At 50.4% G+C, this 70,992-nt stretch overlaps 1 protein-coding gene across 1 annotated transcript; it reads right to left on the reverse strand.

Moving 5' to 3' along the window:
* Positions 1–7,713: 7,713 nt before the first annotated feature.
* On the reverse strand, positions 7,714–39,390 carry LIPE (lipase E, hormone sensitive type). Its single transcript, XM_056847746.1, has 10 exons — positions 39,359–39,390; positions 26,235–26,767; positions 24,579–24,669; positions 22,803–22,948; positions 20,878–21,063; positions 18,886–19,180; positions 16,577–16,804; positions 13,467–13,637; positions 11,271–11,644; positions 7,714–8,238 (listed from the first exon to the last, which is right to left on the reverse strand). The coding sequence occupies exons 2-10, from the start codon at positions 26,745–26,747 to the stop codon at positions 7,714–7,716; spliced, it is 2,529 nt and encodes an 842-aa protein (XP_056703724.1). The 5' UTR covers positions 26,748–26,767; positions 39,359–39,390.
* Positions 39,391–70,992: the final 31,602 nt, after the last annotated feature.

Consider the following 70,992-nt stretch of genomic DNA (forward strand, 5'->3'; position numbering starts at 1 on the left):
GGGAAATAGACTGTATGTACCTGAGACTCTTAGAAAGGAAGTGTTGGCAATGGTACATGGAGCCAAACTTGCAGGACATTTTGGGTTTGTCAAATCATTGCATGTACTGCGATGTCAGTTTTGGTGGCCAGGCATGAGAGCTGATGTTGAACTGTTTGTACGCAGCTGTCCCACCTCCGCCACGGCAAAGAGACGTATGGGAAAGCCTCCAGGTCTTCTTCAACCTTTGGAAACCCCGACCATGCCTTGGGAAGTAATAGCTATGGACTTTATCACGGATTTACCCCCAAGTCGGGGTAAAACCGTTTTGTGGGTGATAACTGACTTATTTTCAAAGCAGGTTCATTTTGTTCCTTGTGCTGGACTGCCTTCGGCTCAAAAATTGGCACGGTTGTTTGTTAATCCCGTGGTGAAATTGCATTCTCGCTCAGAGGGAGAAGGGCATCTTCATTATGGGTGTTTCCTTTTCCTCTTATCTCGGGAGGCAGGAACCAAATATTTAAATTTTTCTGACCTCTGAGGGTAAACGCCCCCTTGTGATCAGTTCTATTTCCTGCCTTGAACGGGAGAGCAGCCTTCTAGCAGCTCTCTGCTACAGAAATAATAGAGAAACCTTAACCTTACTTATTAGACCTAAAAATATTCTTATTTTAACAAACCTAAACTTAACCTAACTAATCTACTACTCAATTCTATTTACTGTCTTAATTTTCTGCCTATTCTCCTCAGAAGGGTCTTTTCCCGCCAAAAAAAAAAATAAATAAAAAAATGGCGGATCGGCATCAGGACAGCTATATAGCGCCTGCCAATTTAGACCCTAGCCTGCTAGTGGCCTTACCACTACAATTAGATGAACCCTCAGACAGTCACTCTGGTGACCTGAGGACCAAAACTCAAAAGGGAAAGGCAAAAGCGGCAAGAACGGCGCAGGCAAGTACAAACGGCTTGACTCGACCGCTAACAAGCGCGCCAAATGCCTGCTGCAAAACGCACGCTGCTCTGCCGCGCCTGAAAGACGCGACTGCCAGATCGCAACAGAAAGCGGCCGGGAGAAAACAGCGGCGGTAGCCGCTCCTCCCACACAGCATGAACGGGGGAAATGAAGGAGGCTGGCGGCTCGCCTTTTTGCCTCGCCCGCCGTGCTCCGTCCTTAGGCGGCTCGCCTATTGTTATTCAAGGACGGGAAGCAGCGGGAAGCAGCCAGGAGAACACAGCGGCTATAGCCACTTCTCCCACACTGCACAAACGGGGAAAATGAAGGAGGCTGGCGGCTCGCCTTTTTGCCTCGCAATGCTCCGTCCTCAGGCGGCTCGCCTATTATTATTCAAGGACGGGAAGCATCAACGGAGACATCGACTGCCGGTAAGGTGACTTCGCCCCCCCCCTCATAGATGCAGCCTGTTTTACTCCTGTAAGAGCAGAGCTCTCCGCCCTGATTAAAAACGCCTTCTCAGATGGCTTAAGGGCAGTACAACCTCCTTATCCTGCCCCATCCATACAGGGATCGTAGGGATCACACCCTCCAGCACCACAAACAGTAATCTGATTGCTAAAAGGGCAGAATATCAGCCAAAGCAGGGGAACGGCTGTGGCTCAGTGGCAGAGCGTCGGATTGGCATGCAGAGGGCCAATTCTGGTAGTAGGTGATGTGGAAGACCTCTGCCTGAGATCCTGGTGAGCCAATCACCAGTCCAAGTAGTACCAAGAGAGTACGTGCTGGCCAGCCTAAGCAGCGCTGAAAGCTAATTCACGGTCACAAAATTGCCAATTGGTACCCAGACTGTCTATAGTATTTAACGCAGAAGATTTCCTTCTGCATTGGCATAAAAACCTAGCTACTCTTGATCTCTCAGAGGACTCAGAGTGGGAGAAAAGACTCCAGATAGGTTTGTGCCAGCGCTTGATTATTTCTAACTCTGTTGAAAGCAGAGCGGGAGAAACCAATGGCACCCATACAATGCTCCACAGCCTCTAGGAAGCCTTTATATTTGGTTTATCGGTGCTTCTAAAATTCTAAAAGTGCCTTCAGTAGAATCACCTGTCACTGCCTTCACTCCTTCAACCTTGTTACATGGCCTTGCCATGATTAGGGACCCTACAGATAGGAAGGCAGAGTTAGCAGGCATAAATGCTCAGAGGCCTTGGCACTCACTATCAAGCGCTTCTATCACATCTGCCCTAGTATACAAAGCGGCAATAATTTGGACTAGGAAGTTATATCAACTTTTTCCACAGGAAGAAAGAAACGCCTTTACAGGAGTACCCATGTTTTTTGAGAGTGGTATTCTTTCTAACTGATTCGAACTTCGATACCATGCCATATGCAGTTAGGACACTAGCCGCAGCATCAGATGCCAGAAGGGCATCCATGTTTTTTTTTGAGAGTGGTATCCTTCCAGCTGATTCTACCTTAGATACCATGTCATCCATGTTTTCGAGAGTGGTATTCTTTCTAGCTGATTCCTCCTTAGATAACATGTCATATGCAGCTAGAACACTAGCCACAGCCTCAGCTGCCAGAAAGGCTCTCTGGGTACGCCCCTGGCAAGCGGAGTATATAGATCAAAATTGGTTATTATGGGCTTCCTGTATCAGGGAAAGACCTTGCTTGGAGACAATTTGGTCCCCATATCAGTGGAGACCAAAGACAAGTTTCTACGCAAGGAATCCAAGGGATCACTCCCTCTATGTCCTTTCGTGCATACCACATACTTCAAAGATACAGACCTGATCAACCTAGAAACCACCGGAACCAGAATCGCAGCTCCTTTAGTAAAGGAGGACGATTCAATAAATCTCCAAAATCCTCCACCTTCCAGGGCAATAAAGGGGATAAACCCGACCGCCCAACCAAACAGTGACGCCAGCCACCAGTCACTACCATATTGACAACAAGGAAGCCATCAGGAGGGACAGAGCTTAGGGCTAGCTACCTGCACTCTACAAAGGCAACTGGCATTTATAGCTACCATAGTACCCAAGGTATCTGGATACCGCTTAACCAAACACCATCACATAAAAGCCTTTTTAAGGGGCGTCAGTTATTTAGCTCCTCCTGTTAGACACAGGTTCACAACTAGAGCCTGCACACAGCTTTGACAGCACTCACACAACTACCATTCGAACCAATCACTGAGATAGGACAAAATGTAGCTGCAAGTTTCACAGGGAGCAGGACATAGTGCTTACATCTTCTGCACTAACCCCAAGAATCCTAAGGAGAAGGCCTGGCACTAGCTAGACCTAAGAAGGGCACTACCTGTTTACATTTATCTTACTAAAATTATTAGGAACTCTGACTCCTTATTCGTTCATATCTCACCACCTGACAAGGGCAAGCATATGTCCAAGGCATCCATTAGTAGGACCATCACCTTATACATAACACAGGCTTATAGAATAAGTAACCTACCTGCTCCTGTGGGCGTTACTGCCCACTTGGGAAGAAGTGCGGCTACTTTAGCAGCCTTCGACTGCCGTGCTTTATGGAAGAGATATGTAAGGCTGCAACTTGGTCCTCGGTGTCCACATTTGTGAGACACTACAAATTAGATCTATACTTGTCAGCAGATGCCGCCTTAGGCAGACGAGTACTGCAAAGTATACTTCAGGACGTCTAACCCTCCCAAGGGCGGGGGACAGCTCTTGTATGTCCCATAATGAAGATGCCCTTCTCCCTCTGAGCGAGAAAGAGCCTTGGCTACTTACCGTGAAGGCTTCTTCTGCTCAGAGGGACGAAGGGCATCTTGCCCGCCCAGACGTCAGTAAAATATAAATAAAACAAATAAAATAAAATTACAGGTAATCATGGTTACATCTAACTTCCAGTTGACATTCAATTCAAGTTAAACGCTGTTTGTTGGTTCATGACTTATAGTTATCCTAAAGGTTCATCGTTAATGTTTATTAGGAACTTATTTCTTGTATAGAATTATAACTAACATGTTTCTTCAGTCTATCTTAAATATATAAGGCTCGGAAAGTCTATAACTGATCACAAGGGGGCGTTTACCCTCAGAGGTCAGAAAAATTTAAATATTTGGTTCCTGCCTCCCGAGATAAGAGGAAAAGGAAACACCCATAATGAAGATGCCCTTCGTCCCTCTGAGCAGAAGAAGCCTTCATGGTAAGTAGCCAAGGCTCTTTCTGTCCCACGAAAGGTCCTCTCCGACAGGGCCCCCCAATTTGTGGCCAAATTTTGGAGAGCCTTTCAGAAAATAATGGGGGTAAAAGAACAAGGCTTGTCTTCAGCCTACCACCCTCAAACTGATGGCCAAACTGAATGTGTGAATGCTGTAGTGGAGTGTTATTTACGGTGTTATGTAAATTACCACCAGGACAATTGGGTGGAACTGTTGCCTTTTGCTGAATATGCCTATAATAATACCCCTCATTCCTCCACAGGTGGTGTATGGAAAGGAGTTTGGACCCTTCGGTTCCACTACCATTACTCCTGAGATAGAGGGGGTGCAGGGGGTTCAGGACTGGGTGCAAGTGGTGCAAACAACCTGGCCCTGGTTGCAGAAAAACCTGGAGAGGGCAAAACGCAAATACAAGGACCAAGCCGATAAACATCGGTCTCCGGGGTGGGAACTCAAGGTGGGCGATCAGGTGTACCTCTCCACCAAGAATCTACAATTGCTACGTCCTTGTAAAAAACTCAGTGACAAGTATGTGGGCCCTTATCCCATTACTCGAGTGATCAATGACGTCACGGTTGAGTTGGCTCTCCCCAAGTCGTTGCGAGGGGTACATCCGGTGTTTCATATTAGCCTGCTCAAACCGTACACCGCAGCCCCCCAGTTCCATCCTCAACCAAAACCTGAAATACCTACTGTTGTGGGGGGGGAGATGCATCTGGAAGTCTCGAAAGTGTTGGATTCTAAACTGAAAAAGGGGAAATTGTTTTATTTGATACGCTGGAAACATTTGAGTCCCACCCAGGACGAATGGGTGGCGGCCCCTCACGTAGCAGCTCCCCGACTGGTTCAAGAGTTCCATACCGCTTATCCCCTTAAGCCTCGTCCCTCTGAAGTGGAGGTGGGGGGGCCTTAAGGGGGGGCAGTATGTGAGGACCTGTTTCGTTTTCTGTTCTGCCCGTACAAGCGGCAGGACTGACCCTGGTCTGAGTGTGGTTCAGGCTTCTGAGGTAGCACTCCCTGTGTAGGCCTCTGCTGGAATGTAACGCTCGCTCTCCTCTCCCCAGTCCCTCCTCCCCCACATCCTTGACTCTTGTAGAATCGTGCTAACGAGCTTCTTCTAGGGCTTTGATGTCTGAATGTAGTCTAGGCTGGTACTGTTATCGCGTAATTCTCAAAACATGTAACTGATATCTGTGCGGCTGAACTGGATATAATCTCACCCTTTTGTAATAGCAAGCACTTGCAGCTTTTGACCGTGTAGGCCCTGACCATACCTGATGCTTTCCAATAAACTTACCTGCTTCTGAATGGTCGTCTGAGCGAGTGATTTTATGGAAGTAGCCCAGGGAGGTTGGAGAACCTCACAAAGCCCTTGGGCTCTCTTTTCTTTCTCGCTGCCTTCCTGGTGATCTGCTGAGCCTTACAAATAGAACCAGAGTGAGCCCCGCCAGACACCTGGGAACACCCAAACAGACTTACACAAGACTGGCTCAGGCAACGGTAGACCACCCCCATGGCCTCCTGCAGCAGCCTCTGGGATTGGTGATCCTTGCAAAACACCGCTTTCTGAAGAGGGACTTTGCTTCCTAAGCAACCCTTGCAAATTTTTCTCATTTGCAAAACATGAATGTGCACAGATCAGACTTAATTCTTAGCGGAATCCCAGTATTATGGGATGCCAACAGCTGCCCCCCCTCACCAGAGACTTGCATTCCAAGAAGCCAAAATAACAATAAATTGTCCGGTAGCTATAGGCTGTTTATAAACAAGTGGCCCAGAAGCTGCTACTGATCTTCATGCGCTCCGTGGTTGAGATCTCATGCAGGGAAAGCTCGGACTTGTGAAATGCCTCCTTCCTGAAAGGCTGTGTCATTTCCCCTGGGGAGTCCCAAACCTTTCACCCCCTCTTCTCGTTCTCGCAGCGTCAACCGAGGACAGTCACCCTGACAAACGTTGCCACATTTCCCACCTGAGCCAAGAGCAACATTTGGAACAATTTAAAGGAAGCATGTCGCTTACACAATTTTCTAGGCTAAGATCCAGCACCCTGCTTTGCAGAAGGGTCGCAGCTTCAATCCCTCCTGCTTCCTCGCAGCAGGGTCTCGCTTATAGCAGGGCTAGGAAAGATCTCCGCCTGACATGGAGAAGAGCTGCTGGCTCTTGCTTTACATCCAGCAGTCATTAGCCAGCTCCCCTAAAAATCCCCTCCAGGAGACCCAGCAGAAAAGCTTTACAAATATAATTCTCCCACCCACCCTTTTTAGGCCCATCCATATGTTAAAGAAGGTGGGATGAGTGAACACATGAAGCTGCCTTATACTGAACCAGACCATCAGTCCATCAAAGTCAGTCTTGTCTACTCAGGCTGACAGCGGCTCTCCAGGGTCTCAGTCAGAGATCTTTCACATCACCTACTGCCTGATCTTTTCAACTGGGGAGGCCAGGGATTGAACCTGGGACCTTCTGCAAGCCAAACAGATGCTGTACCACTTGAATGTAACCACAACGTTATGGGCTAGTGACATCTATCTACTTACCGGCACAGCCAGCCTATTTCTGTAACTGTACTAGGCAGAGGCCTCGATTTGCATAACGCTGCTGTTGTAAAGTCCCTGGAGGGGGTTATTTTGCATACGGAACGAAGTCTGCTGCAGCCCTGGCGCAGATTTGCTTGCAAGGAAACACAGAGGCTCCCAAGTATGAAATACCTCTGAAAATCCAACAGCCTTTTATTTGTTTAAAAAAATTAGCTTGTGTCTCTCTCCCCACTGACCGCCACTCAAGAGACTGGTGGAGAGGGAATATCACAGCCCTTCATGGGAGGGGAGGAAGCCCCCAACCTCTCTTGCCTCCCCTTCCCCTTTGGTTCACAGCAGCAGCAACAATGTTGAAAGGCAAAAAGATTTGGGTCGGAAGAACACAGTGTGATGGTGTTTGTCCCAGGTTAATACTGACAAGTGGCAGTCGGGTCATCTTGGCTGGTGAAGGAACAGGGCAGTGGCTATAACACTTATCGTGCGGGGGGGGGGACGGAATGGAGGAGCACACAGTGCTTTTATGGGTTCCTCAGGCAGTGCTGGAAGAACAGACTCCCCCCCAGCCCTGTAAAGGCTACGTGGTCTCCCCGTGCCAGGAGTGGCACCCCTCTCAATCATGGAGCGCTCAGCCCCATAGGTGCTTAGATAACACTGGAGTGTTGTGCACTGGAGAGTTGGACTGTGCTTGGCTGGGAGGGTGCCTAAAGAAATGCACAGAGAAAGGAGTGACTGGGGAAGAAGGACGGAGGGGTCCCCACAAACTCTGGCACTGGGAGGGGGGTGGGGGGCTCCAGAGTCTCACACAGGTGTCTTTTTTTTTTTAAGCCCCACATATATAAAACAACACTCTTGTGGAGGGGAGGGATAATGTGGGGCAATTTCTCACAGCGCACACAGCTGGTGGGGAGAACCCAGGCGCGAGCCACAACAGAGAGAAAAACAGCACCAGGAGAATTTCCACCGCAAAAGGAAGCCACGCCACACAAGGGTCGTCTTGAGCCATGTGGTTCTCGTGAAAGGCATGGGGGGGGGGCTCAGGCACCCACTCCCCGCCCCACCGTGCTTCCCGAAGAGCTGGTATCTTGGCTGGAAGTGACGTCAGGATTGGAGGGGGGCCTGGCCCCACTCAGCTGGCCTGCTGCAGAGCTGCTCCCGGCCAGGTGCTCCTGGGCACCGGGAGCCACCTTGATCGTGGGTCCTCCACCCCCTCGGAGGGTCCCGCTCTGCCCCTCCTGTCCAGTTTGGGTGCTGTTATCTTGGGCCACTGTGTAAGCAGCAGCCCCGGCATGGGAGGTCCGTTCCAGTTTGCGATGCTTGCGGAGGGAGGCGGGGGCGGCAGCGGGGGCCGGCTGTGGTGCCTCTTCCGGGGGGTGCAGGATGTTGTGGATGAGCTCTGTGCAGACGGCAGAGGCCTGGCGGGTCTCACGGCTCAGCTGCGACAGGCTGAGGAAGCCGTGGGGCAGGTCCTGCACCACCCGCAGGGTCACTGGCTGTCCCAAGGCCCGCAGCCGCCGGGCAAACATGACTGAATCATCCAACATGGGGTCCAGGGCACAAGCCTAGGGGGAAGAGGGGGAGAGGGGCTGTCATTCGGGCACTGCCTGCTACCCAGACGAATGAGCAGCTGAGGAGCAAAACCAACTCTAGGAACTGTCTCCTCTGAGGCCTGCTAAGGGCACCCAAGGTTCTGCCCACACATCAGTTTCAGAGCGCAAGACTGCCCCTCTGACGCTGAATCTAGCAGGAGTGATACCGGATCGGCCCCGGCCCCTCTTGTTCCCAGACCCTGTTTCCAACACCAGCTGGCAACATGTCCCATTCACAGATTTCCCAAAAGCATGAGGGAAACTCATTTATCTGAACAGCAAAGTTTCCTTTTTGCTGTCATGGCTAAGAAACCCAGGCAGACCCTACCCCCTTCATGAACCTGCCTGATGCCCTTTTAAAGCTATCCCCTGGCGGCAGCTTTCACAACCCGGATAACCTACAAGAACCAGCTTTCATCTTATTTGCAAAAAGTTTTTCAAAAGTCACCTGCCATCTTTCTACTCCAAGGGCCATTCAATTATACATTGTGCTGAACTTGAGTTCATTCACACATTCAGAACAATGGACCCCTCCAAAGGATACTTATCTCACTACAGATGCTAATTTTCTGCCCCTAAGCATTTCTTCCCCATTGTAATCCAGCTGGCTACATTTTGCATCTCTCTCTCTGCATCCTGAGTCCCCTACTTTGCATCACCCCTCCCACTGTCTGACTGGGACATAAAAGGCTTAGGGATTTCCATTCCTACTTGTATCTGACAAAGGGAGCTTTGACTCTCAAAGGCCTCATGCCCCAAAATCTTGTACTACTGGACTCAAATCTAGTTCTTCCTAGAGGGGCACTTTTCCTTTTCTGTCCCAGTTCTATCACCAATCTATTTCATTGATGGTTCTGAATTCTTGTATGAGAGGAGGTGAAAAAGAATTCCCCCCTCCATTCTGTGGACCTTGCAAAGTGTTCCAAGACACTTTAAAGGGCTGTTGGTGGTTGAAAGTGCCTTCAAGAGACATTCAGAGGTGGTTTGCCATTGTCTGCCTCCGCGACACAACCCTGGTATTATTTGGAGGTCTCCCATCCAAATACTAGCCAGGGCCGGCCCTGCTTAGCTTTCGAGATCTCATGAGATCAGGCTATCCTGGGCTATCCAGGTCAGGGCCTCTATAGGGCTAGTGGCCTATAAAGTAACGGTTGAGTGGAGAAATTTCAACTTTCATTCTGTTTTCAATCTGTTTTACAGGGAGGTTTTTTGTCTTTGTACTCTCAAACATCCTGCTCAAAAAAAGACAAAAGGCTCCCTCCTCCTCCTCCTCCTTGTTTAAGATGGACAACATAACACACAAATTTAGACCACACACCTGCAGTTCTGGCCACTCCAGCACACAATCCCTTGTTCCATTGTCCTTTCTGTTGCTACTCTGCTGGACAATGACAACATTTTTCTGTTCCAGCTGCCCTTTGGAAATAAATACTATCTGACTTACACTGCAGATTCTTTGTTTTATTTACTCGCCCCCATAATATTGTTGCCTTTTATTTGTTTTGGATATTGTGCAATTTATGTTATCTTAGCAGTCTTTCAGGGTCATTGTTATTATTTAGAATGTTTTCAATGACTACTCTGCTTTTGAAAACTGGGTTACTAAATTCTGTAGATTATTAAAGCTGGCGCAATAGCCAACACAAAGGTACCAAAGAGGGGAACAAAGTGAGCATTAGTGAGCATAGCATCTCTAAAGGCCCCTTAAGAGCTGAGGCAGCTGGGCTGAGAGACAAAGCAGGAGCCAGAGCTTCTAGAGAGCTGTGCTGAGTGGGGAGGGCTGGTATGGCTGAAGTGAATTGCTGGCCCCGCCCCAAACTGCTGTTGGCTGTTTACGAAGGCTCCTCTTGCCAGACGCTGAGCTGAGGCAGCTGGGCCGAGAGGCAAAGCAGGAGCCAGAGCTTCTAAAGAGGTCAGTGCAAGTTTTGCTTTTCCTCAGCTGCTGGGGAGCAGTAGATCAGCTTGTGGAACTCATTCGTACCATACATACTTTAAAAAATATATATGGGTAAGAGGAACATGGGCAAAGTCAGAGGGGCCGGTTGTGGGGCAGCAGAATCTCCCAATGAGACCCACAGGAACCCACATGAAGAAGAGCTGCTGGCTCTTGCTTTATACCCAGCAGTCATTAGTCTGCTCCCCTAGAGTGACTAAAAATCCCCTCCAGGTGACCCAGAAGAGAAGCTTTACAAATATAATTCTCCCACCCACCCCTTTTAGACCCATCTGTATGTTAAAGAAGGTTGGATGAGTGAACACATGAAGCTGCTTTATATTGAATCAGACCATCGGTCCATCAAGGTCAGTCTTGTCTACTCAGACTGGCAGCAGCTCTCCAGGGTCTCTGGTGAAGGTCTTTCCTGTCACTTACTGCCTGATCCTTTTATAACTGTAGGTGCTGGGGATTGAGCCAGGGACCTTCTGCAAACAAAGCAGATGCTGTTCCGCTGAGCCACAGTCCCAATATGCATGGAGACAGTGGGTGTCTGCAGTATTGCTGAAACTAGGATCCTACTATGTAATTTTTGCATCATTTAATGTGTCATGTTTATACTTATGTGCTTTGCTTCAGTTCTGTTTTTAGATTTCTGATTGGTTCTACAACCCTAATCCTCTTATATTGTTTACTGAATGTCCCATCTGATGCGTAATCCACCTTGAGTCGAAGTCAGAAAGGCAGACTATACATAATGTAGTTAATTAAAGTAAATAAATAAATCTTGCAGCAGAGCTGTAAGAGGCTGAAAAAAACCACAGGTCTGGCCACAGATACAGGGTCACCTGCAGCCCCGACATCAGGTCGGCCAGTCAGGGAACCAACCTCATCATTCTCTGCGAATGAACAATTCCCAAGGCATCCAATCGGCTGCTTTTGGTAGATGGGATGCTGAGCTAGATAGACCACCATGGCCTGGGCCAGCACAGCAGTTCCTGCATCCTGCGCTTCTGCCCTTTCCGTGTCCTGCCCCCTCCGCCATCTTTCCCAGCCCCGTGGGTACACTCACCACTATATGGACCGGCGGCAGACCCTTCAGCATGGCATCTGGAGCCAGGAGAGGCGACATGAAGGGGTTCCGGAAGATGGGCGACAGCTCCAGATGCAGGCGGGGGGCAGGCTGGTCGGAGCGCAGGGGCTCAAAGCCGTCTGGGAAGGCTGGCCCATAGGCGTTGCTGTAGGCCGCGTCCTCCTGCTTGCCCTCGTTCAGAAAGAAGCCAGTCGGAGGGTGCCCCGAGGGGCTAGGGGGGCAGCTCTCGTCCAGTGGGGAGGAGTCCTCGATGCTCGAGAGATTGTGGCATGTCTGGCTCTTGTGGGACTCTCTAGAGTTGGGAGTCAGCTTGGATTGCAGGGCCGCCTCCGAAACACTCTTCCTCATAGACGCTGCATGCCAAAGAGGGAGCACAGGGAAGTGAGCGAGGGCTCCATTTTCACCATACTGGAGACGTGCCTCTGGTCCTGCCTTTCTTTCTGCTGACTGCGACATGTCCTCCTCTCTCCCTCTGCTCTGTTATTTGCCTGCCCCTCCACACAACTCGATTGGATTTTATCTCAACTGCCAAAAAATAGCTAAATGGTCTCTTCTTTTTTTCCCCAAGGCTGTGGTCAAATCTGCGCATCTCCCATAACTTGCTGCACAAAAACCCAAATACCCCATACAGGAGTAGGTTGCCAGCCTCCAGGTGGTAACTGGAGATCTCCTGGGATTACAACTCTAGGAGACAGAGATCAGTTCACCTGGAGAAAATGGCTGCTTTGGAAGGTGGACTCTATAGCATTCTACCTCACTGAAGTCCCACTCCTCCTCAAACTCCACCCTCCTCAGGCTCCACCCCTCCCAATCTACAGCTATTTCCGAGCCCGGAGTTGGCAACTCTCATACAGGGGCAAAAGGGATTTCCCAGTTCCTTAGCCCACCTCACATGGCTGTTGTTGCAAAGGTAAAATGTAAGAGAGGAGAACAGTGAATGCCTCCCTGAGCTCCTTGTAGAAAGGGTAGGATAAAAGAAGAAGTACTTGATAAACAAGTAAAATAAATAAACAGAAAAATCTCCATGTGCCATGCTACGAACGTGTGCCAAGCAATGCCAGCCTGCTTTGTATTGTGCCCATGCACACCGTGCCATGCCGATTCCCTCTGAACGGCACACAGCTGCTGTGCCAGCTTGAATAAGCAGAAAGGAATGCGTGGCCCAAAGCAGAAGATGCAGCAGTTCTTTGAGAGAGCCAGCGTGGTGGAGTGGTTAAGAGCGGCGGACTCTAATCTGGAGAACCGGGTTGGTTTCCCCACTCCTCCACATGAAGCCTGCTGGGTGACCTTGGGCTAGTCATAGTTCTCTCCGAACTCTCTCAGCCCCACCTACCTCACCAGGTGTTTGTTGCGGGGAGAGGAAGGGAAGGAGATTGTAAGCCGGTTTGATTCTTCCTTAGGTTGTAGAGAAAGTCAGCATATAAAAACCAATTCTTCTTCGAGTCCTCTCCATTTTCACAAGAAAACAAGAGGAGTCAAAAGAAAACGAGAGGAGTCTAGCTCTCAAGGGGGCTGCAGGGGAATCTCTGGGCCATGTTTGCTGCTGTCTTGGGAACCAGAAGCCTAACACACACGTGCATGCAAGAGTAGGAGACAATTTGTGCTGTGCTGGGAAAAAAGTGCAAAAAAGAAAAGTGTGCTAGTGTCGGGAAATTAAGGAAAACGTTAAGATGAGAAAATGGGAGGCCCGGGTCCAAGTGCCCTTTGCTGTTTAGTCCCCAGTCGCATCTAACTGTGCCCGCAAATGCCACATTTAGCCTGAGGTGGGTTGGGGAGACCCCCTTCCAGCCAAATCCACGCCCAAGCCAGAGCGTAGGCATGCCAAGTGGTACCAACTGGGGTGCCTGCTCCCAGGACTGCACAGAAAGCCGTAACGATGCCAACATTGCAACCTTGTCTCCTTCTCACTTCTCACTACCAGCAGCCAGGCATGCTGATAGGGATGGGGGTGGGCTGCCTACCAGCAGCTGAGTTAGTAAGGGCTGGGTTCTGGGTTCAGAAGAGGCATCGACAGCAGCCAGGACAGCATCGACAGCAGCTGGGCCAGGGGGTACCCAAGGTAGCCCCGCAGGCACCAGGAGAGAGGGCTGCTCCCTGCAGAGACAAGGCGAGTGAGAAGAAGACAGGAAAGGAAGAGCCAGGGGTGGCATCGGCCGAGGGAAGATGGCCTCTTACCATCTGCTCCGCCCGTTCCGTCGGCCTTGCCTGTATTCTCCAGCAGGGAGCTGAGAAAGGTAGACGCGCTCAGGCGCAAGTCCCGGAAGAGAAGGGAGGTGTCTCGCCGCATCATGTTCATAGGGCTCAGCTTCTCCAGGGTGGGGTCTTCTGACTGCTCGGGATCCAGCCCTAGGGAGGGGGGAGCCGAGAAAAAGATAACAGGCATTTAAGGCCCGAAATAAGCCCACCCCATTTTGCACCTCCCATAGTTAGGAAAAAGAGAGGTGTTTGTTTTTTCTGAGTCCCAACTCCAACCAAATGCTCCCAACTTCACACGTGCTTTTCCCCAATAACATCTCAAGAGGAGGAGAGGACTGGTCTGCTGCAGCAAAAATTTAAGCCGCCCCTTGAAGACTAACATGATTTTATTCCAGCAGAAGCTTCCATGGGCTAGACGTCCACTTTTGAAAGACATGGGCGCCAGCCCAGGAAAGCTGAGGCAGGAACAAAATCTTGCTCGTCTTCAGAGGTGCCACAAGATTCCTCCTGTGCCCCCTTTCCCTGTGTGTTCTCTTTCTTCGGAAGGCCATCCCACAGCCCACTGAGGGTGCAGAGGTAACTATGATAGCACTACTTTTCTCTTGCTGAGTCTGTAAGTTAATCGAGAGTTCAAGCACTTTGTCAATGAACCTTGTTTGCTCAGCATTACTTTCACCTTGAAACACTTATAGAAAACTTAGTTTATTTGCTGTTTAATAGAGGTTAAAGATTAAGATTGGCCGCCTTCTCTTGCGCTATCAGATGTAACTCATCTACACCAGCTGATTGGCATATTTGCATTTATTTATTTATTACTTTCAATTGATATCCTGCCCTCCCCAGCCGAAGCCAGGCTCAGGGCGGGTAACGTTAAAATCAGTAAAACAATCATTAAAACAGTCTTAAGTAAACATTTAAAACACAGATGATGCCAAAAATGGTCTTAGCTAAACTATGGCAGCCAGATAACCCCCTAGGTCAAACGCCAACTAAGATAATATGGGGGGAAAGGTAGGGATGTTGATTATCAGTTATCTAGATAAGAACCCCATTATTATGATAGAACAAATTTAGAGAAAGGCATTTTTCTATAAATATGCACTCCTGTGACAAGCAAATCAGGTTTCTTTGGATGGAAGTCTCAGAAGAAGACTAGGTGAGATAACTTGGGTTTTTTGATAATCCCTAAAAGCAGTAAGGAAAAGCTGAAACCTAATTTGCTTTTTAAAACTATGATTTGCTATAATATGATTAAGCAATGCTAGGGACTTTGTTAATTTTAGCATTTATCTTCACGGTAATTGTAGGGTTAACCTTTTCACGCCTGTAATTTGTTTTTCTGTCTTGCTCAATAAAAGTTTCTAAAGGTGTTCCCTCTGATTTGCTGGTTAATACTTCAAAGAACCAAACTCAACCCCTTTACTCTTTTGTATTATCAGAATTAAAGGTTGTTGTTAATCACCTTTAACAGGCAAAGCCTTTAAAATCATTTAGTGCAGGTCCTCTTACAGACATTTACATTTTATTGGCTGTTACCGCACTAGGTATTCCCAGCGGTGTATCAAGAGTTTGGAAATGTTATAAAAAACATCGCTTTAAAAGGGTTTTTGGATACCACGGCTAAAAAATGGTTGGAAGATGTCTTCACAGTTAAAGGGGCCAAAGTAAGTGCGAACAGTATTTTTTACAACATTTTCAAACTCTTGATACATCGCTGGGAATACCTAGTGTTGTAACAGCCATTGTTAGGGCCATTGGCCAGCACAAAACAACCGAGCAGTGCCAGTACCCATACACCACCAGTAAAAACACCAGTAAAAAAGGATGCGGGAGGGAATCTCTTGTTACAAGGGAACCAACCACCCTTCCCTTCTTCCTCCAAAGAGTGGCACACAGCACGGAAGGTCTCTGGCCCAAAGGCTCTTGTGGCAGGCAGGCCAGAAAAGGCTTTGCCAGAGACCATGGCAACCTGCTGCCTAGGACCGAACGAGGCAGCTTCGGACTGCATGGTTTGTACCAGTCTCTGCTGGCCGTGTGATTTCCCCCCACCCAAAGCAAAGCCATCTGCATATATTCTGAAAGAGGAGGCATTGACGGCACCCCTTCTCTGTGCTCCACCTCTGTGCTGGGGCAACACCTCACTTCCTTTCCACCAGCCCCGACTCAAAGCTTTTGGGCCCCCGCCCCTTTTTGCAATAACCGCAGTTTCGCTTAGGATATACGGGACACCACAGCACCTCTCTAGTAAAGGACTAACAGAAGTGTCTAGTTGTTGGCACTGTAGCGAACGAGATGCATCCCTTAAACGTATGTTCTGGGCTTGTCCAGCTATTCAGTCTTTTCGGAAGTAATTACTTATATCCATTTTGTACTAGAACATTAATTGTTCTTTGAGGATGCTTATGAACTTTTAAACAATCTGCCTGTCTCCTGGAGGCTCACTGATGGTCAGTGAAAATGGACCTTAAGTGCCTTTACTGTCGCTAAAAGATTTACATTACAACACTGGAGAGATAAAAGCCCACCTCCAGTCATCCAGTATATTGAGGACCTTAAACCTTATCAACAGTGGAACATATGGCATACAAAAGACAATTGTGCATGGGCGTATTTTTCAGATATTTGGAAACCTTTTATAGGGGCTTATCTATAGACTGGCCACCACTGTTCCATTTTCTGCTTCTTCTCAGTTTGAGGGCTGCAATAACCGCTACACCACACTGAAAGCCAGTTCAAAGGTTCAAATTCCCACTCCAGCCATGGAAGCTTCCTGGGAGAGGTTGGGTCAGTCACACTCTCTCTGACCAGCCTACCTTACAGGGCTGTTGTGAGGATAAAATGGGGGAGAAGAGAATGATGTCAGCCACTTTGGGTCCCCATTGGGGAGAAACGTGGGGTATAAATGATGATGATAATAATAAAACATAATTAAAACTAAAACTAAAATGAATTAAGAATTAAAAATTAAAAAAAACAAAGCCCCTTACTCAGTCCCGGCCACAAGGGGCAGAGTGATGTCCCTTCCTTCCCGAGCCTCTCTGAGACCCCCTGAGACCCCTCCCTTTCTCCCACCCCTGAGGGGCCCTCACCTGCGTAGGCGCTGAGGCACTTGCACAAGACACTGAGAGGCAGGAGAGGGTCGAGCAAGGTCAGGAGGCGGGAGGGGGAGGCCGAGACTTGCATAAGGGTGGCCGGATAGGCCGCCATGATCCCGTCCGGCATTTTGATCCCGAAGGAGGCCGCTCGCATGGAGACGGTGAAGCACAGGTTCCCGCCGGCGCTGTCTCCCGCCAGACACACCCTCTCTGCCATAGAGCCTGCCGAGAGGTGGAGGGAAGTCAGGATCACACATACACGTGAACACATGTGAAGCAGCCTTCTACTGAATCAGACCACTGATCTATCATAGTCAGTATTGTCTACTCAGACTGGCAGCGGTTCTCCTGAGTCTCCGGCAGAGGTCTTTCCCATCACCTACTTGCTTCATCCTCTTTATCTGGACATGCCAGGGTTTGAACCTGGGACCTTCTGGCTCTTCCATTAAGCCACCGCCCCTCGGCCCAAAAGAAACCAGAGGGCTCAACAGGGGGTTTCTCCAGAAAAACCCATTAGTTGAGCATTAGGCAAATCCATACAGGCCAAAGGGGCTAAAAGCAACAGGGGTCCCCAACCTTTTTGAGCCTGTGGGCAACCTTTCAAAGTTTGACACAGGGTGGGGGGGTGCAACTGCAAAATGGCCATTGCGGGAGGCACAGCCCCCCGCCCCCACACAGAGGAAGTCCAAGTGTAGGGGACACAGGAGAGTGAGAAAGAATCAAACTAACCTGTGGTGGCAGCTGCCACCGAAACAACATGATTTTAATCTGCTCGGCCAAACAGATCTCTAATGGCCAGTCAAAGCCCTGCTGGGCGAAAGCCTCATCGGTCCCACCCACTTCCTAAAATCACTTGGTGAGCTCCCTGCTCTATTTCTGTGCCTCTGAAAACCTGACATAGAGGGAGAAGGGACATGCCTTTGTTCAGTGCCCAGAAACACTTCTGGTGCCACCACAGCAAATAGATCCTCACCTAGAAAAGAAATCCTTCTGTTCTTTCTTCGTAGGTGATACCAGAATTTAACCCCCCCCCCCCTGTTTCTTTTTCAAATAAGACTTCAAATTGGGCCCTAAGTATTAGCGATGTTGCCAGACCGGGGCTCACATACCATACTGCTCCTCTTGGCAAAGAGTGAAGCTTTCCTCCAACTTAAGCGGCTCTTAAAATGGAGGAAGAGCAACTTGAGTTGGACAAAGGAGGCAAAGTGTGCTGAGCAGAGAGAAAGGACAAAAGCCAAGATCTTGGGAGGAGCCTCCCCAACCCAAGGCGTGGTCCGATTCTGCTCCCTGTGTCCCAGGTGCATAGCTTAGAGGCAGAACACGTGTAGATTTAGTCCCTTCTATCTCCACTTTAAAGGAGAGGCTTCAGCCTGAGCTGACCTAAAGAACTGTTGGCAGGGAGGGAAGGCTGTTCTGGCCTAGACAGGCTGCAAATTTAGCTGACCTGACACAGTATAAAGCAACGTCATACTTTCACGTGATCTTCTCCTTCCATATGTCCTTGTGTGCCAACTACAGTAATCAAGCAGCCATCTGTTGGCTCTCCCACACACTTAGGGTGGCCTGTCTGGCATTGACCAGAGCATTTTCCATCATGGCTCCAACTCTGTGGAATAAGCCCTCTGAAGAAGTGAGGGGGGTCCCTTCCTTGGAGATGTTCAGGAGGCACTGCGAGGCCTGCCTGTTTGCCAAGGTTTTTGAGAGTGTTTGAATGGGAAAAGGCATTTTTTAAGGGGAGCTGGGGGAGAGATTTGTGGGTTTGCTAATTTTGAGGGGGTGTTAACTGAAAATGTTTTTAACTATTATTGTAAGCAGCCTTGAACCAAGAGGCAAGGTGGGACATCAACATTTAATAAATGAAGACTTACACATGAACACATGAAGCCGCCTTATACTGAATAAGACCTTTGGTCCATTAAGGTCAGGATTCTCTACTCAGACTGGCAGCGGCTCTCTGGGGTCTCAGGCAGAGGTCTTTATCATCATTTACAAACTGGTCCTTTTAACTGGAGATGCCAGGGATTGAACCCGGGACCTTCTGCATGCCAAGCAGATGCTCTGCTGCTGAGCCATGGCCCACCCCCTTACAAATGAAGCTGCCTGATACTGAATCAGACCCTGGCAGCGACTTTCACATCACCTACTGCCTGGTCCTTTTAACGGGAGGAGCCAAGGACTGAACCTGGGACCTTCTGCATACTAAGCAAATGCCCTGCCGTTGAGCCACAGCCCCTTAGCAGGCAGGGATTCTCATCAGCAGAGGCCAGAACCCAAATGTAGGCTCCTTCTCCCTCTAGCCTCACCTAGAAGGTGGCAGTTCTTGAGGGCCCAGCAGTAGGCGTAGAAACACTCCTCCAAGGCCCGTGGGAAGGGTGCCTCGGGCGCCAGAGAGTAGTCAATGGAGAGGATGGGGGCGTCCAGCTCCTGGGCCCAGGCTTTCAGGTAGGGCTCGTGCGACTTGGAGGTCTGGGCCACGAAGCCGCCGCCATGGAAATGCACCACCAGGAAGGGCGAGCGGGGCAGCGGCTTGGTCTTCCAACGCAGCTCCAGGGCGAGAGGCCCTTCCGGACGCACCAGGCTGGCCAACTCCTCGCTGTCCTGGAGACAGGGAAAGGAAACCAAGTGAGATGCCAAGCGACCCAGCTGCCATCCCCCTGCATCTCTGGGCAGTGCCAGTCCCCAGGGCCCTCTGAGCTCTCTAGAGGAACAATCTCATTGTGAGAACTGTGCTGCTAGCAGGTGGGGAACCACACGTGGGAAAACAACATGGCGTGTGTCAAAAACTGGACAAAACGGGGGGCGGGGGCGCAACCTGAAGACAAAGCTTCCAAAGGTTGGGTGGAAAGGAACTCAGTTATAGTGTGAAATATATTTATTATAAAGTGCTCATACAGACATTAAAAATATGGCAACGAATACAAGGCTGATTGTCTAAAACCACATGCTGCCTGCTTGGCTGATACTGTTATGCACACCTTGTGTGTAAGGTCAGCCCAGTCCAGAAAGAAATATTCAGACTGCATTCCACATTTGTGTGCCTTTACAATTTTAAAACATATTTTAATAACAATCTGACATCATAGGCACAGAGTTCATTTGGAATACATCCTTTCATACATACCTGGGCTGTTACAAAATTGTTTTATCTGTGGATTAATGTGAAGGTATGCATAAAATGTTTTATTAGACCACTGATGAAGGCCTGAGGGCCGAAACACATTTTGGCATGTGGTTTTAGACTATCAACCTTGTATTTGTTGCCATATAGGCTTGTTTTTAATATCTGCATGAGTGTTTTATATGCTATTAGCTGCCCTGAGCCAGGCTCTGGCCGGGGAATGGGGGTGGGGTACAAATCTAATTAAATAAATAAATAATATATTTTATAGTATGATTGAGTTCTTTTCCACCCAATGTGTCAAAATTCCCATAGCAGGAAGAAGGCAAGACTAAATCCTTTAGTTGGTTCTCCCTGCAAGCTCTGATGCAGCTCAGGAGGCTTTCCCAAGCCGTGGGCTTCTACAGACAGCTGCTGAAGCAGCCATCCCCATGGTTTTTGAGCCTGTGGGCACCTTTGGGATTTTGTCACTGGGTGGTTGGAGCAGCCACAGACTGGCTGCCACAGGAGTCCCAGAGCCACGCACGGAGGGAGCCCAAGCACAGGAAGGGGTCCGATTTAAAAAAAATACACAGGAAAAGAGGAGGGAGAAAGAACAAAATCACACTGTGGTGGCAGCTGCCACAGAAATGTTATTTTAATCTACACAGCTAATCAGATCTCCAGTGGTCAATCAGAAGCCCTGCTGAGCAAAAGAAGAACAACAGTTGGTTTTTATACCCTGATTTTCTCTACCTTTTTTTAAGGAGACTCAAACTGGCTTACAATAGCCTTCCCTTCCCCTCCCCACAACAGACACCCTGTGAGGTAGGTGGGGCTGAGAGAGTTCGGAGAGAACAGTGACTGGCTCAAGGTCACCCAGCTGGCTTCATGTGGCGGAGTGGGGAAACCAACCCGATTCACCAGATTCGAATCCACCGCTCTTAACCATTACACCACACTGGCTATTGCCCCCTGCTGGCCCCACCTGACTCCACCCACTTGCTAAAAATACTTGATGGGCACCAGGAAAAATGTTGGCAGATGGCGCCCATGGGCACCATGGTGGGGACCCCTGCGCTAAAGGGACTGCGCAGGAAAAATTCAGGGCTGGTTGTCCTTCCAGGCTAAGTCTGCTTGCACCTGCCCAGCTCTGGAGGAGGCCCAGGCCTTGACGCAACTCCTCTCTGCCCCTTACCTGCCCCTCGCGCAGCTCATAGGAGATCAGCCTCATCTGGACAGCTCCGGGTCCGCTGTGGGCCACCGGAGGCGTGATGACAACGGTCAGTTTGGGGTCAGCAGCAAGCGGCAGCTCGAAGGAGTCGGGCGGCACCGACAGTGCCCGGGAGACCCGGACCTGGGAGGAGGCCATGCTGGCCAGGGACTGCAAGAAGGGCACAGATGGCACACGTGGGCACCCGCTAGAGCGACGGCTTCTAAAACTTTTCCACCTCTAAACTAACGTTGCGTTTTGGGACCCGCTCTGCAATGAGCAACTCCATGTTACTTTCTCCCTTCCTAACACAGGCTTTTATGCAAGGACATTTCCCCGTGGTCACCCCTGCGGACGGCTCCGGGGCTTCCTTTTGATGATGCATGCCTTTTCTGCCTTTCAGAGGCTGCCTTGCTCTTCCCATGCATTCTGCCTGTGTTTTCCAGAGGCTGTTTTAGCCAGAATCTGGAAAATGCAGGTAAAACGGGCGGGGAGAGCAAGGTGACCTCTGATGGGCTCTCAAAAGAAAAGCCCTGAAGCAGTCAGCAGGGGTGACCGCAGGGAAACGTCCCTGCATAAAAGGCCAACAAACCCCCAAAATCTCCCTTCAGTGGAAAAGCATCTCATTTGTCAGTCAGGTTTTTTAGTTACAAAAAATATAATTATATGGCCTTTATACCAAGCCAATATCTAGGCTATTGCATTATATTTATTGACAACCGCAAGGAAGGGTCTTTGCTAAAGTCCAGAAACCAAAGCTCAGGCCCTCAATAAGTGATTGGCTAAATACGGTCAATGAAGTATAGAAGCTATTGAAATTGACTCTGTGGCAAAGACCTCAAGATGCTGAGAGTGTTACGAGAATTTGGAAATGGGTGATTACAAAAATCGAACATTTCCATGCTGTAGACAATGTGGTATGAAAAACTGCTTTAAATTAACAGGGCAAGTTCTGATCCTGTTTGCTGTACAAACAACGCTGCTGTTTCTCTTTGTTTTCTTTTATACTTTCACATACCTTATATTTCTATGTAGTTATATTATCATAAAATTATACACACACAAAATAGCCCTGGATAAGCAACAGGCTCTATTTCTGGGCCATTTTTCACACATTATGCAGAGGAAAGCCCAAACGGGACCCTGAGCTTCCTCTCCGAGTTCACACAGAATCTTAGAGTTGGAAGGGCCATACAGGCCATCTAGTCCAACCCCCTACCCAATAAAGGATCAGCCTAGAGAATCCCTGACAAGTGTTCATCTAGCCGCTGCTTGAAGACTGCTAGAGAGGGGGAGCTCACCACCTCCCTAGGCAGCCGATTCCACTGCTGAACTACTCTTACTGTAAAAAATTTCTTCCTAATGTCCAGCTTTCTGCCCATAATTTATACCCATTATTGTGAGTCCTATCCTCTGCTGCCAACAGGAACAGTTCCCGGCCCTCCCCTAAGTGACAGCCCTTCAAAGAGAACCATCATCCTGGTCTTTGTCCTCCTTCCTGGCATGGCTATCCAACCTCAGAGCCTCAAGAGTTTCAGAACTACTGCTTTAGAGCCATCACCCAGGGCACAGTTCCCTGCAATGCAGACCTAAAGCACAAGGTCCCCCACAAGGGGTCAGCAAGCAAACCACCCCCTCCCTGGGGACTGGGCGCACAGCATCCAATCCAGGAACAGTGCTGTGACTTTGGACAGCCCCTCGTTCTTGCCAGGTTGTGGGTACCCTGCTGCCACCCCTGTCATTCTCCCCATGCCAGCTCCTCTTGTTGCCCACTCTCACCACCTCTATCCTCTTCTCCCTCCCACAAATATTCCTCTGACACTCGCAGACGGCCCCTCCGTCCCCATCTTGATCCCCATCCTTTGGCCATCCTGACCGCCTACGGCCTCCTCTCGGACAGGGCTACTCACAGCCAGCAGCTCCGTCTCGGTGAGGTTCCAGAAGGTTTTCCAGAAGTGCACGTCCAGGTTTTGTGTGATGCGCTCGAACTCCGTTCCTCGCAGCTCAGGGTCGATGGCAAACTTGCCGCTGGTAAAGAGCGAGCCGGCCGCCACACCTGCGCAGACGGGGAGAGGAAGTGGCAGGGGAGAATCAGAGCACAGGTGAGGCCTCTGCTTTGGAATTCCAGGAAGGAGCAGCCCCATAACAGCATTATATCCCCCGGCTCTCCAGTACAGAGAAGGAGAAGGCTTTGGGGGAAAGCATGTCATTAGTAGGTAAAAGAAACTACCTGCAGCTAGATAGCAAACCCTACTGGGTCACTTTAAAATGAACGTTATCTGGCATACAGTGAGGGCAGGGCATACAATAAAGGGTTTTCTGCAGAGCAAGCACAAACAGCTTGAGGCTAGCTGTCTCAATAGAGCAGATGGTCATTCCTGGCTTGTGGCAAGCTTTGGGTGCAACATAGGATGGGAAGGACCAATCAGTATGTCACGGGAGGGACAGGCCTTGTGGTACTTTCAAGGGGTTACAGCAACAACAACAACAGACTTTATTTATAGTCATAGACCATCAAATATCCAAAAAAATTGTAATTACCGTAAATATACACATGAATAGTTATGAACTAATAATACAAAAGATAAAGATGTAGTAGAGATTAAAAACTGGAATAAAGGGATAAAATCCTCCAATGTATACATAAAACAGTAGAGATTCTAATCATAGATTGGCTATTCTAAAGCCTTAAGTGCATTTTGTCTTATTTTAGTTGCCAATCAGGCAAATCTAGCCATGCTAACAGATAAATTTGGTATTGTATCTGACAAAAGGAGCTCTGGATGTTGTTTTCTGAGCGGTCTGGGACAATCCACTATTAAGGGAATCAGAGGGCCTGATCGTATATGATCATACAACGTGCACTCAAATAGGATGTGTTCAATGGATTCTAATGTCCTGGTTACATATACATTCTCGTGCGTCCATTGGCCTTTTATTTTATATCCCTTCGAGAAACTTAGAGGGAAGAGCATTATATCGAAGGAGCATAAAAACCCTACGATATTCATTATTTTTAATATCCGACAGATAAGGCATAGTGGTGTTCCTAATAAGGAGGTCCTTTCTAAAGATGGGATTCTGAATCTTATTCAGACCGTGCTGCCTCTCTACCTCAAAAACTCTAGTCTTAATGAGTTCTTTGGCCGAATCATGAGTCATTGATAAGAGGAGCTGACGAGAGAGCCCATCATGGCCCAGTTTTTTATTAAGAGCTAAATGTCAGGGTGCTACAAGTCTGTTAATATCAGGGTTATCAACCCTTTTTTTTTGGTTTAACAACTTTAGCCACAACATGAAGGTGATAATCCAGAGACTGGCCTGGACCGTGGTCATCCTGGACTCGATCCTCAGTGCTGCATTTGAGATGTTATTCGGAGCCTGAAAGATTTTTCTGAGGAATTTAGATTGCCCTCTCTGCAGGCAGGCTGTATTTCCAGTAATGCTCAAAGGTGCACCATAGGTTATTTGGGCAAGTGGCTTGGCTCTAAAGATCCTAATTGCAGCTGGAATATGCCTCCCTCCTTTTTGCCAAAAGAACTTTTGAATTGATCCAGAGGATTTCTGAGCAATAAAGGCAACCGAGTTAATATGCGAGGTTCTTGATTGTGTGGCCTGGAAAGTGGGGTTACAGGCAGGGTGGTGCTCATGAATGACCGGAGCGGTTCCCAGAGCCCCATACTCACTGATGCCAGACTGGTGCCGCTTGTAGTTCTCCCCGAAGGAGACGAGGCCGATGGCAATGGTCTGCAGGAAGGGCCGGATGGAGGGGGCGTACTGAGGCAAAGGACAAGAAGGGAGCATTAGGGCCGTCAGGGGACAGACGTGTCTCCGTATCCTGGATGTGCCACCCCCAGATGGAGCCATTGGCAGCCACGGGTAACCCATAAGGGGTCTTTTTTAACTAGCTCCAGATGTCAGGGCCGAGGCAGGGCCTCAACCTCGTGAACTGGGTGGAAACGCATGAAGGAGGATGCAGGGACCTTTCTGGATTAACGATCATATTGCAGCAACAGTTTACAAATTTTCCCTAACCAGTGTCCTGAATCGCCCGTTATTAGACGTCCAAACTGTCTTTTCTCTCAAAAGTCCACCTTGACTAACACTCAACACGCAAGGTCCTGGCAGCTGGAAGGAGCACGATGCAGGACAGCGCACGCCTCCTGTCGTTGCTATGCAGAGTCACTCTGGCAAGTTCCTGCCAGCAAAGACCCTGGATGGGGCCAGAGACAGAACCAAAGACTCTGCAGCTGACATCTCATGTCAGCTGCCGGGCTCCTGTCCAACCAGCTGGGAACAGCCTCAGAGGGAGAGCTTTGAAGGGACTTGTGGGAGAGCAGCTGCCCATCACATCAGGCTCAGGGCCACATGGCCAAGGTCGCAGCCTGCCTGGGAAGGTGGAGGAGGGAAAGGCCAAGCCTGACTTTCCGCCATGAGGAGGCCCCTGTCAGAGAACCATGCCGTCAATGCCTCCTCTTTCAGAATACATCCAGATGGCTTTGCTTTGGTGGGGGGGGGGGATCACACAGCCAGAAGAGACTGGTACAAACCATGCAGCCTAGCATGCCTCTTCCAACCAGGTGTAAGAGAGAGAAAAGGGGCCTGTCTTTCTCAGGATGCTTTGGGAGCTCCTGGTTCTTATGTATTTAAGCAGCACCGTGCTATCACATATGAACATGTATAAAGTTACACTGAATCAGATCATCAAAGTCAGTATTATCTACGAAGACTGGCAGCGGCTCTCAGGTCTTTCCCATCACCTATTACCTGGTCCTTTTAACTGGAGATGCTGGGGATTGATCCGGGGACCTTGTGTATTCCAGGCAGATGCTCTGCCACTGAGCCATGGCCCCTCCTTTACAAATGAACACATGAAGCTGCCTTATACTGAATCAGACCACTGATTTATCACAGTCAGTATTGTTTATTCAGACTGGCAGCAGCTCTCCAACACCTCAGGTCAAGGTCTTTCCCATCACCTACTGCCAGAGATTGCACTTGGGACCTTCTGCAGGCAAAGCAGAGGCTCTTCCACTGAGCCACAGCCCCTGCCCCAATTCAAACTGAGGCAGTACTTGCAGTGTGAGGAGAGACAGCATGAGGAAAGGATGAGAGCAAATGTGGCTTGGTACGCTTTAGGCGAGACAGTAGGGCTAGCGCTGCACAGAACAGATGCAAGCTCAGGGGGGCAGCCAGGGGGAAAAATGGACCAACCTCTTTGAAAGGGCAACAGAAGGTAGACTCGGAGGAGTGCAGGCCGTGTGCAGGAACAGGCGCTCCCGCACCACTGGATGGGGAGTATAACCAACCGCAAGGGGCAGTTTCCCTTCCCCCTCCCTTACCTGGAAGCCCATGCAGCGTCCGTAGAAACACCCCTTGTGCATGGTGACGTACTCCCGCAGGAACTCCTCCGAGAGCCCCTGTTCCTCATGGCTGAAGAGGCAGCCGGGGCGGTTGTGGGTCAGCAGGCGCTGGGCCAGGTAGACCAGGGCCCGCAGCTGGGTCAAGGCGGTGCAGTAAGCCTCCAGCTCGGCGCAGTTGTGCTTGTTGCGGAAGAAGATGCTGCCACGGTTGGTGGCCACGTAGCGGCTCTTGTGGATGATGTGGGCCAGGCAGCAGCGCACTGTCTGGGCCAGGCTGCGGTAGCCGTTGGCCGGTGTGTGCTCATCCAGGTCGAAGATGTGGTAGACGGTGGCAAAGTGTCCGAGGATCGGCTCCAGGCACTGGGCATGCTCCCGGATGGCCGTGAAGGCTGCCACGAAGCGCTGGCCCGTCTCCGTGGTCTGCTCCCGGAAGAAGGCAGCGTTGTCCTCTGCCAGCGCATGCAGGGTCTGGAACAGCGGCCGGGAATCCATGGCGGCTGCCTGAGGGGGGCCTGCAAGGGGAGAGACTGCGTTAGGGACAGGAACCCCCCCTCCCCAAAGAGGGAGATGAGATCTGGGGGCAAACGGGCAAGGACTGCAATGACTAGTGCTGAGCCTTCTTCACCAACCGGGTGGGGCATTTGATTATCCCCCATCTCACTGCCTCCCTCTGTCCTGGCTGGAAGCCCCTTGAGCATAGCAGGCATTGCTTATGATGATATACTGGTTTGTACGAGCCGGGTCCCTGTCATTCCGTCACACTCTAGTGTGACCAACCACCACAATCCAGACAGGCGCATATTGGAATCCTCAACTGGTGGAGCGCCTTTGAGAGAGAGAGAACAGGGCTACCTGTCACCTCAGAGAACTCCCCTATGCAAACGCCCCTCAACATGCCCCACTATGATGGCCCGGGCCTCTCTGACAGCAATCAGAAAGACAGAGCCCCCTCCCTCAGATAGGATCTGAAAGACCCAGGTTCGAATCCCCACTCTGCCATGGTAGCTTGCTGGGGGGCATTGGGCCAGTCACAAATGCTCAGCCTAACCTACCTCACAGGGTTGTTGTGAGGATAAAATGCAGGAAAGAAGAATGATGTAAGCTACTCTGAGTCACCACTGGGGAAAAAGGCAGGATATAAATGAAGGAAATAAATAGATATACAGACGTACACACAGACATTGTGCTAATTCAGAGCCACAAACACTTCTACAGCACCTCTCAAATGTCCACATACATTACCCCAGCAATCCTTCCAAAAGCCTTGCAAGGTGGGCCAGTGTGATCCTCCCGGGCTGCGAGGGAGGCTGAGAGAACAGTAGCTTTGCCCTAACACCACGGAGTGGGTTTGAAGCAGGGGTGAGATCCCCTGTCAAGGACTTCCCCGTTCACGTTGAGCTGGGAGGCCACAACCCTTCCCCGAACTGCTCGGACCAGCAAAGAGAGGCTCAGAGCAAGAGAAGCAGTACTAATCCGTCCCAGGCTCTGCAGCCATATGACAACTGGCTGCCTGCCCAACAGGCTGCCTTAAAAGACTGCTGGGGAAGCTGACCGGCCAGCTCCGCCTCGGAGGAGGTACCACCAGCCCACATTAGGGAGGAGAGATGGAGAATGCTCCAGTTTTATCCCTAACAGAAAGAGTAGAGGCTAGTGGGACTGGGGAGGGGGGGAGAGAAGGGTAATTGGCTGCTATTTGCAGTAAGAAGTCTTTTCCTCTGGATAGTTTAAGAGGGTAGCTGTTTTGGTCTGCAGTAGAACAGCTAGATTCCAGTCCAGTAGCACCTTAAGACCCAACCAGATTTGCTGGAGTGTGAACTTTCGAGAGTCAAAGCTCCCTCTTGAAAATGCATACCCCAAAAAATCTTGTTGGCCTCTAAGGTGCTACTGGACTGGAATCTAGCTTTTCCTGTGGAGTATCTGATGCAAATTCTGCCATCAGACACCCATGATGGAATAATTTAGGCAGGTTTGCGTCATCAGAAATCTGTTTTCCGGCTGCAAAATTGAGCTGGGGTGAGGATTTGGGGAGGGGGTTACTATTTGAAGGGCACAAGGGCTGAAAACGGGAAGGCATTTGAAAAGATAAATTGATTCAGGAATAACAGAAGAGGCTCCAGATATGGGGGGAAAGGAAGTTTCGAAACAAGTGTGTGTGTGTGTGTGGGGGGGGGGAGATCCTGCCCCCGCCCCGAGAATCAAACCATCTCCCCTTCCTAAAACCCTCCACTGTAGCTGTCTGAAGATTCAGTTACTTCCTTTGCAAAAACCATGAGGGTTACAAGATTTCTCCTTTTATTAAAAAGGGGGAGGAAATGTCCACAGTCCAGTTTGTTCCCAGAAGAAACATGGCACAGCAGATATTGCCAGGACCCCACCCTAATCCTTGGCCCCGTTGGTTCATTTTTTTTATTTGAGGCTGTCAGAACCAGGCTGATCCCAGAATGGAACAACAGAGTGATTTGTACCATCCATAAAAATGACACAAACAAGACTCTTCCCCACACCTGGCAGCGAGCCGTGGCTGTCGATGGGAACCTCATGACCAAGTCTGCCAGAAGGAGCTGCAAGGAATCGGGCCGCCTGTTTCCAGGAAGGCACAAGTCCACCCCGTACTCTCTGATCCCAAAGACTCCCCAGAGCTCAGCTGGAAGTAAATAACAGCCTGGGGCTACTGCAGGGTATCGCCTCTGTACAGAGAGCCAAAGATAGGAGAGAAATATAAGGATTTGCTGGTCAGAAGAACCCACTTAGTTATCACAGATTAGGCAGTGTGGCATTGTGGTTTGAGTGTAGGATTAGAATCTGGGAGATCCAGGCTCAGATCCCCATCCTGCCACGGAAGCTTGCAGGATGATCTAGGGTCAGTCACATACTCGGCCTAACCTACCTTCATAGGGTTAAAAAAGATTGAAGTAAAATATTTATCTTAAAACCACAACACAGGCAGGAGTGACACCCCGGTGTGTCTGATCAGAACGTCATTGCAGGGTTGTTGTGAGGATAAAATGGAGGAGAGGAGAATGATGGAAGTTGTTTTGGGTCCCCAATGGGGAGAAAAGTGGGGTATTAATAAAATAGTTTAGGCAGACTAGAAGGCGCATTCACACGTGCTGAATAATGCCCTTCCAAAATCACAAAAATCACAAAATCTCACAAGGTTGGAAGAGACCACAAGGGCCATCACGTCCAACCCCCTGCCATGCAGGATCCCACAATCAAAGCCCTCCCGACAGACTCTTCCAATCTAGTTTGAGCGGTTCCTCAGTGGAAAAGGCTTCCTTGGGAGATGGTGGACTCTCCTTTGGAGGTTTTTAAGCAGAGGCTAGATGGCCATCAGTCAGCAAGGCTGGTTCTGTTAGGCAGATCATGAGAGGGAGGGCAGGAAGGGATGAGCCAGTGACTATCTCTTCTTTCGTTGGAATGTTTGAGGTCGGGCACCCTGGGGAAATTTTTTTTGCCCTTGAGACCTCAATTGGTAAGAGCGATTAGAACGGTTAGACCAGGGGTGGGGAACCTTTTTCCTGCCAAGGGCCATTCGCACATTAATAACATCTTTCGGGGGCCACACCAGGTGAAGATCTCCCGGTGGGGGGGAGAGGCTAGGGTTGCCAGGTCTCCAGCCACCATCTGGAGGTTGGCAACCCCAGGGGAGGCCAGCCAGAGAAGGCCTGCAGGGCGCCCCCCTCCCCCCTCCCAGGTGGGAGGGCAGCCAGCGGTGGGTCCCAGAAAACGAGGCGCCAGGGGGGCGCAGCCCACAGTCGATTGGCAAGGGAGGAAGGAAAACAGAGAAAGAGGAAAAGGGAGGGAGGGAGAAAGAAATGGAGAGAGGGGGAGAAAGAAAGAAAAGGACGGAGGGAAAGAAAAAAAAGGACGGAGGTAGACAAAGAAAGAGACAGAAAAAGAGGGAGGAAGAGAGGGAGAGAAAGAAAGAGTGACAGAAAAAGAGGAAGAAAAGACTCCCACACACACACACCCGCGCAAGCCGGCCTGCGCGACTGGGCCCCAGCCACCCCACCTCCCCCGCCCACACACACACACCCAGCGGTGCACAGAGCACCAAGCAACCGGGCCCCAGTCTCCATACACTCCCCCCCAGAGTCCATAAAAGCCCCCCCCCCAGCCAAATCGGCTCCCGCATGCATGCTCTGCCACCGGGAGCCGCCGGCCTCTTCCCGTCCCCCACTGCTCAACAGTCAACAGGCAGCGAGAGGGGCTTACAATGTGCCGCAGCGTTTCTGCACGCCACAGCTGTAGGGGGCAGCCTTGGGGGAAGCGTCCCTCCCCTCTCGCCGACCAACAACCGACAGTCGGTGAGAGGAAGTCCAAAGGGCGCTACAAGGGCGCTGTAAGCCGTGGCCCCAGGAACACCCTCGGGGAGGGCCACCCTGCGCCCCGCCTCCGCGGCAGGGTTCCCGGAGCTCCCGAGGGCCACAAAAAATGTCCTCGGGGGCCGCATATGGCCCCCGGGCCTGAGGTTCCCCACCCCTGGGTTAGACGAATTGGAATAATTGGAACCAAAGGAACTGACACCTTCTCGTGTTTTCGGTTTCTTTGATACCTCTCCGTGTCGGTTTGACAGCGTTTGGATGATGATGTTCACCTGTAGATTCTAATATCTGTTACCCCTGTTGGACTTGCTTCACGTCCTTTTTGGAGAGAGCCATTGTGCTACTTATGTGTTGTTGTCATTGCACAACTACAGTATTGACATTGTACATAGTTGCTATTTAGAATTTGTATAAATTGTTATCGTTTTTGTACCTTTTTGAGCCTACCCTGTTTTGTTCTTACTAGCTTTGTGGCCTGGCTGGGCCTGGCCTCCTTGAGCTCCATGCAGCTAAGCCTGGTCCTTCGGGCCCTCCACGATGCAGCCCAACGTGGCCCTGGCGTTCCTGTTTTGGCCGCAGTCGGGCATCGTTCTCACGGCTCAGGGCTCTCTCTCCTCCCGGGGGTATCCTTGTGGCCTGGAGGTAATTGTAGGGGCCCCTGGGGGGGGGGCTAAACATATCTCCAGGGATAAGAAGAAAAAGACTTGTGGCCATTTATGCACGGGAGGATTTGCACCTCTCCAGATGCACATTTTCCCCATCCGAATTCTCAAAACTCTAAAGTAAGCTCCCCCCACCCCAGGGCAGAGTTTGGAGAATTTGGATGGGGAAAATGTGCATCTGGAGAGCGGCAAATCCAAGGCAAAACCTCCCGTGCATAAATGGCCTTGGTTTTTACATGCCGACTTTCCTTACCAATAAAGGGAGACTCAAATTGCCTTACAATCCCCTTCCCATACCCTCCCACAACAGACGCCCTGTGAGGCAGGTGGGGCTGAGAGAGCTCCAACAGAGCTGTAACTTGCCCAAGGTCAGCCAGCTGGCTTTGTGTGTAGGGGTGGGGAAACCAACCAGGTTCACCAGATTAGCCTCCGCTTCTCACGAGGAGTGGGGAATCAAACCCGGATCTCTAGATCAGAGTCCCCGCTCCAAACTGCCACTCTTAACCACATTTGTAAGGCTCAGGCACTTGCCGCAGACTCCAGCCTCTTTATTCCCCATTAACTTGCCTCTGTGCATGTGTGCGTGCGTAGAGCACAAGGGAGGCAGGGGCGAGGTCACGTCTGCCAAGGGAAGACCGAGCCCCAGCCGCAGAGCGAAGGGGGAAGGTCCGGGCTCGGGAGGAGGATGCTTTTCAGGAGAGCCCCCTTGCGCCGCCTCCTCCTCCCCCGCACACGCAGGGAATTTGTTCATATTTTTTTCAAACTATAGTCCGGCCCCCAACAGTGTTTGAGGGACAGTGAACTGGCCCCCTGCTCTACTATCTGGTTCGTTGGAAGCACTTAGGTGCTGGTCATGATGAGTGGGTTGCCAAACATCACGTAGCAGCCCCCCAGGCTGATTCATCAGTTCCACGACACCTATCCCCACAAGCCTCGCCCAACTGCGGAACGTAGGGGGGGGGGCCTAGGGGGAGCAGAGTGTCAGGTCCTGACCAAAGTCATCTGAAGAAGGGCTCTTGGCAGGAACAGGCCAGGCTCTGGCTTCAGTTCAAGTTCTTGGTTCACATGCCACAAACTCTGTGTATAGTGTCTCATCCTGTTATCCTGTTGTTCGCTCAGCCTGCTATTCACAGCTGTTGTGCTGTCTACCTGGGAACTATTATCTCGGAATTGTTTCACTTTGTTTTACTTTCTCTGGCTGGAGTACTTTTAACCATGTATTCTTCCCATGTCATGACATTAGCAGCCTTCTTCGTTCTGTAGACAGCTCTGTAATCTGTAGTCAGCTCTTTTATTTACCTTTTTGCTCCTAATAAAGTATTATTGCTTCAGGACCACTTGCCTGGATGAATTTGCTTTTAAGAGATGCTATGGGTAAACGCCTGATCCTGACAGCGGGGGGCGGCACAGGCACTGTGACGACTCAGGCACTGATCAAACAGTGCTGTACACAGGCATCTTCCGATACAGCATGGCAGGACCAGTTTTCAAGGTGCTAGACCATGGAAGTGAACAAGTGGGCTTCTACCCCTCAAACTGAGGTATGTCTGAATGCATGCTAAGGAACGCCATGTACTTTTCAACCTGCTTTATCCTCATTATACTAGCAAACGCCCAGGAATATGATGGGAAAGGGGTTATGTGTCCGCAGGCCCTGCAGTGGCTCCTTTGCTACAAAGTGAGCGCCATTTTGTTATTGTTTGATGTTTATGGTGTTTTAAAATTGTTGACTTTGCAAAAAATTTTATTCTTACGATTTTATTGTATTTATTGCATTGATTATTGTGTTGCGAGCTGCCCTAAGCTTGGCCAGGGAGTGAAGGCGGGGTATAAAACTAAATAAATAAATAAGGCCTCTATACTGGGTGGGGGTGGTCTCTCTCTCTCACACACACACACAGCATCCCCTACAAAATACCTGCCTAAATCAGGGGTTCCCAACCTTTTTGAGCCCGTGGACATCTTTGGAATTCCGATGCAGGGCGGCAGGTGCAACCAAAAAACGGCTACTGCAGGAGGCAGACTGCCCAGCCCCACTCAGAGGGAGTGCAGGTGCAGGGGGACATGAAGAGTAATTTGAAAAAATAAACTGGGACAGAGGGTGAGAAAGAATAAAACCTACGCTGTAGTGGTAGCTGCTGCTGAAACAATGTTATTTCATTCTGATCAGATCTCCAATGGCCAGTGAAGAAGCCCTGATGGGCAGAAGCCCTACCTGGCATCACCCATTTTCTAAAAACACTAGGAAACAGAAAGGTGTCAGCGTGCACTATGGTGCCCATGGGCACCACGTTGGGGTCCCTTGATTTAACCTATTTGGCCATACCCCCTGATGATATTTGTTTCATGCACTTTTTATGTTCCCTGTATGTGCTTTTATGACCTGGCTTGATTTTATTGGCATGTTTTTTTTTTTAATTGACCTGCTCTTAGTTTATTGACTTGGCTTGTTATGTTGATTTGGTTGTGCTTAACTGTTTTATTTGTGAGCTTCCTGGAGCAGGTCTGGAGAGGTGGCATACAAGTTTTCTAAACAAACAAACAAACAAACAAACAGGCTTTATAAGAGCTACTCCAGCAGCCTAGAATTCCTGACCTTGAGGGTGTTAACACCTGGCATGCTTGGTCCAAAGACCTTTTCTTTTTAGAAAACGATCATTGGATGCAGGAATTCCCAAACCCACTTCACTAATAGCATTTGAACCATCATGCAGCCAGGGATCAAACTAGTCAAAACTCAGGAAGATCTAGAGTTTATTTGTTTTTTATTTACTTCATTTATATCCCTTTCTCCCCACAAAGTGGCATCATTCTCCTCTCCTCCATTTTTATCCTCACAACAACCCTGCGAGGTAGGTTAGGCTGAGAGTGTGTGACTGGCCCAAGTTCACCCAGCGAGCTTCCATGGCATGAGAAGGGATTTTAACCTGGAGATTTGAACCCAGATGCTAGTTGGATGCTCTTAACCACTACACCATGCTGGGTCTCTCCGTCTGATCTCCAGCGCATGTTTTCTTACCGAGTTCATCTGGTTTGACCCCGGGATCAGGGAATAACAGGAGCCAGAACAACTCAGAACCACAACAGACCAATGCATGGAGTCAGAAGGTGGAGCACAGAGGACACCACAGAGAGGTCCAAGAACATGGAACGCAGGGAACTGGGGAAGAGGGCAGGAAGAACCGGATCACGAAAACAGCCAGCAGTCGGCTCCAAAGAGGGTGGAGTCTGGGAGCCCATGAAGTCAATTCTTTTCCTTCCCTCCCCAGGGCTAGGAGCTGTGTGCAACCTTGCCCTTTGACCTCAGGTTGGGGGGGGAGAGATGGGTGCAAGAGATTAGTGGCGTCAGAGACCTGGCCTCCACATCAGGCTATAGCCCTCCACTCCAGGATTGGTGAAGGAGGGACTGCACCTTCGCCTGACCTCTCTCTCTCAGCTATTTGCCTTGATTCTTCAAATTCCAGTACTAAAACAATGATGACAGAGAGAGAGAAAACAAAAACAGCATCAGCAGGCTAATGCCCACTTGAATTAAGATTAACAAGCGTCGTGGGGCAAGGACACTGGCCCAGAGCGACTCCTGGCAGTGCCAGGCACTCATTATTAATAAACACAGATTCCTTTGTGACTTGCCAGTCGGGATGCCAACCACTCCCTGCTCTGGGTGTTACACAGAAGCTGCGGGGAGGCCAAAGATTTTGCAGCGGAAGGAAAGCACCCAGCTGCACAAAGCTGCGGTTCTACCATTTGGTGACGCAGAGCCATGCGGCAAGTTTGGTCAACATATTAATGATGCTCGATACCCACACAAGTGTCGGCGACAGAGGAAGAGCAGCCACGACTTCAGATGCTTCACTGATTTGTAAGCACTACTTAAGAGAGGGATGGCGTCGATTATGATGCAGGTAAAACAGCTGCCAGTCGTTTCGAGTCCACAGGATAGGGGGCGCATATGTATTTGTCATCTTGGCATTCCTTACAACACCCCTGCAGAGGCATTATGGTGGGGGAAAGTGCCGTCAAATCACAGCCGACTTACGGCGACCTGGTAGGGTTTTCAAGGCAAGAGATGTTCAGAGGGGGTTTGCCATTGCCTGCCTCTGAGTAGAGACCTTGGACTTCCTCGGTGGTCTCCCAACCAAATACTAACCAGCTTTCGAGATCTTGCTAGCCTGGGCCATCCAGGTCAGGGAGGCATTAGCCTCCCCCTATCGCAGATGAAGGGCTAAGGCTGCGAAAACTGTAGCTTGCACAGGCCAAGGTGAGATTTGAACTTAGGACTTCCTGCCACACTCTTAGTTTCTGCTCTTCAGTTATGCAGGACTCGTCTAGTGGGCAATGGGGGGGGGGAAATTCCTCAAGAAAACAGGCACCAACTCCTGAACTGCTTTTCCACATGGACATAACCGGAGAGGGCCCCCCTCTGCCACAGTGCGAAGGGCCCCTCAGAGAGCAGAGCAGATCTGAGCTCTTAGATATGCTCACAGGATTGCATTTGAACCACTTAGAAGGAAGGGCTCCAGGGTTAATCGAGAACGGTCTTCCGTTGTTCAGAACCAAAATGAGGGGACGCCTCTCACCAATGCAGACATCACACCTCAGTTATTTTTAGCCATCGGCATGACCTGCGTTCGAGAACACACCACGGAACAGTCAGCTAGCAACAAAGCAAGCAGGTCTGCTGAGAAATGCAGAAAACTGAACCTGAAGTTCTAGAAGATCCAGTGGCCAGCCTTTCTGACGGGCCAGGTAGAGGAGGCAGGGGTGGGGGAGACAGCAAGTGAAAAACGGTGCCACTGATAATACAGCACAGGCATTTTCTCTGGCACTACAAAGGGTTATTCTAGAATGACGTGTTCCCTGTTGCATGCCTGAATATCTGGATTCCAAAAGTAATGGGACAGGCAGCAGTTTAGAAAGTCCAGCAACCTCTTCTACCCTTCCTGTCTGACCCTAAAATTAAGCTTTGGTGGTGGTGGTAGTGGAAAAACCTACCAAACACTACTGTACTAAACAGAGCAGAAAGTAGGGACCAAAGAGGGAGGAGCAGGCCTTAAAGATGTAGCCAGTGTGGTGTTGCAGTGGATACAGCGCCAGGCTGTATCCACCTCCCTTAGCATGAAGTTCCCATGGGGACTGTGGCTAGTACTTCTCTTTTCGCCTAATCATGGGGTAATGTAATAATATCCCGTTAACCATACTGGGTTGTTTAGAGGAAACAGGGTGAATAAAATAGAACGTGGGGTCCCCTACTTTTCTGAGCCTGTGGGCACCAATGGAATTCTCTCACAGTGTGGTGGGCGCAGCCACAAAATGGCTGCCACAGCTTACCTTCAGTCACACAGTGAAGGTCTCTGCGCTGTGGCGGCAACTGCTGCCAAAGCAACTTTTTAAGAAATCTGCACAGCCAATCAGAAACCTTGCTGGAGAAAAGCCCCATCTGGTCTTGCCTACTTTCTAAAAACACTCGATGGGTGCCAGGAAAGGCATCGGCAGGCACCATGGTGCCCACGGGCATCACGTTAGGGACCAGTGAAATAGAACCACTAGACAGACATCACACGTCCAAAATGCCATTATATAAACAAGATCTGCAAAGACAGTGGGAAATTGTAGAGCGGTTGAATTTTGGGACTCTACACCGCACACAGGCCAAAGTTTTAAAAGCAATCCTCATTAGCATTGTCATAGTATTTAGGGGGGAATCAAGTTTTTGGAAAGATGGTTCATTAAAAGCAATGAGCAGAGGCTACCTGCTGATGGGAGAGATGGCGTCACAGTATACGGTGATGGAGAATGTGCCATGGCCGACTTATCTTGCGCTTGCGTACACACAAACACCCACAACCCATTGATGTTTGGGGCAAAATGAAAGCCTCCATTGTCGTACCTCACAGCTATGAAAAGTTACCTTGCAGGACTCCCGAGTATCATGGTCAGGGGGTCTGGAGTGTGACCATGAACATCATAGACTGACAGGGGGTGTGGATGCCAGCCTCCAGGTGGGGCCTGGGGATCTCTCCAGACTACAGAGTTCTGTTCCCCTGGAGACAATGGATGCTTTGGAGAGGAGGCTGAAGTTGGTTCCCAGTTCATTCCCAGTTCCTTATTCACATTTTCTAGTTCCTGAATGATATTGAGAACAATTTAAAAGCTCTGCACCCCAAAATAAAGTCTGGACCACCACATATCATGCATCTCCATATTCAAGAGACTGTGCCTTCCGAAGGGGTGCATGCTGGGTCCTGGTCCAAAGTCCGGTTCTTATGCCAGCTGCTCCCAAGTGGGGTGCCCCAAGGACAAATGTACATACAGACACTGGGGCCCAGTTGCTGTCCAAATCCAAAGTTTTTTTGTACCACCGCACATTTGGGGACACCCCAAAATAAACTTTGGACCACCAAACATCATACACTGCCACATTCATGGGACTGTGCCCTACAAGGCAACCTGTGCTGGATCCTGGTACGAAGTCCAGTTCTTATGTCAACTGCTCCCGAGTGGGGTGCCTCCAGGACAAATGCCAATACAGACACTGAGGCCCAGCTGCATCCCAAAACAATCTTTGGACCACCCCACATTACACATCCCCACACTCCAGAGACTGTCCCCTGCAAGAAGACATGCAGTGGTGCCCAGTCCAAGCACGGGTTCTGGCACCACTGGCTTCGCTTCTCTGTCTGTGTGTGCATTTGTCCTGGGGACACCCCACTTGGGAGCAGTTGGCACAAGAACTGGACTTTGTACCAGGATCCAGCACATGTTGCCTTGTAGGACACAGTCCATGAATGTGGCACTGTATGAAGTGTGGTGGTCCAAACTTTATTTTGGGGTGCAGAGGGCACACAACTGTTCCAGTTCCTTAATCAAATCTTCTTTGCAATACAGGTTTCTGGGGGGGGGGTTGATACAAAAAGAAGCCAGTGGCGCCAGAACCAGTGTTTGGACTGGACACCAATGTATGTCTTCTTGCCGGGGACAGTCTCTGGAGTGTGGGGATGTGTAATATGGGGTGGTCAAAGATTGTTTTGGGGTGCAGCTGAACTTCAGCGTCTGTATGTGAATTTGTCTTGGGGGCACCCCACTTGGGAGCAGTTGGCACAAGAGCTGGACTTTGGACCAGGACCCAGCATGTGCCCCCTCGGAGGGCACAGTCTCCTGAATATGGAGGTGCAAGATATGTGGTGGTCCACACTTTATTTTGGGGGTGCAGAGCTTTTAAATTGTCCTCAATATCATTCAGCAACGGGGAAATGTGAATAAGGAACTGGGAATGAACTGGGAACCAACTTCAGCCTCCTGCTTTGGAGAGTGGGCTGTATGGCATTGCGCCCCACACCTCCCCAGGTTCCATCCCCAAATCTCCAGGAGTTTTCCAACCTGGATCTGGCAACCTTACCCCCTCCCGCCAGTGGACAGGGGTGGGGAACACCTGGCAACCCTAACATACAGTGTTAAGCGCCCAAAGAGTTCAGACACCCCCTTGCCATCTTCAGGGGGGGGGGGGTTGTGTCTCAGAACCACACAGCTGGTGAACCAGAGTCCAGTGAGCCTCAAAGACTCCAGGTCCCCCCCCCCCCGCCATCATCTTTTTTCTCCTCACCCACACAGGAGCCCCCCCCCCTCCACTATCTTACTTTCCCCTCCTCACCCACACAGCTGCTGGGGGAGGGGGTAAGCGAAGGGGGCTTCTTTCCCCTCCCACAAAACCCTCAGTGGAATTCCACACAAAATCTCCTTCTCTTGAGGGTGATGCAAGGAAACCTGGGTTCGAATCCCTCGCCCAGCCACGAAGCTCACTTTGGACCCACTCTTGTCTGTCAGCGTACCTCAAAGGGCTGTTGTTAAGATAAAAGCTGGAGGAACTGCCCGGGGTCTCTTAAACAGCACGTACATAAACGGAAGGGTTTGGGGGGGGGAGGGGCTGCCTTCTCTTAGGAACCTCCTGATTTAATAATTCAAGCCTTGGAGGGAGAGAAACGGCAAAACCCACTTTTTGACCCCCCCCTCCTTCACCAATGGAATCGCCGAGTGCCTGGGGGGGGGAGAATTAGCCCTGCCATGACACCTTAACCGGGGGGGGGGAGCGTCAGACGACCCCTCCCACACTCACCCAAAGGGACTCCGTCTCTTGCGCCTGCCGCCCTCCAGCCGGCCCCCCTCCAAACCGGCTTCCGCCTCGGATCGAACGCTCGGAGCCGCCACATGACCCCCACGCACCAATGGGGTGAGGGCGGAGCCGGGTGAGTGGTCCGTTGTAACGTCAACGGAGGCTGGGTTGCCGTGGTAACCGCGCCCTCGCTCTTGCTTCCGCCTTTCCCCTGCCGGCCTTAAAGGGCCCGCGCGCTGGAATCTAGAAGTGGACCCCCTTGAATGCGCTGTCGAGGAACACGGCAGCACCCGCTGCAACCCGTTGCCCGAGTCGGGTTGCTCCCGCCTCAGCAGCCCAGGTTTGAAAGGCTTTTATTGCCACCACCAGGAGCCCTTGTGCAATAGAAGAAAGGGAAAGAGTGAACTCCTCAAGCCGAAAGCCTCCTTTAATGAGCTTTTAAACATAAGAATAAGAAATATTATTAAGTCCTGCTGCATGCACATGCCACCAAAACCGGATGCTTGCATCTTAGATTATGTCTGTGTATTGGGGTTGCCAACCCCCAGGTTGGGCCTGGTGATCTCTTAGAATTATTACTCTCCAGTTCAAGGGACCAGGCAAGCCGGTGATGTGAAAGACCCTTTTCGGCCTGAGACCCTGGAGAGCCACTGCTGGTCTGAGTAGACAACGCTGACTTTGCTGGACCGAGGGTCTGATCCAGGATAAGGCAGCTTCGTGTGTCGTCTCTGCATCATAAGACATCAGTTCCCCTGGAGAAAATGCCTGCTCCAGAGGAACAGACTCTGTGCCTCACATCCCTGCTGAGCTCACTTCCCCAACCCCGCCCTGAACACAGGCTCCCCCTTAAACCTCAAAGAATTTCCCTAGCCGGAGTTGGGAACGCAAGTGTGTCTTCCCATGTTACAGATGGCAAACTGAGACCAGTAGGTACTAACCACTGGCCTGCCCCCCACCTTGCGAACCTCAGGCTGAACGGGAGTTGTCACCACCAGTTCCAAGTTGTCCGTTCTCTGTCTTTTCACTTTCCAGACTGAAAGGGACACGCGGCCCAAAAAAGAAGACTCTCTCTGCAGGAGGCGGGTGGGCTTGCTTTATTGGGGAGCCCCCGAAGGCTACAGTGGAATCTGAAGCCCCTTCATGAGATGCCGGTGTTGGCAGTTACTCCGGGGCGACCGACACTTCTGCTTCAGGTGGCGAGGGAGCGGCTGGTTCTTGCGGTGCGAATGGCGACGGTGGCGCCCTGCAAAAGCGGGAAAGAAGAAACAGACATACGGCAGATTTCGTCTTCCCTTCTGATGCTAGGTCTCATCGTCCACATACACAGCACAGAGCTGTGGGTCTTAATTGGGGGAGCAGGTAACTCCTTTTTCTGAAAGCTTGCAAGGGGCCGCTGTCCCCCAAAGACATGGGCAAAAATATCCTCTGGGATGAAAGCAGACAAAATGTGCCTCCTGCATGGACGCCTGCTTCAGAAGAGCGGGAATTCCTTCTACTCCCATACTTCTTTGCAATACAGGTTTTTAGGGGGCGACCCAAAAAGAAGCCAGTGGTGCCAGAACCAGTGTTTGGACTGGGCACCACTGTTTGTCTTCTTGCAGGGAACATTCTCTGGAGTGTGGGGATGTATAATATGGGGTGGTCTAAAGATTGTTTTGGGGTGCAGCTGAGCCTCAGGGTCTGTATGGGCATTTGTCCTGGGGGCTCCCCCCCCCCGAATGCTTCATATCTCTATATCTCTCTTTGTTGCTGTGGGGCTCGCCCTACCTCCACCCACCCATTCCACACATCTTCATATGCACTGAAAAAAAAATGGCCCCTGTTGGAACCAGAAATCAATGGGACTCTTTTATGGTGTCCTACCAGTAGGCAGAAACATGTGTGTGTGTGTAAAGTGCCGTCAAGTCGCAGCCGACTTATGGCGACCCCTTTTCAGGTTTTCATGGCAAGAGACTAGCAGAGGTGGTTTGCCAGTGCCTTCCTCTGCACAGCAACCCTGGTATTCCTTGGTGGTCTCCCATCCAAATACTAACCAGGGCTGACCCTGCTTAGCTTCTGAGATCTGACAAGATCAGGCTAGCCTGGGCCATCCAGGTCAGGGCTAGGCAGAAACATACACCAAACTATTACTGGAAGAACCAGGAAACTCTCCCGGTTCGCTGCAGGGCTGGTGGTCACTCCTGGAAGACGTAGATCAAGATGTGTCAAGAGTCTGGGATAGAGCTTCGGCAGACGATTCCTCTGACCAATTTTGGTCTTTTCAGAGCTGATCATAGAATGGTCCATGATGTGACCTCAGTCAGCATACCCTGAGGTGGGGCAGCTCCCAGGGCTTCTGGTGGGGCCCACTGCCCTCCCTCCCACACACCTCCCCTACCACCTGTCCATACATGTGCCGCTAACAGCCCACTGTCACTGAGGAAGGGCAAGTGGGTTGTATGCAGTGGGGAATCTCCTGGTGTCAGCCGCTGCCCCAGTCTCAGCTGCACACACTGGCCAGGGCTGTTGGGGAAAGGGGGTGCAGGAAGCCGAGCAAGGACAGTAGGAAGGCTTAAAAGTGGGAGAAAGATGCACGGGGAGATTGGGGGGCATGCAGGTGTGGGGGTAGAAAGGATAGCATGGGGGGGGACCTGGTCGAGGGCAGATGGGGAGCCCCCAAAACCTGGAACTGGATCTGTCAAGCATTCATCCAAACTATTTAAGAGCACGTTTCTTACCTGACTGAGACACGACAAAACCATCACAGGGACACACGTGCTTGTGTTTCCTTTGCTTCTGTGAACCTAAAATGACATTGACCATCAGTGTATATGTTCTCTGCAGGGAGCATGCCAGGATTTGGGGGAATGAGATAATCAGCAGGCCTCCTTAACCATCAAAAGGGTACAAACAGAGTAGACGCTTGGATCAAGCCAGTGTGGTGTTTAGAATGTCGGAGTAGGATCTAGATCATGATGGGTAGTCATGTTGGTCTGCCTGTAGCAGTAGAAAAGAGCAGGAGTCCAGTAGCACCTTAAAGGCTAACAAAATATCTGGCAGGAGTCACTAAGACTCACAAAAGCTCATACCCTGCAAGAAATTTTGTTAGTCTGTAAAGTGCTACTGGACTCTTTCTCTTTTCTACTGGAGTAGGATCTGAGAGACTTGGGTTCAAATCCCCATGCTGCTATAAAAGCTCCCCAGATGACCTTGATCCAATGGTTTCCTCTCCGTTTAACCTACCTTACAGGGCTGTGATAAAAGAAGGAAGGAAGAAACCACACCTGGGCCCTTGCAAGAAAAGCAGGCTAAAAAATATGCCACCCAGCTAGAAATAATGGTTCCCCTGTCTGGGGAAATGTCAAAGCAGAGAACTTGATGCCACAGATAAATACAGGAGAGGCAGAAAAGTTTCAAAAGGCACGCCCAGATGGCAAACAAACCAGGCCAGTTTCTGCTGGGGAAAGCAAAAACAGGGTTTGCTTTTCAGCTTCTTTTCCCCTGGCTGGAGGAGGTGAAGTGGCACTCACCTGGGCAAGGGCAGAGTCCACTCCTGTCCCAACTTGGCTCAGATCTACTCGGCTTCCCCACTGCGTGGCCAATGTGGAATCTGTGATCTGTCCCAGAAAAGGGATACATTAGCAGATGATCAGCCCCACACATACAAAGTGTTTTCCAGATCTGGCCTGACCCAACAGGCAGGGAACAGATGACAAAGTTTAAGAGAGGCCAGACAGAAAAGCCAGGGAAAGGAGAACAAGGCAATCGCTCTTGGCCCCCACGCTCTTTGAGACAAGGGAATCTGGGAGGAGGTCGTTCCCATTTTCATGAACACCAGAAGTAGCCTTCTAATAACTCCGTTCACAGGTTACAGTGAATGCATGTACAATCCGTGTACCGTGTGCACTTGATTTTTCTTTATGCGTGCATTGCTTAATTTTCACATTCAAGGTATGTATAGCTTAATGTGTGATGGAAATCCCATAGTGATCCAGGAACTGGTCTCTGGTTTCATTTGTAAAGTGAATGTCTATTGGCTCTTTGTGGTAAAGAGATGTAAGAATGTATAGGCTATGTACAGTCTGTATATTCACTACAGGGCTCCAGAGTCATGCCACTGGTCTGTCTAGGTCAGTCTTGTCTCTGCGGACTGGCAATGGCTATGCAGGGTGTCCAGCAGAGGTCTTTCCCATCATCTATTACTGAATCCTTTTAACAAGTGATGTCGGGGATTGAACCCGGGACCTTCTGTATGCAAAGCAGGTGCTCTACCACTAAACCACCACCCCTCTACCAAATTCTCCCATTACTTTCCCACCCCAGCCCCTCTTGAATACCGTCACACACATTGGAAGATTCCATTCCAGCAGTGGCCAGTCAGAGATGCCTTTCCCCCAGCACCAAATATTCAAAGGTATACTGCTCCTGAACACAGAGGTTCCATTTAACTATTGTGGCTAATAGACATTGATAAAATCCATTTTTCATAGATCTGTCTAATCTCTAAGAATAATAAGAGGGAGAAAAGGACATTTTTTCCTATTATCTCTTCCCTACCACATTATCTCTCCCGTCCCCACTCCCTTCACTGGTCAGTGTCACAAGGAAAAGCAAGGAGCTATGCACTCTATATATGCCCAATTCTTAGATAGCCCAATGGAACAGAGAGTCTGCCTGTGTGGAAAGGCAAAGACAGAAACACCCATTTTTAATTCAGTTGTGATTTATCGTCTTCTATAAAATCTTCTTTTATTACTCCATTGATTTCACACTTTCCTGTATGTTCTCACAACTATCATTTAATCTGTCTGCTGTCTGGTAGAGATAAGGCTGTTACTCCATTCATAGTTTACTATTTAACGGCCGCTTTGAAGATACGCTGAAAGTTATAATCAAGTTATGCATAAATGCTCATTAGCATACAGGCACCCATTTTGAATTGGAACTGTATCTGCCCAAGTGAGGGAGAAGCCCCAACTCCCTCCCCAGGGAAAAAAAGCATCTAACACTATTTGGCCTTGGAGGAGAGTGCTCGTAAAAGATTCTTAAAAAAAAAAAAAACTGCAGTAATAACAGCTATGGAAAAATATGTTTTCATACTGCTGCCAGGCAGAAGAAAGATAGCATGTAGAAATTATAAATCAATAAATAATAAATCTGCTGTGGCCAGTGCTGCAGTGAGTCCCGTTATGATAGGTAATTTTACATTTATTCATTTCTAGGCAGCCTCTCCAGCAAGTCTCAAGACACTTCCCAGTAAAATAATATGGAATACAACTTGGAAGACAATCCACAAATAAACGTGGTGGTGGTGGTGGAGGTGGGAATTAACCGCAATAATTTTTTTAAGTGTAAAGAAAGTAAAAAAGCAACAAATGCTTTTTTAAAAAAAAATCCAGTCTGAAATACAAACGACTAAAACAGCAAAATTGAAATGAAGTTGAAAGGTCAGCAACATGAATCAACAAAAACACAAGCGCTCTCTAAAAGCCTAGACTAGAAGTGCCCTCCCCTGATGCCTACAATTCAAAAAAGTAGGCACTGGAGGAATTTCACAAGGGAGGTGCCACCATGGACAAGGCCCTGTCTGTAGCAGAAAGTATCTCATGCCGTTCATACAGCACAAGGCCTTGGATGGCGACCTGAATGTCTGGGCAGGTCTGTCTCAACCTTGCAGTCAACTTTTTCTGTTCCAGTTCTGCCGTGATAAGCAAAGTAGCTGTCCTCTCTCTTGCTAACTGCCTGCAGGCAGGGCAGACCGTCAAGTGGAAGGGAATAAAGGGGGCAGATTCCTCCTGGGCCCCCCTCATCCTTCTTGCTCACCTTTCTCCCCAGCTGAGATGCAAAAGATACTGATACACAGCAGTAGCAGCAGGACCACCAAAACTAGGAGTCTTCCCATTTTAATGGCAGGGTCCTGTGGGGCTCTCTCCACCGACCTTTTATGATTAGGGGCCTTTCCACTCATGCCACCGCCTTCGGTCTTCCCATGATGTCATTTTTGGGAAGGCTTAAGGTAGAAAAAGGGGATAATCTTGGGGCAGTCCCGCAGGCAGTGGTGCAGAACGGCTTCCTTGTAACAAGACCTCCTTGACTTTGTTTGGAGAACTATTGAAAAAATTGTCATCCAAGAAGGGAGATTTCTCCCCCACACACACACACTTGGCAGGTTCTGGTGGAAAGGGCGTGGATAATTGCCGGAGCCAAAGGCAGGGAGGGTCAAGAGGCATTAGTCAAATTCAAGATGAGGGATCGCATTGCCAGTTTCTGATGCCTCCCTGCAGATGTCGGAAGTAAGAGATCAAAAACCATGATGCTGGGTATGCAAAGGAGGAAGGCTTTTAAAAAATAATTGGATGGAAGAAGGGAGGCTGGGTTGATGGAAGAGAAGCCACGGCTGCAAAATTCCCTTTTCCATACCTCTGTAAAAAGTACAGGGCCTTCCTTTGGGAAAGGGCTGTGACTCAGGGCAAGAGGATCTGCTTGGCATGCAGAAGGCCCGGTGGTTCAGCCCTCAGCATCTCCAGTTAAAAAGGACCAAGGAGTAGGTGATGTGAAAGACCCCTCTCCTGAGACCCTGGAGAGCTGCTGCCTGTCATGAGTAGACAATACTGACCTTGATAGGCCAACGATCTGACTCAATATAAGGCAGCTTCACATGTACAAGTGGGCATCCTGTCACCAGCACCAGACTGTGGCTGAATGCCGCTCTTGGCTCGCAGGCCAACAAAGCCATAATGGCCAGGTGCGTTCTGACATACTGTGGAGAGTGGGGAAGTCCCCGAGTTCAAGTGTTATCTTGGTCTTAAGATTCATTATGATAGTTTCAAGTGGGTAGCCATGTCTGTCTGTAGTACTAGAACAAAATTTGAGTCCAGGGTCACCTTAAAGTCCCATCAATTTTCCCCCAGCATATAAACTAGTGTGAGTCAAAGCTTTGTATCTGACGAAGTGACCATTGACTAAAAAAAGCTTATACCCTGGAAAAACTGGTGACCCTTAAGGTGCGACTGGACTGGAAGGTTCATTATATGGTCTTAGACGAGCATACATCTGCATGCTTGCCCGTCGTGAGAAAGGAGCCGTGTGTCCATTGAGTCATTTGGATGCATTCAGACAACTTTGGATGGGTCCGTGTTCCATATGATTACACTGATTTCTTTTTTAAAAACTTATTTGTATTATTATTTAATAATAGAAACAAAACCTATAATATTGAAAATACAGAATAGAAAATATAATATGAACAAAAAGATACAGAATAATGACATAAAATATTAAATATTAATAACCTAACAGTTTACTGCAAAATATACTTTCACCCTAAAATATTACTTTTACTTTCATACATTAATTTACTTGTCTACCTTTGCATAACTTAACATCGCTCCCTATACATTTTTAGATAGTTTTATATTTCTAAATATTTTTCTTATATATTCTGTCTTACTATGTTTAACTCTAATCCTTTATATTAATGAATTCTAAATATTTTAACTAATTTATGTAATCTTATTCAAAATATTCTAACAGCCCATTCCTGAGTTTTCGGTATGCAAGGATGGTGTAGTGGAGGCACAGCCGCGGGGGACCCCCAGACAATTCCCTGCCCGCCAAAAGCTTAAAAAAAGGCTTTTTTCTTTTTAAAATGGGCCTTTTTGCCCTGTTGAAAACAGCTAAAAAGCAAGCGCAGCAATGGCATTCTTGCCGCTGGCATGCTGGGCTGAAAGGGCACAGGGAACTGGCTAAATGCAGCTCCACCTACCCCCCAGCACGCCCCGGGAACGCCTGCCGGAATGCCCCCCGGAATGGTGGCGCGGACCTGTACGCCAGTGGGATGCTGGTGGAAGGCCGTGCCGGCGTTCCATGGTGGCACTACTGCAGCCCCAGGAAACCAGCATCCGGGCCTCCACGCTGGCACTGGGGCCACTAATACTGGCATAAGTAGCCCGGGCACCAGTGCGGGGGGGGGGGCAACACTGGCACAGCCCCTTCCTGGCCTCCTGAGGACTTTCATCATCAGAAGTCAGGAATGCTCTGTAAACATTATATATAACATGTAGGTTTAATTAGTCACATAACTATAACTGATTCAATCAATTTGATTATCTTTTAATTATACTGGTGAACATCTTCTGTGTGTGTAAAGTGCCTTAAAGTCGCAGCCGACTTCTGGCGACCCCTTTTTTGGGTTTTCACAGCAAGAGACTAACAGAGGTGGTTTGCCAGTGCCTTCCTCTGCACAGCAACCTTGGTATTCCTTGGTGGTCTCCCACCCAAATACTAACCAGGGCTGACCCTGCTTCGCTTCTGAGATCTGATGAGATCAGGCTAGCCTGAGCCATCCAGGTCAGGGCGGTGAACATCTTACCTCGACATAAAACATAACATTATTATTGATTAAATTTATTCTTATCTAATCTGAGATTTTGACATAGAACAGTGGTGGCGAACCTATGGCACGCGTGCCAGAGGTGACACTCAGAGCCCTCTCTGTGGGCACGCGCGCCGTCGCCCCAGCACAGAGTTTGCCTGAGTTCGTTCCCCCGGCTGAGGAGGCTGGGGACCAGCGGTGTCTTTCCAGCTCCTCCGGGAAGCGCCGGGCTTCTTCCCAGCGCCTTCTTCGCAGTTGCTGGCTGCGTGCTCCTGAAGTGAAGACAATGACGAGCCTTCTGCCAAGGACTGGAAGATGCAGAGCCGGGACGGGGCTGGACCAGGAGTGGGATGCTTGGGTGGCCGTCTGCGGCGGGCTGGTTGGTGACTGCAGCGCGGGGGATTGGCAGTGAGGGCCAAACGGGGCCCCACCTGGCGTTTGTGCTGGAGCCAAGCCCTTCACTTAGCCCAGGTTTCCACTCTGCTCGTTCATGCAACCGAAGGTGCCTCTGAGCGCATGCAGAGGGCTGTCCCCACCATCAGCTCCCCCCCCCCCGCATAACAGTCTTTTTAAATTCGTATGAAGATAACAGTTGGGAAAAGAACCAAACTGAAGGGGTTGGGGCTGTGCTCCAGCTGCTTTCCTTCCCCCTGCTCGGCCGCCTATGTAGGATTGCCAACCTCCAGGTAGTAAGCAATCAAAAATCAACCTCCAGGTAGTAGCAGGAGATCTGCTATTTCAGTTCACCTGTGTCAGGAGCAAGCCAGGAGGTGCTGTTGTGCTGTTCTGTCCAAGGCCAGTCTGTGCCCCGTGTTTAGTCTTCATAGATTCCCATACTGTGGGAATCGCCAAGTGCTCCTTCCTGCCTCTGGGAGGGGGGTTGCCTAGGTTACCAGTTATCTCCTTTTGCTTTTCCATATATGCTGTGCACCTTGCCTTTGCCCCGTACTAGTGTCCTTTTGAATATGGCTTCTGAAACCTGTCAGTTCTAACCAATAAAACTGCTTTCATGGATTTGCCGTCTGCTGAAATCTGTTTATGGGTTCGCCGCAGGGCTAGAGCTTACATTAGGACACTAGTCACTATCCTTACTTGTTGACCTTGGCTGGAGCCCTGGAGGGTTCGCCTGGACACTTGTCTCCTCGGCTTGGGGCGCAAGACGAGCTCCCCGAGGTCCCTGACTTTCGGCGTGTCGTCTTGGAGGAGGCTTACGCACAGTCCGTTCGGCTGGTTGGGCTGGTGATTGATCAGTGGCGTCCCCCTGGAGGACTCAGGACGCTGATCTACATGCCCACAACAACCTTTTGGGACTTGATACTTTGCTGGAGGAGGCCCGATTAGCGCAAGAGGACTTTACTCTCCTAACCCGGTTGTTAGCTGAGCTTACGCTCCGCGGGACGCAACAGGAGTCGGCGGCCCCGATCCAGGGGCCCAAGTTCTGTTTCTCAATGGTGGGGGCTCTGGTGGGAGAGGTTATGCAAACTGTTCCGGATCCCACCCTATGCCTCCGGGAAGCACAGAACGCTGCCGCCAGGACAGTCCTGGTTCTTGTGGATTTCATGCCGGCCACGGCAACGGCAGCCGACATCGATAAGATACTAACTCCTGAATTCGGTCCTGCCTCTGCGGGTCTGGCTCAACAGGTCCAACCGCTGTTGGGCCAGCACAAGGAAATCCAAATACTCTTGGAGCAGGCGGCCGAACCAATTGTGACGGCTGCCGCCGCTGCCAAACTCGAGGCGGACCGCTCGCTCGCTGACCAGAGGCGGGCGGAGGAGCAACTATTGGCGGATGTGGCCACCGCTTGGGCGCGGGCAGGAACGTGAGTGCGGTCGAAAGTTTGTGGGGGATCAGACTGGTCTCTCCCCTCGTTGTCTTTGGGCTCCCCGGAACCTGGCCTGCCCCGGGATGTAGCGCGCAGGCAGCGGCTCACCTTTGCTCCTGACGTCCCAGAATATGAGGAGGAGGAGGACTTGTATGCAGAGGAGGGTGACTGGAATACAAACTACCGAGCCAGCCAAGCCCGACAGACCGGGGTGGGGCTGAGGAGGAGATCCATGCCTTAAGTTTTCAAAACCGAGAGCTTTTGGATCGTATGGCTCGTATGCAGGACCAAATGGACGGTTGATGCGTGAATACGGTTGCCTGCAGCGAGTTCAAGTGGCACCTGCGCAGGCACCGGTCCCAGGCCAGCAACCCCCCGGCCAGCAGCCCCCAGCGCAGCCAGCACCACAGCAACCTCCGGTACAAGCGCCGCCAGGGCAGCCGGGACAACAACCCCAGGCCAGCAGCCTCCGGCGCAGCCGGCTCCAGGACAGCCTCCAGCACCTCCACCAGTGGGACCGGTGGTGCAGTGGAAGCAACCCCGATTGCGTGTGACATTTGATGGCTCTGCATTGCCTTGTTTTCTTCACCAAGTAGACAGTTACATGAGAAAACAAGGGCATACCTTTCCCACGGAAGACAGCCGAGTAAGGTTCGTTTCCTCACTTCTAGCTGGAAAGGCTGCAGAATGGATGGTCCTCCAGTTTGATACTCGGGCCCACTCCATATGGTCACTTAATGAATTCATGCGAGCGTTGAGAAGACGTTTTGAGGATCCGTTTCAAGGGGAGAAGGCCAAAGCGGCCCTCCTACAACTCCGTCAAGGATCCTCCTTGTGGATCAAGGATCCTCCTTTGCGGATGAGTTCCAAAGACTCGCTAATAAAATAGTGGACTGGACTGAAGCCACCCGGGTGCACTACTTCAGAGCAGCATTGCAGCCTGAGATTCTAAACTGGGCATACATGCAGCGAGACCCAGCCACCTTGGAAGACTGGATTTTACTGGCGGAAGAAGTGGAAAGCCGCCGCCAGTTTATTTATCTTGCCCGACGGCAGGCCAGGGAGGGGGGAAGCCAGAAAAACCCTCCCAAACCTGCCGCTCCTCAGGCCCCAGGGAAGCCGGCTCTACCTCCACCAGACTGAGCATTGTGATTTCAAAGGGGAGCCTGCCTCGTTTGCGGGGCCATGAGTCACTTCGCTGCCACTTGTCCATCACGTCCGGGGCTGCCGAGTCCCACTCCCCAGCCAGATGGGACTCCTCGCAGGAGAGGACGCGCCCGGGGGAGAGGCACCGCAGCCGAGCGGAGCATCCCTCCAAGACAAAAAGCGCTCTCAGCTCTACACGCCGGAGAAGTGATGACGGACCTTTTGCCAGCGGACCCATCGGGGTCCAGGATTACAATTACTACTCCTGGGGAGAGTAGCCCTGCATCTTCAGAGGAGAGTGACCACTGGAACTCCCCAGCCCTTAACTTGGAGTCTCCTCTTGACCAGCCCAAAAATGGACTGGGTCTGCGGTAGAGGGAGCGATACCGCAGACCGCAGGTGTTCCTGCGAAACCCAAGGCTCCTGTCATGGTGAGTGAAGTAGAAAAGACTGTGTATGTAGATGTGATATTACGACATTATAGAAAAGGTCCTCAATTACAAGTTTAAGCCTTAATAGACTCTGGGTGTGCCCGCTCGTTAATTAACGAAACCACCTTTAAGGTGCTCCAAGTGAAGTCAGTCCGTTTACCGACACCTGTTCACTTTGCTCAAATGGATACCTGTTCACTTTGCTCAAATGGCAGTGATTTCAGGGGGGACCAGTCGACCGTCGCACTCACAGAGTGGCGATGGGAATTGGCCAACACTGGGAACAAATCAACTTCACTATTGTGCCCAATGTTCAATATGCTGTGGTGTTGGGAGCAAATTGGCTCAAAGGGCACAGTTCCACCATAGACTGGGAAGCTGAGACCTTAACATTCAATAACCCGCTATGTGAATTGCACCGATACGAAGTGGCTGTTCAAACCATAATCAAACCAACTCCTGCCCTGGTCTCGGACACCTCCAGTCTGACCCAATTGCCACTCGACTATCAGGACTTTGCAGATGTATTTAATGTGCAGGAGTGTGATGTGTTACCCCCCCCCCCACCGCTGGACGGACTGTGCTATTGAAGTGGTGGGGGATGGAAAACTGCCAAAGAGTAAAATCTACCCAATCAGTCCTACGGAATGGGTGGTGCTCCGCGAATTCTTAGACAAGTACTTGGCTCGCGGTTTCATCCGACCCTCCACCGTGCCCTATTTGGCACCGGCTTTCTTTGTACGTAAGAAAACAGGAGATTTACGTTTGTGTATTGACTTTCGAAAACTCAATGCTGTTACTTAAACAAATGCTTAGCCCATCCCCCTCATTTCTGATCTCTTGGGACAGTTGAAAGAGGGACACATTTTCACCAAATTGGACTTAGTTGAGGCATTACAGAGTCAGAATCCGGGAGGCAGATGAATCTCTGACTGCCTTTTCTAGTTGCTTTAGAATGTTCGAATTTATGGTGATGCCTTTTGGATTAAAAGGGGCCCCGGGGGTCTTCATGCAACTCATTAATGAGATCCTCCATGATCTACTGTTCAAAGGAGTGGTGGTCTATTTAGATGATATTCTCATTTACTCTAAAACCATGGATGAGCACGTTGCCTTGGTTCGAGAGGTGTTGCAACGTCTCAGAGATAATCAGCTGTATGTTAAACTGTCTAAGTGCGAGTTCCATAAGAAGCAATTGACTGTCCTAGGATTTATTATCTCACACCAGGGACTGACTATGGATCCTGAAAAGGTGCAAGCAGTGCTCGATTGGGAACCACCCTCTACTTGTAAACAGGTCCAAAGATTCCTCAGGTTCGCGAATTTTTACAGGGCGTTCCTCCCACATTTCACTCAGATTGCGCTACCCATCATGAACCTCCTTAAGACTAAGGGAAAGGGGAATACAGCCACCTTACCCAACGCCCGGGTGGAGTGGACCCCCAGTGTCAAGCCGCCTTCGATAGTCTTAAGCAGCTTTTTACATCCGAACCTGTTTTGCAGCACCCGGACTGTAATCAACTATTCGTAGTGCATGTAGACGCTTCTGATGTAGTGATGGGGGGTGCACTCCTGCAGCGGGGGGAGGATGGGCACCTGCATCCGTGCGCTTATTTTTCTAAAAAGTTCACTCAATCTGAACTCAATTGGACCGTTTGGGAAAAGGAAACTGCTGTGGTGAAGCATGCCCTGACAGCGTGGAGGCAGTTCCAAGGTGCCCTTTGAAGTGTGGTCCGATCACAAAAACCTAGAGGCCCTAATGGGGGCTCGCAAGCTGTCCGCGAAGCATGTGCATTGGGTGGACTTCTTTGCCCAGTTTCGATTTGTCCTAAAATATTTACCAGGAAAGCAAAACCTTCTGGCTGACGCTTTATCCAGACTTCCCCAATATCCCACCAAGGTTGATCGGCCCACAGTCGCTTTTCACCCCTGCCCAATGAGGTCTGTTGCCCACTTTGGCCGTACAAACCCGCTCTCAGACCCAATCCCCACCGCCGCTGCTTTCGATGGGGGGGGAAGCCCCATGCCCGGCTGAGCCGACAGCACCGCCCGCCTCGCTTCCTCCTCCCCCTGAGCGGCTGACAGCCACGGTCCCCGAGGTGCGGGAACCCGAGCGCCCCGTTCAGTCGCTCCCTGCACCTGTATCGGCTCCATCCCCGGTCAAGCTGCCCGCCGACTCCTCTCCGGAGGGGGTGGAAGGACTGTCTGATTCCTTTAAGGAGACTCTCCTTCGCAGTTATCAAGAGGAACTGTCCTCGCAAACCCTCCCAGCTACTTTACCTAAACGCAGAGAGTTTTGGTACAAAGATTCTAAATTGTTCTGGCAGCGTTGCAGGGAAAGGTTTTGGGTTTTGTTCATGGCGCCAAGACCGCCGGACATTTCGGATTCCTCAAAACATTGCATTTGCTATGGAGACAGTTTTGGTAGGCGGGCATGCAATCAGATGTGGACTCCTTCATCCGCAGCTGCCCCATATGTGCAGTGGCCAAATGATCACAGGGCAAACCGCCCGGACTTTTACAACCGTTAGAGACTCCCTCAAAACCGTGGGAAGTGATTGCAATGGACTTCATGACGGACCTACTCCCTAGTGGGGGAAAGACAGTTCTTTGGGTAATTACTGATTTGTTTTTGAAACAGGTGCATCTTGTACCCTGCGCAGGTATCCCCTCTGCCCCGAAATTGGCCCGCCTCTTTGTGTCACATGTCTTCCATCTACTTTCCTTCCCGCACAAAATTGGCCCGCCTCTTTGTGTCACATGTCTTCCATCTACTTTCCTTCCCGCACAAGATAGTGACGGACAGGGGGTCAACTTTCGAGGCCAAATTCTGGAAGGCTTTTCTCAAACTGGTCGGAGTAGAACAAGGACTTAGTGCCTTCCATCCCTAAACGGACGGTCAGACTGAAAGGGTAAATGCGGTGTTGGAATGCTATTTACGCTGTTACGTTAATTACCATCAAGATTCAGCCCTTTCCAGGTTGTCCATGGTAAAGAGTTTGGCCGTGCTGGTCATATTGATGTTTCTGAGGAGGAGGGGGGAGCGGATGTGGCTGGATGGGTGCGTTCTATTCAAACAACCTGGCCATGGCTGGTTAAAAATCTAGAGTGGGCCAAACGGCGTTACAAGGTTCAGGCTGACAAACATCGCTCCCCCAGTATGGAATGCAGTGTCTATCTTGTCTATTTGTCCACCAAGAACCTACGATCCACCCACCCGTGTGATAAGCTCAGTGTCAAGTATGTGGGTCCGTTCCCCATTTCCCGGATTATTAATCCAGTGGCTGTGGAACTCTCCTTGCCCAAGTCCGTACGAAGAATCCATCCTGTGTTCTATGTCAGTCTTTTAAAACCATTTGTTCCTTCCCAAAAATGGCATCCTGAACCACAACCTGAAGTGCCTGAAATGGTGGTGGTGGGGGGGAGCATTTTGAAGTGGCTAAAATACTGGATTCTCGCATTCGCTACGGTGCAAAATCTGTTTATGGGTTCGCCGCAGGGTTAGAGCTTACAACCTGGAGAAAATGGCCGCTTTGGCAATTGGACTCTATGGCATTGAAGTCCCTCAGGCTCTGCCCCAAAAACCTCCTGCAGGTGGCAAAGAGGGACCTGGAAACCCCTAGCCCCATGTGGACTTCTAGCTGTGTTGGCACGTTGCGATAAATAAGTGGGTTTTGGGTTGCAGTTTGGGCACTCGGTCTCTAAAAGGTTCGCCATCACTGAAATAGAAGATCATATTCTCCCAATAACTTACACTGATTTGTTGAATGTTTTAAAAGTCAAATAGTTAAAAGGAAAAAATGTCAATTGAAACTTTCTATGTAAGTGTTTTTGAGTGCCTTCCGTGTCTGCCTGTTATTATCACAAATCTGCTTCTCTATTTATTTCCATTATAACTTCCATAATGTTTTGTTGTTCAGTTTGAGCTGATTGTGGATCGAGGGGATTGCGGAGCATGAAGCGAAAGAGAATCACCAACCGGTCAAATCACCAACCGATCAAACTGCCGAGCCAGAGAGAACTGGAAAGTCCACAAGCCTTCCGGAAACTCTCTGCATGACCCACAGGACTCTTTTTCATCTGAGCCAGGTTGCAAGACCAGCCTAGCAAGCTCCAGGGTTGACGCCAGCGAACCTTTGACAGTGCTCAGCTTCCGTGGGTTATTTCCTGTGACAAGGATTAATTTTTGTTCATGTGAACAGATACACTTGGACAACAAAAGCCCTGTTTCATGGGAGAGAAGCCAGGCCCAAACAAATCAAATGAAGATAATGGAGCAATTGTGATCTGAATTACTGCCTATTCTCTCATGAACCTGTCTAACCACTATGGTCAGCTTTGGGTGCCCTTGCATTCCAAGATTGGATGGGCGGCAACCCAGAAGAGGGCCTTCTCGGTTGTGGCACCAAAGCTCTGAAATGCTCTCCCCAGGGAGATTCGCCTGTCCCCTTCTCCTGCTGTCTTCAATGAACAGGTGAAAAATTTTCTTTACATGTAGCGTTCCCTCAGTGGCACTCCTTCCTGCCTTAGGTTTTTAATCATTGTTTTTATGCATGTGTATTATATTGTATTGTATTGCATTGTATTGTATTGTATGCAAGACCTGAGCAAGGGTGATATGAGAGGTCGTTTTGGAGGACATTAGTTCATAGGGTTGCCATAAGTTGGAAGCAAATTGATGGCACTTAACACACATTGTATTGTATTATATATGTATTTTAATTTGGTTTTAATTGTTTAAATTATGGGTTTAATGTTTTGTTTTAATGGTTTTTAAGATAGGTTTTTATAAGGTCTGTTTAGTCCCCATGGTGCAGAGTGGTAAGCTGCAGTACTGCAGTCCAAGCTCTGCTCACGACCTGAGTTCAATCCCGACGGAAGTTGGTTTCAGGTAGACGGCTCAAGGTTGACTCAACCTTCCATCCTTCCAAGGTTGGTAAAATGAGTACCCAGCTTGTTGGGGGTAAAGGGAAGATGACTGGGGAAGGCACTGGCAAACCACCCCGCAAACAAAGTCTGCCTAGTAAACGTCAGGATGTGACATCACCCCATGGGTCAGGAATGACCCAGTGCTTGCACAGGGGACCTTTACCTTTACCTTAGTCCCCTTGGTGGCCCCGATGAGGGCAGAAAGGCAGGGTACACATTCTGTCAATAAATAAATAAATGTCTATTTGTAGTACCATCCCACTGAATTCAATAGTACTTATTCAGTGCACAGAAAGATTGTAACCCTCTACCACAGGGGTGTCAAACATAAGGCCCATCGGCTGCATCCGGCCCCTTGAGAGCTCTTATCTGGCCCATGAGCCCGCTGAGGCAGCCACCTCGCCCCACTCCCCATCTGGGCTGGCGAGGCTGCTGTGGGCTCACCAGCCAAGGCAGGCCACCCGCCCAGTCCCGAAGTGTCAATGATAAAAGAAAATAAGAGTGTTATTGTTCTAAGCAGGTTTGTATTTTAAGTAAAAAATAAAGTAAAAAATAATATAATTAATGAGCTTTGCCTGTGTCTTCTATAAAGTTTGTATCTCCGGTACCTGACATTACATTTTATGGGACCCATGGCCTGGCTCAACCAAGTGACATTTATATCATATTCGGCTCTCATAACAAATGAGTTCGACACCCCTGCTCTACCTCGTTGGGTTTTTGTGGTAAGGGGCATGAAAAAGAGGCTTTGGTTTCCATTGAACAGTTGTTTCTTCATGACCCTCTCTCTCCGCCTTCTTCCTAAGCACCCTTGCTCAGGTCTTGGAGAGGAAATACCGCTATGATGCCTGTAATGGTGATCACAGGCCTCTAGGGTTACGCAGAGTGCTTTTCAGCCCAAATGCTCCTTCATTCCCAGCTGGGTGCTCCCTCAGCCAACCAAAGGACCACAATCTTAAAAAATAAAATAAAAGTCAGTGTCTACCACTTCAGCAGACCACTTGGTGGCCACAGGAGTCCTGTAGGAGTCCCTCTCTTTGACTACCATGAAAGATCTCTTCCAAAGATCCTCTTTTTACAAAAGGAACTGCCCAATATTAACAAGGAGCAAGCCTTTGACAGCTTGGCTGTGGAGCAGTCTTAAATAGGCAGAGTAGTGTCATGAAAATCCTAGACCCCTTTAGAAGAAAGTCAGTATTCTCAGGTAGAAATGTTTTTTTAAAACCTTCTGAAATTGGCAAGTGGTGTTAAAGTTCAATGTCCTACTGCACTTACTAGTGGCATATAGGCAGGAATCTAGGGTTGCTAACCTCCAGATGGCACCTGGAGATCTTCTGGAATTATACAGATCAGTTCCCCTGGAGAAAATGGCTGCTTTGGAGGGTGGACTCTGTGGCATTATAACCCACTAAGGTCCCTCCCCTCCTGTAAAGCCCTCCCTCCCCAGGCTCCACCCCTAAATCGCCAGGAATTTCCCATCCTGGAGTTGGCAGCCTCACAGGGATATAATCCTGGTGTACACAGCAACCTCTTCCTTGGTTCAAGGCATCTTCCCGAAATGGAAGCGGGCAAGTCATCAGAGAGGATTAGAGGATCAGATGAAGCTGCCTTATACGGAATTAGACCATCAGTCCAACAAGGCAGCAGCTTGCCAGGGTCATAGGAAGAGATCTTTCATACCGCTGCCTTCTTTTTAACAGGAAAAAACTGAGGATTGAACCTGGGACTTTCTGCATGCAAAACCTAGGCTGTTCCACTGAGCCACAGCCCCTTTCAAACAGAGAAGCAGGAAGTTCTTCCTTGTCTTCTGGCCATAGCAGAAGAGCACCGGAGGATTCAGGTGACATCTCTGAACCACAAGGGCTGGTTCAGGGGCCCAAGCCACACAAGGAAGAGGGGGACAGCACACCACTGGAGTGTGGTTCGCTTTTGGCCATCAGCGTCCCAAAAGCAGTCGGTATCACATCCTGGACTTGTGCCGCTACCAGCTGAGCCCAAACAGAATGACTTCGATTTGGCCAACAGCTCTATGTGAGGCGCTGGGTGTGCTGTGCTTAGGGCAAGGATTGCCAACTCTGGCCTGGGAAAATTCCTGGAGATTGGGGGGCAGTTCCTGTGGAGGGGGTAGAATTTCACCTAGAATCTATGGCAGGGGTCCCCAACCTCCTTGAGCCTGTGGGTACCTTTGGAATTCTGACATAGTGTTGTTTGTGCAACTACAAAATGACTGCCGCAGGAGGCGGAGGCAGACAAAATCGCCAGTGTGGTTTGGAGCAGTGGACTCTGATTTGGGGAACCGGGTTTGATTCCCCACTCCTCCACATGAGTGGAGGAGGCTAATCTGGTGAACTGGGTTTGTTCCCCACTCCTCCACATGAAGCCAGCTTAGAGCTCTCTCAGCCCCACCTACCTCACAGGGTATCTGTTGTGGGGAGGGGAGGAGAAGGGGAAGTTTGATTCTTCCTTAAGTGGTAGAGAAAGTTGGCATATAAAAACCGAGTCTTCTTCTTCCTCTACTTCGTCTTCAGCTTATTTTCAGTCACACAGTGAAGATCCTTGTGCTGTGCTGACAGCTGCTGCCAAAGCAACAATTTTAAAAATCTATACAGCCAATCAAATCTCTAATAGCCAACCAGAATCCTTGCTGGGGAAAAGCCCCACCTGGCCCCTTCCACTTTCTGAAAACACTCTCTGGGCACCAGGAAAGGTCTTGGCGCGTGCTGTGGGGACTCTGATCTATGGTATATCAGAGAACCTGACCTCGGAAGCTGCCATTTTCTCCAGGTAGGGTTGCCAGCTGTGGGTTGGGAAATACCTGGAAATTTAGGGGTGGAGCCTGAGGAAGGCAGGGTTTGGAGAGGGGAGGGGCTTCAATGTCATAGAGTCCAATTGCCAAAGAGGCCATTTTCTCCAAGGGAACTGATTTCTGTCACCTGGAGGTCAGTTGTAATAGCGGGAGAACTCAAGGCCCTACCTGGAGGTAGGCAACCCTAGGCAACACAAACCCATAAACCAGCCCTGCAAGCCCTTGCCTAACAACCATCACAAAAAAAGTACCAGGCCTTTTGCTCCCTCCTGCAGGAGTACACAGGCTCTTGACAGGAGTTAGGCCAGTTTCTGGCTACATGTCAAGTCCTGGTTCTCATGCCTGTAGACGTCTGTGTACAGTTTTGCTCGTCCTGTTTTCCACAGCTGTGCTGATGTTTAGTCTCTCTTCCTGGGAACCGCTTATCGTGGGGCTGCTTGGCCATGTTTACTTTCACAGCCTGTATTGCTTTTAAACATGTAACCTGCCTATGTTTCCTCATTACTAGCCTCACCTGCGTGGTAGGCAGTCTGTCTTTTTGCTCCTAATAAAGTATTACTGCTTCAGAGCTACCTGCCTGGCTGCGTTTGCTTTTGGGATGCTAGGGACAGACGCCTGATCCTGACATTAGGCTAGTAATCCCTTTTCTTGGGCTGCGGTGCCGTGTTCTCCCCACCACCATGGCAGGTGAAGCTCCGGATACCGAAGTGCCCGATTCCACGATACCGCTGGTTCCTGGCCAGCACCAGTTAGGGCTGTCGATTCGGTTCGGCCCGAACTGAAAAACAGCCGAATTTCCCCTGATTCGGCGTTTTTTAGTTCGGGACGAACCGAACTCAAAAATGGCAGGAAAAGGGGGGGCCGAATTCAGTGAGTTCAGGAGTTCATGAATAAATCCGGCAAATTCGGGGCCATCAGTAAGCAGCATTCTCCTCCCCCGGCCAATCGGTGGCCAAGCTGGGTCTTCTTCTGGCCAATCAGTCAGGACTGAATACTGGAGGAATCAGCTGATGTGCGGCCGGGCCGGGGAGAGAGAGAGAGTGAGAGAAATCCTTGTGTGTGTGTGTGGGGGGGTGCTTGTGCACATTCGCTCCTTTCCGAGGCTGCAGGGGGTGCATTTTTGGGGGTACAGACCCCAAACTTTCAGCGGAGCTTTAGACGAGCCTTCTTAAGAGACCCCCCAGGTTTTGTAAATATTGGGTCAGGGGGTCCCGAGATATGGGCTCCACCCCTTTTCCCTCCCCCTTTTTCCATTTCCGTGGCTGCAGGGGGCGCTTTTTTGGGGGTGCAGCCCCCAGACTTTCAAGATATCTTCAGACAAGCCTTCTTAAGAGATCCCCCAAGTTTTGTAAAGATGGGTTCAGTGGGGGCAAAAATATCGGCTCCCCCTTTTCTCTTTCTGTGGCTGCAGGAGGCGCATTTTGGGGGGTACAGACCCCAAACTTTCAGTGGAGCTTCAGACAAGGCTTCTTAAGAGACCCCCCCAAGTTTTGTAATCATTGGGTCAGGGCCCCCCGAGATATGGGCTTTCCCCTTTTCCCTATTGGGATGAATGGATCACCCTGTATGCATCTCCAGAGCAAAACGTCCCGTGCTTAAATGGAATCGTCTTGGATTACCCAGTCCTCCTCCCAGCCCCTCCTAATGGAACAGAAGACAGCCACAGTAAGAGCCCTTTGGGGGCTTTAATCTATACTTTTTCTCCTGTGTGTGTGTGTGTGTGTGTGTGTGTGTGTGTGTGTGTGTGGGGAAAGCAGAGTCTGTGTGTGTGGGGAGGGAGCAGTTTCTGTGGGTGGGGGGGGAGAAGCCAAAGGGGGATTTCGCCTGTTCTGCCTGTGGGTGTGTGTGCCCCCTCGAGTCTCTCTCTCCCTGGTTTGAGGGGGGGATTCAGTTGTGTATCCTCAGGTTTTCCCTCATTCATAAGATTGGTTAGGTCTATTTTGATCCTTGCTCAAAACTGATTTTCAAATGGTGACTTAAAGAATGCATTTGCCTGGTCCCGAGCCTTTGATGGCTCGGGGGAGAAGTTCCCCTACTTTTTGATTCAAGTGGACGGTTTCATGAGAGAGCAGGGGGCCACTTTCACTTCAGAGGAGAGTCGGGTACGGTACGTAGCTTCGCTACTGGAAGGAGAGGCGGCGAGCTGGATGGTTCAGCAGTACGACCTCCGTTCCCATGTGCTGCAGACCCTAGATAACTTTATGTTTGCACTCAGACGGCGTTTTGAGGATCCGCACCAGAGTGCACGGGCCAAGATGGCTCTGTTACAGCTTCAATAAGGTGCCAAGTCGGTGATGCACTATGCGAGTGAGTTCCAATTGCTAGCAAGCAAAGTTGTGGATTGGAGTGAGGCCACGTGTGTGCAGTATTTCCGTGAAGGACTGAACTCAGAGATTTTTCACTGGGTTTTCATGCAGGGAGACCCTCCTGATCTTGAGGGGTGGATTCTGCTGGCGGTGGAAGTGGAAAACCGCCAGCAACTACAGAACTTGTCTAAACAATGCAAAGCGCGAGACTCGGGGCCGTGGCCAGAACGAGCAGTCCCAAGAGGGGGCTCCAGACTGCCAGGGAAGGCGGCCGCCCCGACAGTGGATAAAGCGAGGCATTTTCAGAGTGGGGCGTGCCTGGTGTGCAGCGGAATGGGACATTTCGCTGCCGCTTGCCCTTCCCGATCGGAGGGTCCCCTGGCCACTCCGCGCTCGGCCAAGGAGGAGGAGGCGTGGGCAGGAGGCAAGGAGCATCAGAAGAGTGCGACTCCCGGAAGACGAGGACCCTCCACTCTCAACCTCGCATCGTCTAACCGAGAGGAACAGTGTACTACACAACTCGATCCAACGGGGTCGCGGATTACAAATGTGCCCATGCCGAGCCAGGACAGCTCGTCAGCCTCGGAGGAGGATGAGGCTTGGAGTCGCCAGCCAAAAAATGTCCCAGGTCTGCTGTAATGGGGGCTCCACAGCAGACCTCTTCCGACAAAGAGCAGGGAGTTCCGATGATGGAGCTCCAATGATGGTGAGCGATATGGGGGAGACTTTATTTCTAGACATTGTTTTACAAAATACCAAGGGGGGACCCCAGGTTTAGGTGGAGGCTCTAGTGGACTCAGGGTGCACACAAACTTTGATCAATGAGGAGACTTTTAAAGCTTTAAAAGTGAAAGCGGTGGACTTGCCCCAAGCCAGCCACTTCACTCAAATGGATGTCAGTGACTTTAGGGGGGGGCATTCACCGGCGCTCAGGCCGAGTAGCGTTGGGAGTTGGGACTCATTGGAAGCAGATCCATTTTACAATAGTTCCAAACATCCAAATTTCAAATACCTTTATTGGCATAGTACAATCTGCAGTATATAAAAGAATAAAAGTTAGAGTAAAATAAAATTAAAATAAATCATTCCTTAATGTTGTGATTCTACTTCCGACTAGATTCCCATCGGTTGACTACTATCATCAAAAATTTTGCCACAATTTTGGTTATCTCAGGATCCTTATCAGCTAATAGTTTGTAAAGTATTTTTGTATTATTTGGTGAGAACTTCAAAACTATGGGTTTTATTAGGTTTTCCCTTGGGGAATCATAAAGATGACAGTCCAAAAGAATATGAGACAGGGAGTCAGGACATCCTGCACCACATCCGCAGACCCTTTCAGTTTAAGGCGTTTTCAGGAATCTGCCACAAAGGATCGCTGAAGGCAATGAATTAGTCCTAGCCTGCATAAAGGCTTTCCTGAGCTTAGGATTGTTAAGACGGTCCAGGTAGTTTAAATGGAAATTAGGTGGAAGTCCAAAGTATTGAGGTGAGCAAATTAGTGGCGTTGAAGGAAATTTGAGCTGGAACTCGTGATCGACTAGTCTTTGTTTTATTAGACTTAGGATATAACTCTCACTGGACAGAAGCATGGAGTCCAGGTTGATGCCTATCTGGGCAATTTTCTTTTTTATCTTGATTGTCCATTCAGAGTGTTCAGTCCAGTAGAGGTCTTCTAGTAGGTATTTTAACAGGGTTGATTCCCCCGCATGATAATGGATCAGTAGCCAAAATTTTATGGCAGATGACCAGGCCCTAGTTGTTACTATTTTTTTATTTGTTTCGGAGCAGACGGTGAGATAAGAGATGCAATTTGGGAGCCCTATAAGACGTCTGAGAAAGCGGCCTTGGATCCTTTCCACTTCACCTGAGTAGGCATGAATCCAAATTGACACAGCGTATAGCAGCTGTGACAATACTTTCAGATTGAAGATTTGTAGTGCTGCTGGGATTTGTTGGTTCCCTTGATGGTAGAAGAACCTTACTATGGCCGGTGCTGAACATCTGGCTTGGTTCACTGTGTGTGTTTTGTGCTGTGTCCCGCTTGAATTATAGGTAAAGGTCAGACCTAGATATTTGAAACTCTTGACCTTTTCTAAGGTGGTGTTGCCGACTTTCCAGTTATAATGTCTCCAGGTTTTGGCAAAGACCATAATCTTTGATTTTTCTGCATTGATGGTGAGCCCATTTTGTTGACAATAGGCAGTGAAGGCCAGGAGGTATCTTTTAAGGCCAATTGGAGTCCTGGCCAAGACTACGGCGTCGTCAGCATACAGTAGCAGGGGAGTTGGATGATTGTTCAGTTTAGGTGGATGGCCGTCTACCTTGTCAAGAGCTGTAGCTAGGTCATTGATGAACAAATTGAAGAGATGAGGGGCCAAGACACCCTTGCCTCACGCCTTTTTTGACTGGAATTTTTGTTGTTGGGTCACCATTAGTGTTGAATTTAACCTGACAGGTTGTCTCGGTGTACAGGCGGCCTATTAGTGCAAGGAGTCGCTGGTCTATTTGCAGTTTTTCCAATATCTGCCATAGGAGGTCTTTGGGAATTGTGTCAAAGGCTCCTTTTAGGTCAATAAAGGCCACAAAAAGCTTCCCCCTTTCTGCTCTCATGTATTTTTTGGCTAGTGACATTAGAATGAGACAATGGGCCAGAGTAGTTTTTTCAGGTCTGAAACCAATTTGCTCACAGCCCAGGATGGCCTGGGAAGCTATTCAGTGATTCAGTTTCTTCTCAAGGTGTTTGCCATATAGCTTCTCAATAACTGATAGTAAACTGATTGGGCGAAAGTTTGCCGGAAAGTCTGGCGCACCTTTTTTGAATATGGGAACGATTATTGAGTTAAGCCATGCCTCGGGCAAAACTCCATAGTGATTTAGCATCGAGAAAAAGTTTGCAAGAGGATGAGCCCACCAATCCACTAAATTTTGTAGTAGCCAAACATCCAGTACCTGGTGGTACTTGGAGCAAATTGGTTACAAGGACACGCTTCCACAATAGATTGGGTGGCCCGGACTATTACCTTCGCCCAGCCGCAGTGCGACCGACACCGGAGAGAGGTAGCCATGTGGGGGTGTGCCGCCATGGCTGCAAAGAATCAGGATCCTATACCCCCCCCAACTACCTATGGAGTACGCCCAGTTTGCAGATGTGTTTAATGAAAAAGAGTGCGATGTCCTTCCTCCCCACCGCAAAACAGACTGTACCATTGAGCTGGTGGGAGAGGGCAGACTACCCAAGGGGAAAATTTATCCCATGAGCCTGAAAAAGAAGTCGGTGTTGCGGGAGTTTTTGGACAAAAATATAGCTTGTGGCTTCATCCGACCCTCATCAGCGCCTTGCTCTGCTCGCTCCTTTTTTGTGAGTAAGAAAACGGGGGATCTTCGCTTGTGTATTGATTTTCGCAGACTCAGTGCAGCTACCCAGACTAATGCCTACCCCCTTCCATTGATCCCAGATCTGCTCAGCCAACTGAAGGAAGGTCACCTCTTTACCAAATTGGATCTGGTTGAGGCTTATTACCGCGTCAGAATACGGGAAGGCAATGAGTGGAAGATAGCCTTCTCTAGTTGTTTTGGAATGTTTGAATACCTGGCCATGCCCTTAGGGTTAAGTGGGGCTCCTAGTGTCTTCATGCAAATGATTAACGAGGTGTTACATGATTTACTATTCAAAGGAGTGATTGTGTATTTAGATGACATTTTGATTTACTCAAAAACTCATGAGGAGCATGTGAAATTAGTCAAAGTAGTACTGAGATGCCTCTGGGACAATCAATTGTTCAACTCCTTACGCTAGTGTAAGAAACTCAGTGAGAAATATGTGGGACCCTTCCCAGTCTCACGACTCATTAATGAAGTCACCGTGGAACTCAGCCTTCTGAAATCCCTGTGGGGCATCTATCCAGTGTTTCATGTCAGCTTACTAAAAAGACACATGCCTGCACCAGAATGGCACCCCCGTCCTGCTTCCGAGTTCCCGGTGTTGCGGTGTGGGGGAGGAACATTTCGAGGTGTCCAGGATTCTCAAGTCCGCAGTAAGGTGCTATACTACCTGGTTCGCTGGAAGCACCTAAGTCCCAGTCATGATGAGTGCGTAGCTGAACATCACGTGACTGCTCCCCGTCTGGTTCACCAGTTTCACAACGCTTATCCCCAAAATCCTCGCCCAATTGCAGGGAGGGAGGGGGGTCTTAGGGGGAGCAGAATGTCAGGCCTTGCTCCCTGCCACAGGAGTATAGGCTCTTGACATGAGTTAGGCCAGTTTCTGGCTACATGTCAAGTCTTGGTTCTCATGCCTGTAGACGTCTGTGTACAGTTTCGCTTGTCCTGTTTTCCACAGCTGTGCTGATGTTTAGTCTCCCTTCCTGGGAACCGCTTATCGCAGGGCTGCTTGGCCATGTTTACTTTCACAGCCTGTATTGCTTTTAAACATGTAGCCTGCCTGTTTCATTACTAGCCTCACCTGTGTGGTAGGCAGTCAGTTCTTTAATCTGTCTTTTTGCTCCTAATAAAGTATTACTGCTTCAGAGCTACCTGCCTGGACGCGTTTGCTTTTAGGATGCTAGGGACAGATGCCTGATCCTGACAAAAAGAAAGCAACATTAATTTAAATTTAAATTGCAACTGGCTGGCAAAGCACACCCTTGGAGTCATTTTGAGAGGGAGAGTTAAGACAGCCAGTTACAAGGGAAGTAGTCCAAGCCAGGCAGGCACCGGTGAGTGGCCTGGGGCCATCCATTAGCTGGGGGCAGGCCGGGCTAATGGCACTTTACTTCACTCTGGGCCAGGAAAGGAGGATACTTCAACAAATAGCAAAACACTTAGGCAAGATAGGAATGTGCAGCCTGGACGCCAAGGGGAATTGCCACCTCCATGTATCAGTAAATAGGTTTTTTGGTGTGTGTGTGTGAGAGAGTGAGAGCGAGAGAGAGACAGAGTCAGAGACAGAGAGAGGAAATGCTTTGGCTTCGAGACAAAATGGAGTTCAGGAGCAACTGGAGATCCCCTTAGGATTTTTCCTAACATGCGCAACTTCCCTTTTGGGGCAGGGTGTGGTGGGAAAGTGTGCACATCTACCAGTGCAACCACTTTCCAACTAGATTCCATTAGTGGTGTAGATTGTAGTTCTGCCAACTCTGGATTGGGAAATACCTGGAGATTTGGGGGGAGGAAACTGGGGAGGGACAGGTTTGGGGGGGGGACACATGACCTTGGTGGGACATAATGCCATAGAGGCCACCCTCCAAAGCAGCTATGTTCTTCAGGGGAACTGATCTCTGTTGCCTGGTGATCCGTTCTAATTCTGGGACCTACCTGGAGGTTGGCAACCTGACATGCCACCTCCATCACTAATGGAAGCTAGTTGAGAAGGGGCTTGACCGGTGTGGCTCCCCCACAAAGAGTCTTGGGAGCTGTAGTTTTGTAAGGGGGCTGCTCTCCTTTCTTTTACTGAACCGCAGTGCCCAGGACACCTTCGGGTAGGCAGCGACAGAAAGGGTTTCCCTGGAGTTGGAGCGCTGTGGACTCCGGAGTGGAATTCCCACGTGCTGCTTAATGCGAGCATGCATGTTTTCGGGGTGACAAACAGAACATGATTCACAGTGGGTCGCCGTGTTAGTCTGTTTGCAGTAGTCAAAAAGGGCCAGAGTCCAGGAGCACCTTAAAGACTAACAAAAATATTTTCTGGTAGGGTATGAGCTTGCGTGAGCCACAGCTCACTTCTTCATTCTAGCTGTATCTGAAGAAGTGAGCTGTGGCTCACGCAAGCTCATACCCTACCAGAAAATATTTTTGTTAGTCTTTAAGGTGAAACAGAACATGGGATGCCAGCTCTGGGGTGGGAAACCCCTGGAGAGGGGAGCCTTGCAGCGCAGGGGCGGCCGGGGTCTCAGGGGGAAGCAGCTGGAAAACCAGCCAGTCCGGAGCGGGGGTGTTTGTCGTTCCCCAGGCTCGAGCCCTCTGCGCCTGCCGCGGCTGCCTCCGGAGGGAGGGCGCGGGATCCAGCCCCACCCGCCCAGCCTCCGCGCGCACAGCCCGTTCCCCGCGAGCCACGGCGTCGCCCCCTCCCACCCTCCGCCGCTCCAAGGGCCGCCCACCAACCGTCCCCGAGGCCGAGGGGGGGGGGAATCCAGGGAGACCCCCCCGCCCCATGGGAGGCCGGGGGGAAGCGGGCAGGGGCGCCGGGGCGCGGGGGCCTGGGGGGAAGCGCGGCGTCCGGCTGCCCGGGCTGCCCCGTGGAGCGGAGCGCCGAGAGGATGGGGAGGCGGGCGGAGCGGCCGTCTGGCGCCCCGCGGCGGGAAAGCTCCTGGCTGGCAGCCCTCCTAGCAGGTGGAGGGGGTCGGGACCCTGTAAGGGGGGCGGGGGGGGAGAGACCCAGAGACTAGGCGCCCCCCCCCCCCATGGGGCGGCGTCTCGGGATTTCCTTTCTTCTCCCAGTTCTGAGTCGCCCCATCAAGTTGCAGGACGGACCCCGGCCAGCCTCCCCCCCCCCAGCCCCCTTTCCCCGGGGAAACCCTCCAGGCGGCGGGTGGGTGGGTGGGCTGCGGGGAGACCCGACCGGCCCTCCCTGCGGGTCCTGCGCCACTTGGCCCAGCGGCCCCCCGCCCTCGAGGGCTGCTTTGGAGGGTGGTCTCTGTGCCATTCTGACCCCCCCCCGCCCCCCAGGCTCTGCCTGCCCCGACAATCGCCAGGAGCCCGTCTCTCACCTCCGAGTTGGCCCCCCTCCGAGCCGCCTCCCTCTCTGCAGTGGTGGCCCCTGGGGGAGCAACCTGCTGGCCTGGGTGGGCCTGGCTCTGACCCCCCCTCCCCCCCAGGGCTTTTCTTAGGCAATACTGGGGAACTTCTTAGGAGACCCTTTTCCTAGGTCCTTTAAGGCTTCTGACAAGTCCGGGTTTTAGTTCCAAAACCACCCCCGTCACACATTACTAGCAGTGCCCCTTGTGGGTGTGGGCCTGAGACCGTCCCAGCTGCATCCTCCTCTCCCCACAAATTCCTGGCATCCAACACAGAGTTCTTCCGTGGTTTAGAGTCGCAGGTTGGGTGAAGAAACCCCCTCGCGCGCCCACTCAGGGGTCCTCATTGGCAACAAACTGCAGCTAGAGCCAGGGGTTCCCAATGTGGTCCCTGCCAACACCTTCCCTGGTGCCTGCTGAGTGGGGGGTTTTACAGTGGGGGTGCACAGGTGGGGCTGCTGATTGGCAACGGGGGATTTGATTGGCTGTACAGATTTTTTTTTTTTTAAATGTCCCTCAGCAAAGGCTGCTGCCTCAGCACAAGGATCTTCGCTGTGTGATGGAAGAGGGGGCCCAGGTGTCCCAGGTCACCACACCTAAAAAAAGGAAATTGCAGAGCTTGCGAAGGTGCAGAAAAGAGCCCCCAAAATGATCAGGGGGCTACAGCATCTGCCCCATGAGGAGCAGTTGAAACACTTAGGGCTGTTTAGCTTGGAAAGAAGGCGGTTAAGGGGAGACGACGTGGTAGAGGTCTATACAATTATGCTTGGTATGGAGAGAGTGGACAGGGAGAAGCTTTTCTCCCTCTCTCATAATACCAGGATGTGGGGTCATCTGCTGAAGCTGGAGGGGGAGAGATTCCAAACAGATAAAAGGAAGTCTTTCTTCACACAACACATTGTTAAATTGTGGAACTCCCTGCCCCAGGGTGAGGTGATAACTGCCAACTTGGAGGGCTTTAAGAGGGGAGTGGACATGTTCATGGAGGAGAGGGCTATCCATGGCTGCCACTCATGATGCATACAGTCTCTACAGTCTCCGAGGAGCAAATGTATTAGGTGCCGTGGAACACAGGCTGGGCGATGCTGCTGCAATCATCTTGCTTGTGGGCTTCCTGGGGCCACCTGGTTGGCCACTGTGCAAACAGACTGCTGGACTTGATGGGCCTGGGTCTGATCCAGCATGCTCGGGTTGCCAGGTCCCTCTTCGCCACCGGCGGGGGGTTTTTGGGTGGAGGCTGAGGAGGGCGGGGTTTGGGGAGGGGGGGACTTCAATGCCGTAGAGTCCAATTGCCAAAGCGGCCATTTTCTCCAGGTGAACTGATCTCTGTTGGCTGGAGATCAGTTGTAATAGCAGGAGATCTCCAGCTAGTACCTGGAAAGTGGCTTTCTTATGTTCTTCTGTAAGCTGCAACAGCTATTCTATGGCTGTCTCCACCTCCAGTGGCAGCCATTTTACGGCTGAGGCCCACCACATTGTGTCCAAGTGTTCCAAAGATGTCTGTGGGTCATAGGGTTGCCACCTCCAGGTTGGGAAGTACCTGGAGATTTGGGGGAGGAGCCTGGGGAAGGGGGGACCTCAGCAGGGTATAGTACCAATGAGCCCAACCTCCAAAGCAGCCATTTTCTCCAGGATAATTGATCTTGGTCTTCTGGAGACCAATTGTAATAGCGGGAGATCTCCAGGTGCTACCTGGAGGTTGGCAACCCTTGGAGGGAGGGAGTTCACGTCCATCACAAACAAGCCCCTGTTTGTGTGTAATGTCCCAATGAGCCCTGTGACACTATTGCTTACGTTGTCTTAGGACTGGTGAAGAATGGCTTGTGAGACTTAAGGCCTTCCTGAGAGCGTAACCCCCGGCCTGGGTGACTCTGTTGTTATGGCCTAGGGAAGGATTCTCTCTCTGTTTGTCTCCACGCAGCCTCCATCTTGAATTCCTGCTGCCTGCTAACTCAAGCTCAGGGCGTCAAGTGGGCCACTAGGATTCCTGTCACGTGGGAACCGCTGCATCCGTTGGAAGGGAAAAGCATCACCCTGACCCCGGGAGGATCGCTCAGCTTTCTTTTCTGCAACTGGTATCGCGGCAATCAAGTGGACGCAGCGCAGCGGATCCTCATGTACCTCCCGTCTCCTGAGCAGCGGAACGGCCCGGCTCAGACCGGGCGGGAGACGGGAGGGCCCAACTGTTCCCTGCACATCAGGAGACTGACGCCGGAGGACACCGGAAACTATACTGTGTCCAAGGCGCTCAGTGGTGCTTCTGCTGAAATAGGGGGGGCACGTATAACAGTCCTGGGTAGGGTCTGTCCGCTGTTTCTTATCTTTTGGGAGAGTTAACCTGCTAACACCGGGGCCCAACCTTTTTGAGCCTGTGGGCACTTTTGGAATTAAGACCCAGGGTGGTGGGTACGACTGCAAAATGGCTGCCCCAGGAGGGGGAGCGGCACACACATAGGAAGCCCAAGTGCAGGGGGGAGAAGAGGGTACTACACTGGGAAAGAGGAGTGGGAGAATAAAACCAACACTGTGGTGGCGGTTCCAACTGAAACAACGTTGTTGCAAGCTGTCTTGAGTTCCACAAGAGAGAAAGGTGGCTAACAAATGTTTTAAATAAATACAGTATTTTAATCTGCACAGCCAATCTGATCACCAGTGGCCAATCGGAAGCCCTGCAGGGCAAGAGCCCCACACGGCCCCATCCGCTTTCTAAAACCACTTGGTGGGCTAAGGTTGCCACTTCACCACGGGCGAGAGGTTTTTTGGGGTGGAGTCTGAGGAGAGCAGGGTTTCAGGAGGGACTTCAATGTCATAGAGTCCAATTACCAAAGCGGCCATTTTCTCCAGGGGAATTGATCTCTGTCGGCTGGAGATCAGTTGTAATAGCGGGAGAACTCCAGCTAGTACCTGGAGGTTGGTAACCCTACGGTGGGTGCCGGGAAACGTACTAGCGGGCACCATGGAGGGGACTCATGGTTTAACCCATCGAGAGCAATCTCAGCCTCAGGAAACCATTCAGAGCAGCTCAGGCACGAGGGAAAGTGCCCCCGCCGTTTCCCCCCAAGGGTCAAAAGGACTTGGCCCTCATTGCATCCCTTCCGAAGAACAGC

This window comes from Euleptes europaea, chromosome 3 (genome assembly GCF_029931775.1).
Source record: "Euleptes europaea isolate rEulEur1 chromosome 3, rEulEur1.hap1, whole genome shotgun sequence".
Lineage (NCBI taxonomy): Eukaryota > Metazoa > Chordata > Lepidosauria > Squamata > Sphaerodactylidae > Euleptes > Euleptes europaea.

Excerpts from the sequence above, each read along its gene's own strand:
- LIPE (XM_056847746.1), bottom strand. The coding sequence starts at position 26,747 with ATGGATTCCCGGCCGCTGTTCCAGACCCTGCATGCGCTGGCAGAGGAC. Across the intron at positions 24,670-26,234 it reads GACGCTGCATGGGCTTCCAG|TACGCCCCCTCCATCCGGCC; the intron begins GTAAGGGAGGGG and ends CCTTTGCCTCAG. Across the intron at positions 8,239-11,270 it reads TGCCGCCGGTCCATATAGTG|GCTTGTGCCCTGGACCCCAT; the intron begins GTGAGTGTACCC and ends TCTTCCCCCTAG.